We start from the raw sequence: 71823 nt of genomic DNA, 5'->3' as shown, positions 1-71823 counted from the left end.
GAGACCAGCGACAGTGGTATAGGTAGGATTTCCTTAGTTTTGTTTTACTTGAGGACAAGTAAAATTCAGGTTTGGGGGTATTTGATGAGTGCTAAAAAGTGCATATTTATATATCTTTTTCTTGGCAATTAACTCATCTTTTGTGCTCTAATTCTCCATTTTAACCCATATTCTGTATTTTCATTGTTTTCAAGAATAAATACTTTTCTTAATTAATTTTGCATTTTTAGGTTCTAAATAAAGCTTGGATGGAATTGCGGAGCGAAAAGAGCAGAAAAGTGGTGGAAAGTCGATAGGAATCCCGCAAGAAGGCCGCGAAGAATGTTGTGCACAAGACTCAAAGGCTAGAAATGGGCTTGGAAGGAAGAATTTGTTCTTAAAGAAGAAGTGGGCTCAGAATTGTCTAAGCCCAAACTCTAACCTAAGTCCAAGACCAAGCCCAAAGCCTTCCTAAGCTCGTAGCCGTCAGATTGGATCCACATATGCATCCAACGGTCGCTTCATCACAGTGCATCAAACTCTGAAGATCCTGTCAAACATCATAGCACCTAACTCTCATCTGGATCGTCAGAATTGTTGTATCAAGAATCTAACGGTCGCTCAAGATCTGCCTCCGCATCGCCGTTAGATCGATCCATCATCTTCGCATCCAACGTCTCATCCTTGCTGTGCATCAACATTTGCTACACCCGCTCAACACCCGAGTACCAAACACCTATACCCCGCACCAAACAACCCCTTCTCCTATTCTCCATCGAACCCATCTTCTTCTCCGTCTGCAACTCCACTGCCTCTTCTCAACCACCACCACAACCACCATCTCTTCGTCGCCAACCACCACCAAAAGCCATCATGGCTATCACCTACTAATGCCTACCTATTTCCCCCTTCTTTCTAGCCAGCTATCATACCAATTTCTCTCCTAGGGTTTCAGAGACGGGAAAGAAGAGAAATTGATAAAATAGCTCGAGCTAGAGGAGAAGTTGGAACAGGAGATGGAGAAGGAAGAGCAGAGGAAGGATGGGTCGAAGACATGGGAACGAATCATCCCATCAAATTAGGTAAATCAGTAACCCTAATTTCTGCTGATTTGGGGATTTGGGGAAAAACATTGTATGAACCCTAATTGGGATTCTGGGTATAAATAGAATGTGGGTGTGATGTTGTGGGTATGCCTGGGCTAGCCAGAGCTTCATCCAAGAGGACTGGACTAGCCAGTGCCTCAACTGTGCTGTTTTGATTTGTTCTATCAATGCTCTGTTTATGTTCAATGTTTCAATTCCAGTTATTTAATGTGTTAAAACATGTTCTAGTTGAATTTGCCAGGGTTTAGATGAAACCCTATCTTAACATTTGTTATTCATGCTCTTGTCAGTATCCATGATGTGTTTAAATGCTCATAGTGAAACTCCATCTTAGGGCTTCAACACTAGCCTTTCACATTGGATGTCAGGCATCCATTGTAGTTAGAATCATCTAGTGTTGTGGTGGGCCCGGAAAGGTGTATAAAATTAAGCGCAATAAAAACGCGGGCCTACAGTAATACCGCAAGTGCACGGTCGTCAGTTGTAGCTCGTGCAAGTACGGGTCGATCCACAGAGATCGGGAGTGTTTTGGAGTATTCTAGCTAATTGGGTTCTAGTTGCTATTGGGCTATGAAGCCTTTTGGCTTAGATTGGGCTTTGAGTACTTATGGGTTTGAATGCCCTTTGAATGAATTGGGCTCTGTAATGTGAACTGATGCTTTGGGCTCAGAGTTTTTGAACTAACAGTTATAATGGACTGGGCTTGACCTTTTGTCCTAGCAGTGAACTAGGCTTTGCCTTGAACTTAGGCTTGGGCTCAGTGTAGTGAACTGAGCTTGGGATTAAACCTGGGCTTTTGGTCTTTTGGGCCTTGGGCTAACAGTGACTGTGAATTGAGAATTGGGCTCTAGCTTTTCACCTGGGCTTTGATTAAGTCCACAGTGGGCTTTTGTAATTAATCTGAGCTTCAGCAGTAGCAGAAGCAATGCACAGCAGGTAGTAGCAGCAGCAGGAGCAAGAGCTGCACAGCAAGGCCAAGAAAAAGAAGTAGCAGCAGCACAAGGCCAAGGAAGAAAAGCAATGCAGCAGTGGTAGCAGGGTAGCTGCAAGGGAAGTGGAGTGGCAGCAACAGGGTTGCAGCAAGCCAAGGGAGGTAAACAGTAGCAGTAGGGGAATCACAACAGTGGCCAAATTGGAAGCAAACAAAGAAGCAACAGACAATGAAGAAGATTTAACAGGACAATGACTCAACAAGCAAAACAAGGCAATATAGCAAAGGGAAAGAACACAGCAACTCAACAGCAGAAAACAGTGCAAGATGAACCAAGGCCTAAGCCAAGGGCAAGGATGATAGTGAAACTGAAAGAGCAAGGCTAAGGCAAGAATACGGGCATTCATATAGAATGGGAAGAGAACTAGCTTGCTATGAGCACTAGTTTCTCCCAATGCTCAATCAACAGTGCAACCTAAGCATACACAAGGAATGGTAAGATAATCAGCTTGCTATGAGCACTGATTTCTTCCATTGCACAATCAAATCAAAGCTTCAAAGACTTCTAGCCTAGCATTAACAGGAACATAACATTACATGACAGTGAATTAAACATTAACAGTGAACATTTAACTAACAGTGATCAACAAATTAACAGTGAACTAACATGACAAATTAACAGTGAACTAACATGACAAATTAACAGTGAACTAACATGACAACAATAGTGAGCAACAACAGTGAACTAACAGTGAGCATTCATATAAACAGAGAATTAAAATTTGCCAAACAAGAACCCTAAAAATTAACAGTGCAATTAAAATTGGAATTAAATTAACCTAACCCAAATTGGGTGGAAACTTGGCTAGTCCAAGAACACCCCTAACAGTAGCAACAACATCCATATTTATAGTTTACAACAAACCCTAAATTTTCGAAACCCTAAATTGAAATTAGGGTTTTCTCAAATTCCCAAAATTACTCACTGATTTCGTTGTCCCCTCTGCGATTAAGCTCATACCCATGCTTTATCTTCTTCTTATGCTCCTGAAACACGCCTCACTGTTGTCTTCTGATGGAACCCTAGTTCTGTCTTTCTAGGTTTTAGCGTCTGATGGAGAAGCTATAACCGAGGAAGAGAGAAGTTGAGGTTATGGTCGAGGCGGTCGGTTTTGGGAAGGTGGTGGTGGCAGAACTGTGGAGGTGATGGTGTTGGCGGCATGGAAGGGGCAGGAGTTGCAGTTGCAGAGCTCTGCAACTGTCGGGTGAAGGAGAAGGAAAAGAAAGAGAAGGGAAGAGGAAGAATGAGGTTGGTTCGATAGTTTTAGGGTATGGGATGTTCTGGTGTGAGGCGGGTCCATCAAGAGGTGATGTTTCGTGAGATGGGCCGTGGGATGTGAAGCTGGTAGGTGGATCGGATGGTTCCTCCTGAAGAGGTTGGTAGCGACCGTCAGTTTTTGATACAACGAAGTTAACGGCTCTAGATGGGTTAGGTGTTGTAGTGTTAAGCGGAAGTATCGGGATTTGATGAACAGCAAAGAGCGACCGTTGGATTCAACTACCATCTAATCTGAAGGCTTGGAATTTCAGCGCTGTGGTGCTTGGAGAGACTTCAGATTTTGATGCTCTATGAAGGAGCGACCATCGGATGCTTCTGAGAACTGATCTGATGGCTGAGAACGGAGGCATTTTTGTGTGTAGAAAATGAGGTTGTGCGCACCATTCTTCGCGGCTTCCTTGCGTGATTTCTCCCGGCTTTTCACTACTTTTCTGCTCTTTTCCGCTCCGCAAGTCATCCAGACTTTATTTATTACCTAAAAATGCAAAATTAAGTAAGAAAAATATTTATTCTTGAAAACAATGAAAATACAGAATATGGGATAAAATGTAGAATTAATGCACAAAAGATGAGTAAATGCCAACAAAAAGGGATAAAATATATACAATATTTGGCACTCATCAAATACCCCCAAACCTGAATTTTACTTGTCCTCAAGTAAAACAAAACTAAGGAAATCCTAACTATACCACTGTCGCTGGTCTCTCGAATGCATTTAGCGTATGCACTAAGCCTTTTAAACCACTAAGTGTCCCTAGTGGACGAGTTGAAGTCTCGTGAAGGTTTACCAGAGGTGTGCCTACAAAACCTAAGGACAAAATATGAGCTCAGATTCCATCAAATGTGACATGTGCAAAACAGTTAAGCTCACAGCAAAATGGAGATGTCAATCTAGCTATCGAAGGCACAATCCTAGCACTGATAACAAAAAAAGACATGTGATAAGAGTGTAAAGTGTATCTACACATGTGTAAAGAAAGATCTGAAGTTATGACTACTAATCACCAAGAGATAGTTTCTCAGGCTAAGAACTGAGGTCGAAATCTAGCTAGCTGTCCGGACTTTACGAGAATTGTGAATGAGTTGGAGGTATTTCACAATTACTCGCGTTGTACATCAATGGCATACACCCTCCTTGCTTATTACAATAAAACAAAAGATGACTCTTTACATGACTCTTATTTACATTGACTATTCTCTTTTATTTTTGGAACAAGAGATGATGGAATTGATAAATACTTGATTTTTTTGTATTTTTCTGATATATTTTTTTTTTTTTCTGAATATACATCGTTTTTTTTTTTTTTTTTTTTTTTTTTTTTTTTTTTTTTTTTTAGAACAAGGAAACACTTTTGATACAAATACAACAGGAAATAAAAATTACATGACACTTTGCAAGAGGTAGCCCTTTTTGATGCACCCAGTTAAATTCGATGGTTGTTTTCTTAATGTAACCTCCACCTTCTATCCCAACCAAAGAACAAGCTAGTCAAGTTTCGTTCAGTATTCTAAAGTGATTGGCAATCGTAACTTCCTATCAAACACCTTGAAGATCGAGGCCATACATGTATTGGTAGATCGTGCGCGTGCAAATTTCTTATCACTATGTGAATTGTGCTAGAATCAGGGTGCCTAAATATCTAGACTAAGACTCCTAATAATTATACATATTTGCACAAGAGTCAACATTTCAAGGTAAATGAGCTCCTTTTTTATGATTTTTCATTTTTTAATTTTTTTAATTTTGATTTTTTATTTTTTTGGAATTTTTCAATTTTTTCAAAAAGATGGAGTTTTGTTTTCAATTATGGCATATTTATGGCATATTATCGTGGTATCTACTCTATACCCCCAAACCTAAACTAAACATTGTCCTCAATGTTTCAAAATATGGAAAGGATTAAAATGCAACATATGGAAAGGGACATGCTGAGTAGAGTAAAAGGAGAGAGAATACCCGATTTCGGCGAAAGCAGAATTAAAACTCCGTTATTCAAGGCAAAAATCCAACATATTTCAACCGAGATCATATTGGATTAGCAAAATATATACAAAAGGAACAAAAGGGTTTTTTAAGAAATTTTAGCTACTGGATTATATACAAAAAAATTCACCATACACTAACAATCTAAAGAGTTGAGGATCAACCCAAAAGACAAAGTGTAGACATTTCAACAGCTTCACACATATATAACAGGAAAGAAACGCAAGTGAAACTGTGAAACAAAATGAGCTACCCCCAAACCTGGATTTTACAGAAGATATAATTTTGAAAACAAAATCGCGCAGTTTCGGGGGTTCATCATGCAAAAGGTCTAGCTCGAAATGGACTGTTTTCGGGATGGGCAAAGAAATGCATTCCAACTGTGGCTCTTTAAAAGTGTTATATTTTGAAGCAAAATAGTCCAAAAGGACTTGGGAAGCACACAGTTCCAAACCTAGATTAGGAATTTTCAGAAAAATTGGTTTTACAATATTGGTACAAACCAAATCTAGGTTGGGTGGAAGGCCATCAGATTGTGACTTAGGTAGAAGAATAGGCACATCATTATCAATCAAATCAAAATCTCCTAAATCATCTACACATGTCACATCATGCTCACAATCATCAATCAGTTTAGCAAGTTCACACTCAGAATCATCAACATCATCAACAGATTTATTCTCGTGTATCGGCACATCAGGGGAAACATCACATGGAATACTAGAAGAAATATCATGCATTAAGGTCGGGGCAGAGAAGCCTAATGTATTTGAACCCAAAGGTTCCATAACATTTTTAGTATAGACATGTTCTTCTAACATAACATCATAATCATCATCATCATGATAGGCATTTTGCAATGTAGGATAATTTTCAATCCTAAGGTCGGAGCTATTACAAGAATAAAACTCTAATTCATGGGGGTGACTCATATCATGTGGTGTTGTTCCTGTTTCCCTAACGGATTCCCATTGATGGGTTTTCTCTGCAATCTCGGCTAAAAAATTCCATGCATCATCCACAGATTTATCAATAAACTCACCATTACACATAGACTCAACCATGGTTCGAGATTTAAAGTCTAGTCCCTCATAGAGGATGACGACAAGTCTCCACTTCTCAATTCCATGGTGCGGACATTCACTCAACAAATCATTAAAACGTTCAAAATAGTGAAAAACAGTTTCCTCATCCAATTGGACAAAACAATTGATACTTTGACGAATAGCGATGGTCCTATGATGTGGAAAGAATTTTTGAAAAATGATCTGTGAGTTGGTCCCAAGTGTGATTGATTGTGGTCTCAAACCGTAAAACCATGTTTTGGCCCTTTCCTTTAAAGAAAATGTAAACAAACGCAATTTCAGAGAGTCTTCGGACATATGATCAGGTTGCATAGTCCGACAAATTTGTTCAAACTCTCTTACATGAGTATAGGGGTTCTCAGAATCGAACCCTCGAAATATAGGAAGTATTTGTATCATGCTTGCATTTATTTTAAAAGGGTTATTGGTTTGAGGTAATACAATACATGATAATGGAATTTTTATTGACGGATACATGTATTCATGGAGAGCATGAGGTTGGCCCATTTTGAAAAGACACAAAGCCCACTATTTGGTTTTAATGGGTTTTAAAATTTGGTTTTGATGGGTTTGGATTTTTGGGAAAATTTGGTTTTGTGGGATATAAAAGAAATTTGGTTTAAAATGGGAGCAAAAGAAAATTTGGTTTTTTTTAAAATGGGAAAAAAAATTTTTTTTTTTTTTTTTTTTTTTTTTTTAAAAAAGAAAATAAAATTTGGTTTTTGAATGGGAGCAAGCCCACTGTTTGTCCTCTAATGGAATGGAAGGAAGGCTGCGGCTCACGAAACACTAAGTTTTAATTTTGAAAGTTTAATTTGGCCCAGTTGGTTAAGGCCCGACGTTTGTTTTAAAACTTTGGTTTCGAGGTCCACTCTTGAGTGGAAGCAAGCCCACAATCAGTTATAAGCTCAGCTGGGTTTAAACCCAGAATACAAAATACAAGTCCAATGGAAGAATTTAAACAAGCCCAAAAAATAAATACAAGCCCACAAAATAAACAAACAAGCCCAAAAATAATTAATTACAAAGCCAAAATAGAAAAATAAAAGCCCAAAAAATTGGGTTAATTATTACAAGCCCACAATTAAAGAAATTTGGAAGCCCACAGGTTGGGTTCTCTCAATGGAATGGGTTTAGGCTTACCTTTTTAGCACAGCCCAGCTGCTCTGATATTGTTGCAAAAACCCAGTTGGGTTTTGGTTCTTTTCCTTGGTGGCGTCCCAGCAGAGGAAAAACAGGTTCAGAACAGCAGGTCCAACAGCAAATGAAGTGAAGCAGATGCAGATGCAAATGCTATGAAGTGAAATGCAAAATAGCTAAGAAAAACACACGAAAAACACAGCACCAATCCCCGGCAGCGGCGCCAAAAACTTGGTGGGCCCGGAAAGGTGTATAAATTAAGCGCAATAAAAACGCGGGCCTACAGTAATACCGCAAGTGCACGGTCGTCAGTTGTAGCTCGTGCAAGTACGGGTCGATCCACAGAGATCGGGAGTGTTTTGGAGTGTTCTAGCTAATTGGGTTCTAGTTGCTATTGGGCTATGAAGCCTTTTGGCTTAGATTGGGCTTTGAGTACTTATGGGTTTGAATGCCCTTTGAATGAATTGGGCTCTGTAATGTGAACTGATGCTTTGGGCTCAGAGTTTTTGAACTAACATTTAATGGACTGGGCTTGACCTTTTGTCCTAGCAGTGAACTAGGCTTTGCCTTGAACTTAGGCTTGGGCTCAGTGTAGTGAACTGAGCTTGGGATTAAACCTGGGCTTTTGGTCTTTTGGGCCTTAGGCTAACAGTGACTGTGAATTGAGAATTGGGCTCTAGCTTTTCACCTGGGCTTTGATTAAGTCCACAGTGGGCTTTTGTAATTAATCTGAGCTTCAGCAGTAGCAGAAGCAATGCACAGCAGGTAGTAGCAGCAGCAGGAGCAAGAGCTGCACAGCAAGGCCAAGAAAAAGAAGTAGCAGCAGCACAAGGCCAAGGAAGAAAAGCAATGCAGCAGTGGTAGCAGGGTAGCTGCAAGGGAAGTGGAGTGGCAGCAACAGGGTTGCAGCAAGCCAAGGGAGGTAAACAGTAGCAGTAGGGGAATCACAACAGTGGCCAAATTGGAAGCAAACAAGAGAAGCAACAGACAATGAAGAAGATTTAACAGGACAATGACTCAACAAGCAAAACAAGGCAATATAGCAAAGGGAAAGAACACAGCAACTACAAGCAGAAAACAGTGCAAGATGAACCAAGGCCTAAGCCAAGGGCAAGGATGATAGTGAAACTGAAAGAGCAAGGCTAAGGCAAGAATACAGGCATTCATATAGAATGGGAAGAGAACTAGCTTGCTATGAGCACTAGTTTCTCCCAATGCTCAATCAACAGTGCAACCTAAGCATACACAAGGAATGGTAAGATAATCAGCTTGCTATGAGCACTGATTTCTTCCATTGCACAATCAAATCAAAGCTTCAAAGACTTCTAGCCTAGCATTAACAGGAACATAACATTACATGACAGTGAATTAAACATTAACAGTGAACATTTAACTAACAGTGATCAACAAATTAACAGTGAACTAACATGACAAATTAACAGTGAACTAACATGACAAATTAACAGTGAACTAACATGACAACAATAGAGCAACAACAGTGAACTAACAGTGAGCATTCATATAACAAGAATTAAAATTTGCCAAACAAGAACCCTAAAAATTAACAGTGCAATTAAAATTGGAATTAAATTAACCTAACCCAAATTGGGTGGAAACTTGGCTAGTCCAAGAACACCCCTAACAGTAGCAACAACATCCATATTTATAGTTTACAACAAACCCTAAATTTTCGAAACCCTAAATTGAAATTAGGGTTTTCTCAAATTCCCAAAATTACTCACTGATTTCGTTGTCCCCTCTGCGATTAAGCTCATACCCATGCTTTCTCTTCTTCTGCTCCTGAAACACGCCTCACTGTTGTCTTCTGATGGAACCCTAGTTCTGTCTTTCTAGGTTTTAGCGTCTGATGGAGAAGCTATAACCGAGGAAGAGAGAAGTTGAGGTTATGGTCGAGGCGGTCGGTTTTGGGAAGGTGGTGGTGGCAGAACTGTGGAGGTGATGGTGTTGGCGGCATGGAGGGGCAGGAGTTGCAGTTGCAGAGCTCTGCAACTGTCGGGTGAAGGAGAAGGAAAAGAAAGAGAAGGGAAGAGGAAGAATGAGGTTGGTTCGATAGTTTTAGGGTATGGGATGTTCTGGTGTGAGGCGGGTCCATCAAGAGGTGATGTTTCGTGAGATGGGCCGTGGGATGTGAAGCTGGTAGGTGGATCGGATGGTTCCTCCTGAAGAGGTTGGTAGCGACCGTCAGATTTTTTTGATACAACGAAGTTAACGGCTCTAGATGGGTTAGGTGTTGTAGTGTTAAGCGGAAGTATCGGGATTTGATGAACAGCAAAGGAGCGACCGTTGGATTCAACTACCATCTAATCTGAAGGCTTGGAATTTCAGCGCTGTGGTGCTTGGCAGAGACTTCAGATTTTGATGCTCTATGAAGAGCGACCATCGGATGCTTCTGAGAACTGATCTGATGGCTGAGAACGGAGGCATTTTTGTGTGTAGAAAATGAGGTTGTGCGCACCATTCTTCGCGGCTTCCTTGCGTGATTTCTCCCGGCTTTTCACTACTTTTCTGCTCTTTTCCGCTCCGCAAGTCATCCAGACTTTATTTATTACCTAAAAATGCAAAATTAAGTAAGAAAATATTTATTCTTGAAAACAATGAAAATACAGAATATGGGATAAAATGTAGAATTAATGCACAAAAGATGAGTAAATGCCAACAAAAAGGATAAATATATACAATATTTGGCACTCATCAAATACCCCCAAACCTGAATTTTACTTGTCCTCAAGTAAAACAAAACTAAGGAAATCCTAACTATACCACTGTCGCTGGTCTCTCGAATGCATTTAGCGTATGCACTAAGCCTTTTAAACCACTAAGTGTCCCTAGTGGACGAGTTGAAGTCTCGTGAAGGTTTACCAGAGGTGTGCCTACAAACCTAAGGACAAAATATGAGCTCAGATTCCATCAAATGTGACATGTGCAAAACAGTTAAGCTCACAGCAAAATGGAGATGTCAATCTAGCTATCGAAGGCACAATCCTAGCACTGATAACAAAAAAAGACATGTGATAAGAGTGTAAAGTGTATCTACACATGTGTAAAGAAAGATCTGAAGTTATGACTACTAATCACCAAGATAGTTTCTCAGGCTAAGAACTGAGGTCGAAATCTAGCTAGCTGTCCGGACTTTACGAGAATTGTGAATGAGTTGGAGGTATTTCACAATTACTCGCGTTGTACATCAATGGCATACACCCTCCTTGCTTATTACAATAAAACAAAAGATGACTCTTTACATGACTCTTATTTACATTGACTATTCTCTTTTATTTTTGGAACAAGAGATGATGGAATTGATAAATACTTGATTTTTTTGTATTTTTCTGAATATTTTTTTTTTTTTTGAATTATACATCGTTTTTTTTTTTTTTTTTTTTTTTTTTTTTTTTTTTTTTTTAGAACAAGGAAACACTTTTGATACAATACAACAGGAAATAAAAATTACATGACACTTTGCAAGAGGTAGCCCTTTTTGATGCACCCAGTTAAATTCGATGGTTGTATTTCTTAATGTAACCTCCACCTTCTATCCCAACCAAAGAACAAGCTAGTCAAGTTTCGTTCAGTATTCTAAAGTGATTGGCAATCGTAACTTCCTATCAAACACCTTGAAGATCGAGGCCATACATGTATTGGTAGATCGTGCGCGTGCAAATTTCTTATCACTATGTGAATTGTGCTAGAATCAGGGTGCCTAAATATCTAGACTAAGACTCCTAATAATTATACATATTTGCACAAGAGTCAACATTTCAAGGTAAATGAGCTCCATTTTTTATGATTTTTCATTTTTTAATTTTTTTGAATTTTGATTTTTTAATTTTTTTGGAATTTTTCAATTTTTTTCAAAAAGATGGAGTTTTGTTTTCAATTATGGCATATTTATGGCATATTATCGTGGTATCTACTCTATACCCCCAAACCTAAACTAAACATTGTCCTCAATGTTTCAAAATATGGAAAGGATTAAAATGCAACATATGGAAAGGGACATGCTGAGTAGAGTAAAAGGAGAGAGAATACCCGATTTCGGCGAAAGCAGAATTAAAACTCCGTTATTCAAGGCAAAAATCCAACATATTTCAACCGAGATCATATTGGATTAGCAAAATATATACAAAAGGAACAAAAGGGTTTTTTAAGAAATTTTAGCTACTGGATTATATACAAAAAAATTCACCATACACTAACAATCTAAAGAGTTGAGGATCAACCCAAAAGACAAAGTGTAGACATTTCAACAGCTTCACACATATATAACAGGAAAGAAACGCAAGTGAAACTGTGAAACAAAATGAGCTACCCCCAAACCTGGATTTTACAGAAGATATAATTTTGAAAACAAAATCGCGCAGTTTCGGGGGTTCATCATGCAAAAGGTCTAGCTCGAAATGGACTGTTTTCGGGATGGGCAAAGAAATGCATTCCAACTGTGGCTCTTTAAAAGTGTTATATTTTGAAGCAAAATAGTCCAAAAGGACTTGGGAAGCACACAGTTCCAAACCTAGATTAGGAATTTTCAGAAAAATTGGTTTTACAATATTGGTACAAACCAAATCTAGGTTGGGTGGAAGGCCATCAGATTGTGACTTAGGTAGAAGAATAGGCACATCATTATCAATCAAATCAAAATCTCCTAAATCATCTACACATGTCACATCATGCTCACAATCATCAATCAGTTTAGCAAGTTCACACTCAGAATCATCAACATCATCAACAGATTTATTCTCGTGTATCGGCACATCAGGGGAAACATCACATGGAATACTAGAAGAAATATCATGCATTAAGGTCGGGGCAGAGAAGCCTAATGTATTTGAACCCAAAGGTTCCATAACATTTTTAGTATAGACATGTTCTTCTAACATAACATCATAATCATCATCATCATGATAGGCATTTTGCAATGTAGGATAATTTTCAATCCTAAGGTCGGAGCTATTACAAGAATAAAACTCTAATTCATGGGGGTGACTCATATCATGTGGTGTTGTTCCTGTTTCCCTAACGGATTCCCATTGATGGGTTTTCTCTGCAATCTCGGCTAAAAAATTCCATGCATCATCCACAGATTTATCAATAAACTCACCATTACACATAGACTCAACCATGGTTCGAGATTTAAAGTCTAGTCCCTCATAGAGGATGACGACAAGTCTCCACTTCTCAATTCCATGGTGCGGACATTCACTCAACAAATCATTAAAACGTTCAAAATAGTGAAAAACAGTTTCCTCATCCAATTGGACAAAACAATTGATACTTTGACGAATAGCGATGGTCCTATGATGTGGAAAGAATTTTTGAAAAATAGATTGTGAGTTGTCCCAAGTGTGATTGATTGTGGTCTCAAACCGTAAAACCATGTTTTGGCCCTTTCCTTTAAAGAAAATGTAAACAAACGCAATTTCAGAGAGTCTTCGGACATATGATCAGGTTGCATAGTCCGACAAATTTGTTCAAACTCTCTTACATGAGTATAGGGGTTCTCAGAATCGAACCCTCGAAATATAGGAAGTATTTGTATCATGCTTGCATTTATTTTAAAAGGGTTATTGGTTTGAGGTAATACAATACATGATAATGGAATTTTTATTGACGGATACATGTATTCATGGAGAGCATGAGGTTGGCCCATTTTGAAAAGACACAAAGCCCACTATTTTTGTTTTAATGGTTTGTTTGGATTTTTGGGAAAATTTTGGTTTTGATGGGATATAAAAAATTTGGTTTAAAATGGGAGCAGAAAATTTGGTTTTAAAATTGGGAAAAAAGAATTTTTTTTTTTTTTTTTTTTTTTTTTTTTAAAAAAGAAAATATTTGGTTTTTGAATGGGAGCAAGCCCACTGTTTGTCCTCTAATGGATGGAAGGAAGGCTGCGGCTCACGAAACCTAAGTTTTAATTTTGAAAGTTTAATTTGGCCCAGTTGGTTAAGGCCCGACGTTTGTTTTAAAACTTTGGTTTCGAGTCCACTTGATGGAAGCAAGCCCACAATCAGTTATAAGCTCAGCTGGGTTTAAACCCAGAGTCAAAATACAAGTCCAATGGAAGAATTTAAACAAGCCCACACAAAATAAATACAAGCCCACAAATTAAACAAACAAGCCCAAAATAAATTATTACAAACCCAAAATAAAAATAAAAAGCCCAAAAAATTGGGTTAATTATTACAAGCCCACAATTAAAGAAATTTGGAAGCCCACAGGTTGGGTTCTCTCAATGGAATGGGTTTAGGCTTACCTTTTTAGCACAGCCCAGCTGCTCTGATATTGTTGCAAAAACCCAGTTGGGTTTTGGTTCTTTTCCTTGGTGGCGTCCCAGCAGAGGAAAAACAGGTTCAGAACAGCAGGTCCAACAGCAAATGAAGTGAAGCAGATGCAGATGCAAATGCTATGAAGTGAAATGCAAAATAGCTAAGAAAAACACAGAAAAACACAGCACCAATCCCCGGCAGCGGCGCCAAAAACTTGTGGGCCCGGAAAGGTGTATAAAATTAAGCGCAATAAAAACGCGGGCCTACAGTAATACCGCAAGTGCACGGTCGTCAGTTGTAGCTCGTGCAAGTACGGGTCGATCCACAGAGATCGGGAGTGTTTTGGAGTGTTCTAGCTAATTGGGTTCTAGTTGCTATTGGGCTATGAAGCCTTTTGGCTTAGATTGGGCTTTGAGTACTTATGGGTTTGAATGCCCTTTGAATGAATTGGGCTCTGTAATGTGAACTGATGCTTTGGGCTCAGAGTTTTTGAACTAAAGTTATAATGGACTGGGCTTGACCTTTTGTCCTAGCAGTGAACTAGGCTTTGCCTTGAACTTAGGCTTGGGCTCAGTGTAGTGAACTGAGCTTGGGATTAAACCTGGGCTTTTGGTCTTTTGGGCCTTGGGCTAACAGTGACTGTGAATTGAGAATTGGGCTCTAGCTTTTCACCTGGGCTTTGATTAAGTCCACAGTGGGCTTTTGTAATTAATCTGAGCTTCAGCAGTAGCAGAAGCAATGCACAGCAGGTAGTAGCAGAGCAGGAGCAAGAGCTGCACAGCAAGGCCAAGAAAAAGAAGTAGCAGCAGCACAAGGCCAAGGAAGAAAAGCAATGCAGCAGTGGTAGCAGGGTAGCTGCAAGGGAAGTGGAGTGGCAGCAACAGGTTGCAGCAAGCCAAGGGAGGTAAACAGTAGCAGTAGGGAATCACAACAGTGGCCAAATTGGAAGCAAACAAGAAGCAACAGACAATGAAGAAGATTTAACAGGACAATGACTCAACAAGCAAAACAAGGCAATATAGCAAAGGGAAAGAACACAGCAACTACAAGCAGAAAACAGTGCAAGATGAACCAAGGCCTAAGCCAAGGGCAAGGATGATAGTGAAACTGAAAGAGCAAGGCTAAGGCAAGAATACAGGCATTCATATAGAATGGGAAGAGAACTAGCTTGCTATGAGCACTAGTTTCTCCCAATGCTCAATCAACAGTGCAACCTAAGCATACACAAGGAATGGTAAGATAATCAGCTTGCTATGAGCACTGATTTCTTCCATTGCACAATCAAATCAAAGCTTCAAAGACTTCTAGCCTAGCATTAACAGGAACATAACATTACATGACAGTGAATTAAACATTAACAGTGAACATTTAACTAACAGTGATCAACAAATTAACAGTGAACTAACATGACAATAATAGTGAGCAACAACAGTGAACTAACAGTGAGCATTCATATAAACAGAGAATTAAAATTTGCCAAACAAGAACCCTAAAAATTAACAGTGCAATTAAAATTGGAATTAAATTAACCTAACCCAAATTGGGTGGAAACTTGGCTAGTCCAAGAACACCCCTAACAGTAGCAACAACATCCATATTTATAGTTTACAACAAACCCTAAATTTTCGAAACCCTAAATTGAAATTAGGGTTTTCTCAAATTCCCAAAATTACTCACTGATTTCGTTGTCCCCTCTGCGATTAAGCTCATACCCATGCTTTATCTTCTTCTTATGCTCCTGAAACACGCCTCACTGTTGTCTTCTGATGGAACCCTAGTTCTGTCTTTCTAGGTTTTAGCGTCTGATGGAGAAGCTATAACCGAGGAAGAGAGAAGTTGAGGTTATGGTCGAGGCGGTCGGTTTTGGGAAGGTGGTGGTGGCAGAACTGTGGAGGTGATGGTGTTGGCGGCATGGCAGGGGCAGGAGTTGCAGTTGCAGAGCTCTGCAACTGTCGGGTGAAGGAGAAGGAAAAGAAAGAGAAGGGAAGAGGAAGAATGAGGTTGGTTCGATAGTTTTAGGGTATGGGATGTTCTGGTGTGAGGCGGGTCCATCAAGAGGTGATGTTTCGTGAGATGGGCCGTGGGATGTGAAGCTGGTAGGTGGATCGGATGGTTCCTCCTGAAGAGGTTGGTAGCGACCGTCAGATTTGTTTGATACAACAAAGTTAACGGCTCTAGATGGGGTTAGGTGTTGTAGTGTTAAGCGGAAGTATCGGGATTTGATGAACAGCAAAGGAGCGACCGTTGGATTCAACTACCATCTAATCTGAAGGCTTGGAATTTCAGCGCTGTGGTGCTTCGCAGAGACTTCAGATTTTGATGCTCTATGAAGGAGCGACCATCGGATGCTTCTGAGAACTGATCTGATGGCTGAGAACGGAGGCATTTTTGTGTGTAGAAAATGAGGTTGTGCGCACCATTCTTCGCGGCTTCCTTGCGTGATTTCTCCCGGCTTTTCACTACTTTTCTGCTCTTTTCCGCTCCGCAAGTCATCCAGACTTTATTTATTACCTAAAAATGCAAAATTAAGTAAGAAAAATATTTATTCTTGAAAACAATGAAAATACAGAATATGGGATAAAATGTAGAATTAGTGCACAAAAGATGAGTAAATGCCAACAAAAAGGGATAAAATATATACAATATTTGGCACTCATCATGTTGCTGAACTGCAACTCATGCTTAATTTTATATATTGTTCTTTTGATTAATTGTGCTTTAGCTAGACAGTTAATGCTTAGGAAGAGTACCTTAGTTGTGATAGGAGATTTCATATCAAAATGACCCTTGCTATATAAAGGATTGACATCCCTCTTGCTAGTGGTTATAGAAAAACAAAGTTACTGTCAGTGATGAATAATCAGTGTGAGTTAGAGGTGGATTCAAAGACCTTGGTATTTTGTTTACATTTGTTTCCAAATTCTTGCTTCACTGTTTGCTTCTCAATTCTATACTGCACTGCCTTTGGATCATTGCCATTGTAACTGTCATTTGCCGCTGTCACTCTTTGCTTCATTAGTTCACTGCTCAGAGAATTAGCTTAGGAAACTTCAACTCACACCCTAGTCCCTGTGGATTCGACCCGTATTTGCACAAGCTACAACCGACACCGTGCACTTGCGGTATAACCATGTAGGCTTCTCTTATTCTCTTATTTTACACACATTCCCAAGCCTATCAAACATCTCCAATTTTGTTTCCACAAAATTAGGTCCAAATAATTTCTTGTTGTGGCGTGATCGCATGGAAACTATCTTGATTTCCACTGATTTATATGGTTATGTGAATGGTGAAATTCAAGAACCTGTTAAACAGGTTGAAATTGATAGAGTTTTAAAGATGAATCCAGAATGGATTATTTGGAGAAAAATTGATTGTTTTGTTGTTAGTTGTATGAAGGCAACTTTTACAGATTTCGTTTCTGGTGATGTTTTAGGATAGTCTTCTGCTAGGCAAATTTGGGAATTTCTTGAAATAAACTTTAGAAGCAAATTCATGGAAAGAAAGAATATGCTTAGAAATCAACTTCATAATGTCAAGAAAGCAAATTTAACTATCTTGGTATACTTACATAATGTCAAGAATATTGCTGACTCTCTAGCAACAATTGGAGAAAAAGTTAGTGATACAGACTTAGTTATGTATGTATTGGATGGGCTAGGAAGAGAGTTTGATACTTTTGTTATAGCTGCTCAAAATAGAGAGAATCCTTTTTCATTTGCTAAACTCAAACCAAGACTGTTAAATCATGAGCAATGGCTTCTTGACCAACAAAGTACTTCTAATATTTCTTATGATGCTCAGCATCCATCTGCTTTCTATAGCAGAAATGGAAACAACAATACTTTCAGTGGAAATGGAAGAGGCAAGTCCAAGAATAATGGAAATTTTAAGCCTAATTCTGGTTATAGTTCAAGAAATAATGGAAATGGTTATTATCAAGGCAGTACTTCATCTCAGGGAAATGGTTATTATAAAGGCAGTACTTCTTCACAGGGAAATGGTTCTTTTAGTCGGGGCAATGGAAGTGGTACAAATGGAGGAAGAAGAGATTTCTCTACAGTTGATTGTCAGATTTTTCGTAAAAAGGGACACTATACTAGCATATGTTATTTCAGATATCATCCACCCACCTTTTCAAATTCAGCAAATGAGGCTCATCATGGTAATACTTAACAAGCATTTACTACTTTAAATGAAGAAAGTCCTTACTGTGATCCTTATACTTCAAATTCATCTCACTGGATTTCTGATTCTAGTGCAACTGCACACATGACTGGAGATGAGCATCTGTTGAACAATACTTCTACCTATACTAGGAAGGATCATGTACAAGTTGGTAATGGTAAGTCTCTCCCTATTACTTTAATTGGTACTTCACATATTAATACTCCTACAGCTAGGTTTATGATGAATAAAGTCTTGTTATTCCCTGCTATGAAACACAATCTTCTTTCAGTAGCAAAATTTACAAAGGACAATTCTTGCTACTTCAAGTTCTATCCATATGGATACGAAATTAGGGATTTATACTCTGATGTTGTTCTTGCTCATGGTAAAGTAGTTAATAATTTGTATCCAATTTTGCATATCCCTAAAACTCAATATTCTTTTGCTACTACTTTATCTGCTTCTCCTTCTCTGTGGCATTCTAGACTTGGTCATCCATCAAATCAAATTTTGCAAAAGTTACATTCTGATAATCAAATTGTTTTAAATTCACCTCCTTATTTTACTTTGTGTCATCCATGTCAGCTTGCTAAAAGCAAAAAGTTACCATTTCAGCTTTCAACTTTTCATACACAAAAACCTTTAGCTCTTATACATTGTGATGTGTGGGGACCAACTATTCCTTCTCTAAAAGGCTATAAATATTATATTTTGTTTGTTGATGATTTTACTAGGTTCCATTGGATTTATCCTATGGAAATAAAATCCGATGCCTCTCAATGTTTTCAACACTTTAAAGCTCATACTGAAAATCAATTTTCCACAAAAATTTTAGCTTTTCAAGTTGATGGTGCAGTTGAACTTGTTAAAGGACCATTTCAGGTTTTGTTACAATCCAGTGGTATTAATGTTAGAATTTCCTGTCCTAACACACCAGAACAGAATGGCCTTGCAGAAAGAAAGCACAGGCACATTACTGAAATGGGAAATACACTATTGTTTAACTCTTATTGTCCTAAAAAATTTTGGTATGATGTATTTATCACTGCCACTTATATCTTATAAATAGAACTCCTACTAAAGTTTTAAGTTTCAAATCACCTTTTGAAGTCTTATTTGGTGTTCCTCCATATTATGCTTTTCTAAAACCTTTTGGAGTCATTTGTTATCCTAATCTTGCTCATTCAAGAGCAGATAAACTTTCACCAAAATCAGTCAAGTGTGTTTTTACTGGTTACAGTCCCCTGCATAAGGGTTATAAATGTTATAATCCTTTAACAAAAAGGCTTTATATTTCCAGGCATGTTGTCTTCTCTGAATCTGAATTTTATTATGCTCCTTCAACTGAGGCTTTAACTTTACCATCTGCTTGTTCTTTTGTTTCTGAAGTTGATTCTCAACTTGTTTCTTCTCATGATACTACTCCTTTTACTATTATGGTTACTAGCGCACAAAAAGGTATTTCAAAACCAAAACTCAACCCAGATTTTGTTTGTCATCTTTCTGTAAAACATCCTATGTGTGCAATCATACATCATTGTTAACTACTTTATCTGAGCCTAAGAATTTTTTAAGGAAGCTGTGAAGAATCCTAAATGGCAAGTATCTATGAAAAAAGAATATACTGCATTGATGGATAATGATACATGGAAATATGTTGCTCCTGAACCTCATATGAGTATATTAAGATCCAAATGGGTTTATAGGATTAAACAAAAATTGAATGGCACTATTGATAGATTCAAATCTAGACTGGTTGCTAAGGGATATAATCAACATGATGGTATTGATTTTAATGAGACTTTTAGTCTAGTTGTTAAATCTCCTACAGTTAGAATAGTTTTTTGTTTAGCTATTACTTACAATTGGCAAGTCAAACTGTTAGATGTAAGTAACGCTTTTCTCCATGGGTTTTTGGATGAAGATGTTTATATGTCCCAACCTCAAGGTTTCCTGCATCCTGATTATCCTTCTAATTATGTGTGTCATCTTCAAAAGAGTTTGTATGGACTGAAACAAGCTCCAAGGGCTTGGTTTCATTGGTTCAGTTTTTTTCTTATCAAGCATGGTTTCAAGAAATCAGTATCTGATACTTCAATGTTTGTCAAGTCATGTTCCACTGGTATTCGTATTTTACTACTATATGTAGATGATATTTTATTGACTGGTAGTTCTGCTCAGTTGATTGATGCTATTATTACTTTATTAAAACAAGAATTAGCTATGAAAGAATTAGGAGATTTAGCCTTTTTCTTGGGAATAGAAGTAGTTAGAGATAGGGATTCTATCACTTTAACTCAAAATAAATATACATTAGAACTGTTGTCTAAAGAAAATTCATTGGATTGTAAGCCATGTGATACACCAGTGGTTAAGTCTAGCAGACTTTCTGTTCATGATGGTATTAAGCTAGCAGATTCAAGTACTTATAGAACTCTGGTAGGTGGATTACAATATCTCACTGTTACTAGACCTGATATCTGTTTTGTTGTGAATTATGTGTCACAAATTATGCACTCTCCTTCTGATCTGCATCTTCAACTAGTTAAGAGAATTTTAAGATATCTAAAAGGAACAGTTGGTATGGGTATTACTTTAAGAAAGTCTGATGTTACATGCTTAAAAGCTTAAAAGCTTATGCTGATTCTGATTGGGCAGGCTGTCCTGATACAAGAAGGTCAACATATAATTTTGCAGTCTTTTGGGTACTAATTTAGTTTCTCGGTCTTCTAAAAAGCATCCCACAGTATCTAAATCTTCTGCAGAGGCTGAATATAAATGTCTTTATGTTGTTGATGTTGAGTTGAAATGGTTCTCTTACTTATTAGATGATCTACAGATTCTTGTAAACTTTGTTTTGTTGTTGTGTGACAACACTAGTGCTCTGGCTTTGGCATCTTTTCCATGCCAGGACCAAACACATAGAAATTTAATATCACACTGTCAGAGACCTTGTGGAAGAGGGTTTCTTAAAGCTGCAACATATTTCTTCAGAGGATCAACTGGCAGATATCTTCACTAAAGGATTGTGCTTTCCTACTTTTTCCAGATTACTGCATCAGTTACTAGAGCCATCTTCAGCTGCAAATTCAAGTTCCTCTACAGTTCAGTTGACAAAACTTTCTTAGATTGCATCAGTTCCTTGTTCTTTTATTTTGTTGCTTGTTCAATGTGATTCTTTGTTTCTCAGCATCACATTGAAGGGGGTATATTAGATATATATGTAAGTGTGTCAGTCAAGTATGTGACAAGTCAATGAGTCAACATTGACTCGAGTTATATTTATGTGTCATGTAATGATAAGATAATAAATACCCTGTAATAGCAAGGCACATAGTCTGTCTGAAAATATCTTTCTCAATAATATTGTTTTACAGCTTTCTCATTATTAATCGAAGAATTAATGCAAGAATCCACTCTAGATTTTTTATGAGAATTAAGATACACAACGACCACCACAAACCAATTATTAAACTATACAATGAGGTGTGTAACGGAGAAACAAATAATCCAATATTCAATAATAAGATATTGTTACACATTTAATGATATGCCTTAAATAGGCAATCATATGGGCTGTAGTGTTATTACACATACACAAGCCATTCACACAGACACAAGTCAAGTCAATATTAATTGACTTGACACACAGACATATGTATTGTCTAATACACCTCCGCAAACTGTTATACAGTGTACACAAGAATAACTGTTTGAATTACAAAGTAGTAAACAAAAGATGACAAAGAACTAAGTAACATCATAGACTGAATTTGATGAAGTTGAGAATGAACTTGGAGAAGCTTTTGAACTTGTATCTAGTAATTTCTGCAACAATCTTGAAAAAGTAGGTGAACAGAGTCCTTTTGTAAACACATCAGCTAACTGTTCTTCACTTGAAATATGTTGAAGCTTCAAAAAGCTATTCTCCACCAACTCCCTTACAGTGTGATACTGTATCTCTACATGCTTTGTCCTAGCATGAAAAAAAGGATTAGATGCTAATGCCAAGGAACTTGTATTATCACACAAGAGTAAAGGTTCACTTGTAAGAGAAACATGCAACTCAGATAGCAATCCACAAGCCATTTTAGTTCAGCTGAAGCTACAGATAAGCACTTATATTCTGCCTCAGAAGAAGACTTAGAAAAAGTGGGTTGTTTCTTAGAAGACCAATAAATCAAATTAGAACCCAAGAATACTGCATAACCTGAAGTGGATCTTCGTGTATCTGGATACCCTGCCCAATCTGAGTCTGTATAGGCAGTTAAGGTTGTCAAACTGCTCTTCTTCAAAGCAATACCAACACCAAGTGTTCCTTTCAAATATCTCAGAATTCTCTTAACTAACTGAAGGTGTACATCTGTGGGTTTGTGTATGAATTGTGACACATAATTCACAGCAAAAAAGGTGTCTGGCCTAGTAACTGTAAGTACTGTAAGCTTCCTACAACAGTTCTATATTCACTAATATTGTCTAAAATTGTACCATCATGTAGAGAAACCCTTGGACCCTTAACAACTGGTGTGTCACAAGATTTGCAATCCAACATATTAGTTTTAGATAATAACTCCAGTGTATACTTTTTCTGAGTTAACATAATAGAATCAGTATTTCCAATAGCTTCAATACCAAGAAAATAACCCAAACTTCCAAGCTCCTTCATTGCAAATTTTTGTTTAAGAGAAGATATCAAAGCATCAATCATACTAACTGAACTCCCAGTTAATAAAATATCATCCACATAAAGTAATAAAACAAGCATGCCAGAATGAGAATGAAGAAAAACATAGAGTTATCTGAGATAGATTTCTTGAAACCATAAGTAACCAAAAAAGTACTAAACCCATGAAACCAAGCTCTAGGAGCTTGTTTCAACCCATATAAGCTCTTTTTCAGATGGCACACAAAATATGATGGATAATCAGGATTAGTAAACCCTTGTGGCTGAGACATATATACATCTTCATCTAAGAAACCATGTAAGACCTCATTGCTTACATCCAACTGCCTGACTTGCCAATTATAAGTAATAGCCATACACAAGACAACTTTCATTGTTGTGCACTTTACTACTGGACTAAAGGTCTCATTAAAATCAATACCATCCTGCTGGTTATAGTCTTTAGCTACTAATCTAGACTTAAATCTTTCAATAGTCCCATCTGACTTCTGTTTAATCTTATAAACCCACTTAGAACCTAACACATTCATATATGGTTCTGGATCTACATACTCCCATGTATCATTATCTCTCAAGGCTATATATTCATCCTTCATGGACACCTGCCATTTAGGATCCTGCATTGCTTGCTTAAATGTATTTGGCTCAGTAACTGTAGTTAATAAAGTTGTATATGTATAAGGAAGTGGATGTTTTATAGATAAATGAGAAACCTGATCTGGAAAAAGTTTTGGTTTTGAAATCCCTTTTTGAGCTCTTGTAACCATAGAATGAGAAGGAGAAGAATCAGAAATATCAGTAGACAAAGATTGAGAATTATCATATGGCAAAGAATTAATGTCAGTTGGCACAGATGTGGAAGAAACAGGATAAGAAAAATAAAACTGAGTTTCATCAAAAACAACATTTCTTGAAATATGTAACATTTTAGTAATAGGATTATAGCATCTATAACCCTTATGAAGAGTACTATAACCCAGAAAGACATATTTTGCAGATTTGGGTGAAAGCTTATCAGTTCTAGTATGAGCCAAAAGAGGATAGCAAACTGATCCAAAAATCTTGAGAAAAGAGTAATCAGGTACATAACCAAACAAGACTTCAAAAGGTGACTTGTAATTCAGAATTCTAATAGGTGTTCTATTAATCAAGTAAGTGGCAGTTAAGAAAGCATCATCCCACATTTCTTTAGGACAAAAAGAATTAAACAAAAGTGTGTTCCCCATCTCAGTGATATGCCTATGATTCCTTTCATCTAGATCATTCTGTTCCGGAGTTTTGGGACAGGAAATTCTAGTAAGAATACCACATTTATCAAGAAAAAGTTTAAAAGACCCTTTAACAAGTTCAGCAGCACCGTCAACTTGAAAAGAAAGAATTTTTGTGGAAAACTGATTCTCAGTGTGACTTTTAAAATGAGTGAAACATTGTATATCATCAGATTCAGTTCCATTGGATAAATCCAATGAAACCTACTATAATCATCTATGAAAACTATATAGTACTTATAACCATTTAAAGAAGGGACAGTAGGACCCCATACATCACAGTGTATTAATGACAATGGTTGAGTTGCATGAGAATTAAATAAATGAAAGGACAATTTCTTGCTTTTAGCAAGTTGACAAGGATGACACAGAGAAGTGGAATACGGAGTTGTTAAAACAATTTGTTTTAAAGAATAAAGTTTCTTAACAATATGACTAGAGGGGTGACCTAGTCTATCAAGCCAAACTTGAGAAGGAGCAGACACAATTGTGAATAAAGACAGAGTATAAGGTGAAGAACTTTTAGGTAAATAAATATTCCGAACATGATACGGATTATTCACTACAGTTCCATGAGCAAGAAAAGCATGTGTCAGCAAATTTCTTATCTCATATCCATATGGTATAAGCTTAAAATAACATGAATTGTCCCTTATAAACTTAGCTACTGACAACAAGTTATGTTTCATATCTGGAACTAGCAAAACAATATTGAGCCTAAAACTAGTTTTAGGTGTTTGAATAATAGAAGTTCCAGTTATCGAGAAACAAATAATCCAATATTCAATAATAAGATATTCTTACATATTTAATGATATGCCTTAAATACGCAATCATATAGGTTGTAGTTTTATTACACATACACAAGCCATTCACACAGATACAAGTCAAGTCAATATTAATTGACTTGACACATAGACATATGTATTGCCTAATAGTAACCATGTCATTGGAAAATAGCTGGTTCACAGGTCTCAACAACATAAGAAACAACTGGTGACCCTTTTTTACTCATCATCGCATTATTCTTTTCTTCCTTGACAAAATGACTTACCTTACACAAAATGCGATATCGAATGTCATATCAACTTCAACTTGAACTTCCATTGAGTCTGCAATGCAAGTTGTCATCCTTGAAACTATCAAGGTTCCTTGCTTTAAACTGATAATTGAAAGAAGAAGACTGATAAATCCAGAGCTAGACAAGACATAATATAATTCACCATGACAGGTTTTTCCTTCTTGTACCAAGTATCTTTGATGAAGCCATCTAGTACCATCTAGGTACATAAGGGTTCCTCGATATTCCTGCCCCTAGCTAGGCTGATGTTGCAGGTTGAATCACTCTCCACCACCAAATTTTGAATTCCTCATTGTTTAGCCAGCATAACACCATCACAAACTGCCCAAACCTCTTCCGAATTGTTTGAGTATTAAAAAATACACTTCCCATAGCAAGCCAAAAAACCACCAGTGTCATTCCTAACAATTCCACCAATACCTGCAAAACAATTAAAATATGAATTAGTTCTAAATATCACTATCCCAACTTTTAATAATAAATAGACAGTCTTGGTCTCGCCATCAGGAGAGGTATTCTCACACTCATTCAAGCTGGATTTCCACTGTACAAATAATTCAGTAGAGTATGAGGTCTTCTTGCTAGGATTATCCTTAGCTAAACAAGCAGGAGCAATGCATCTGGAGATCAGAGGAGATTCAAAACTACTAGTCAATCAAATGAATAGGATGTACTCTCTCAAAGAGATAACACTTGCTCCATTCAGGGCTGAAGCACAACGACTCCTGACTCATTTTTCCGACACGACCATCACCCATACTGGAGAACCAACAACATGCATGCTGATTGCTTAGCAACTCTTGCCTCCAAGTTGCAATTCGAAGGATCATAGAAATCCATCATAGTGCAAAGACGAGATGTGTCATCCACGTGGCTTAATCAAACTGAAGAAGCTCAAGCAAATGACTGGAGAGCACCTATCATTCATGAACTGAGAAGCTCCATTACAGAAGGGACGATCATCCTTAAAGAACTGAAGAACTTCTTCTTGCTTCATGGAGCCTTATACCATCGTAACCCGGATGCCTCTATATCACGATGCCTGGGTGATGAAGAAGCGAAAGAAAAACTCGAAATTGTGCATCAAGAAGTGTGCGGACAGACGCTGGTGATAACACTTTATAGAAGACTCCAGAGACTCGGGTACTATTGGCCTTCCATGGAAGCACAGTCGAGGACTTTACAGGGAGCTTGTCCTAATTGTCAGACACCTCCTCATCATTTAGAGGTGCTAACACTCCTTCACACCGCGGACTGGAGGCAGCCTTACATCGAACACCTTCAAGACAACAAATCGCCACCAGAAAAGAAAGATGCAATCAAACTCATACAGAGAGCTAAGAGATTTGTTTTTCTTGACGGAATCTTATACCGCAAAAGCTTTGGAGGAGACTTGTTGAGATGCCTAGCCGAAGATGAAATCCTGACAGTCCTGAAAGAAACTCATGAAGGAGAACATCAGGGGAAAAAGAAGTTGTTTCTCCAAATCCACGAGAAATACTACTGGCCGACTATGGAAGATGATGCAACCGCATATGCTCAGAAGTGCCATAAATGCCAGATTCACGATAATCTCATTCATGCCCCTTGTCTTCCATTACACTCTGTGAATAGTCCATGGCCTTTATATAGATGGGGACTTGATATCATCGGGAAGATCAATCCAGCATCCTCAAAGCAGCATGAATACATCATCACAGCTACTGAGTATTTCACTAAGTGGGTTGAAGCAATCCCGCTCAGAGGTACCACAGGGGTAACTATTGCAGCCTTCATCAAGGAGCATATTATATGTATATTTGGCGTCCCTAAACATATCATCACAGATAATGGGACTCCTTTCGCCAATCAAGATGTCGAGAAATTACTCAAGGAGTACGGGATTAAACAGATCTTCTCCACACCATACTACCCCCAAGGAAACGGCCAAGCGGAGAGTACCAACAAAACTTTGATCCGGATTATCAGTTGAACAATTCATGACAATCCACGACCGTGGCATGAGCAACTTGCCATGGCTTCGTGGGCTTACAAAACGGTACCAAGGAGCTCAATTGGGACGTCACCGTATTCGCTCGTCTATGGGGCTGATGCTATACTCCCAGCCGAGATAAAAATTCCTTCAGCAAGGATTGCAGCGGCTAGCGGAATACAATGGGATGAAGCTGAAGTGTCCAAGTCAAGAGTTGCTGAACTAGACATGCTTGAATCAAGGAGAGCTAAAGTAGAAAAGTACGTGGAGGCTTATAAACAGAGGGTATCCAGGGCTTACAACAAAATGGTAAAACCCCGAACTTTTCAAGTAGGAGATTTGGTATTAAAGACAGCAAAGCACATTCAACAAGACATGTCTGCTCCCAAATTCTCTCCGAAATGGGAAGGGCCGTATGTTATCATCAAAGCGGTGTCTAGTGGATACTACAAAATTTTAGCACTCAGTGGAGGAAAGGAAGGAAATATTATCAACGACAAATGGCTCAAAGCCTATTACGCTTGATCAACAGCAGATAATTAACCTTTATTTCAAATACATCTCAAATGTAATTTATTTCCTTCAAAGAGCATGCAAGATGCTCATTCGTTCATCAAATATTCATCAATTGAACAAAAACTCCTCATGCTATCAGATTATTCTACCTTGTCAGAAACCTACATTACAACTCTCCTGAATATTCACTCAGAGCAAACCATCCAGCAATGGATAATCCCTATAGGAAACCCTGTCGAGTTTCTTCTGGAAGATCCTAGTCTTTGCCTTCAAATCCTCAACCGCCTTCTCAACCCTCGCTGACTCCAAAGCCAGTATCTTTTCCTCCTCCAGTAAAGCAGTGGTCATGGAAATCGCATCAGCAGCTCCGCCGCCTTATGGATCTTAATTATCTCAAGACGACGGCGAAGCCAGCTCACATTGAATCGCAATATCTCACAATTGGAAATCATCTCATCCCACTTGTGCAGTTCCTGATTCTTGACGTCTCGCAGGTGCATTTGGTTCATTTCTTCAATGATCGGTAGCCCTGCAACTGTAGTCAAGAGAGTGGGTAGAAAACCTTTCCACACTTCCGTAGTAGCAATATGCCCATACTTTTTCCAGATCTTGGTATACAGAGGTGCATGGCACTTGGGAATGACAAATCCACCAACCATCTCATTGTCTGGGAAAGTGTTAACCAATGGAGCTTCAAACGAGAGTCCAGCTGTCGGGTATTCACAGGCGTGAACACTGTCTTCTGTCTCCACGGATTCTGCAGAATCTTCACATGCTCGATTGCCACTGTCTTCAACCTCGACCACAGTCACGGACTTTCCACTCCTTCTCCTTCTAGCATCAACAACGACACGAACATCCGCCTGTGATGAAGGGGAAGTGTTTAATTTCGCCTGAATTAGACATGGTAAAATTTCAAGGATTATAAGATTGCTTACAGATGATCCAGTCTCAGCAGGAGCCGACCTATACCGGGCAGGAGTTCTAGCAGTCCGCTTGGGCCTTGAATTGTGAGAAGAAAGATTCTTCTGGTTATCCTGCAACAAATCATCTTCTACGATCAGTAACCTCAACTGAACGAGATGGAAAAGATGTGCAACTTACCAAGATGGGCGCTTCTACTCCATGTTTCGACTGAAGTCCGTTTTGAGAAGAAGTATTATCAGCAGACATGATATGAGAGGTATGATGATCGAAATTTCTTCTGTGATGAAACTAACTTAGGAATGGAGGAAATATTGGCGCAAGTGATAAACCCTAAATCTACAAAGATATATACAAGATACGGCAGGCACTTATCTCCGATTCAGTTACGAGTTTTACTGAAACCCTAAGTCTTGAACAAGGTCAAACTGGAGATGCGGAAGTAAAATAGTGCACTGGGGACTGACCAAGGTTAATTGTGATCGGCAAGTCACACGGCCCCATGTACTATACAGCTTATGTTTGGATATTTTCATAAGATGAAGAACCACAAGGGTTAAGGGAGATTACAATGAGTTCGGCATGAAGAGTGGCTCGGTTTGCTTAATTCAATCAAGAAGAACTTGCATTAATAAAATCTCTCGTTCAAAAGGAAGACCTAAATACTTCAATAAAGTTGTTCGAATGAAGACATCTACTAAGAAGATTGAGAGTATTCAAATACCAAAAAAGAAAAAAGAGATCGAAAGTAAAGCTACTCTTCAGATCCATCTGAGTTGTCAGATTCGTCATGACTGTCTTTCTCAGAGTTTTCATTATTATCCTTCTCGGAATCCTCTTCTTCGGAATCACTGTCATGACTATTGGTGACGTCTGGATGAGCATAAAAATCATCATCTGAATCTGAATCTTCTTCAGCTTCAGCTGCAATGTTCATGGGAATTTTGAATTCTCTGGCACACTGATCAATCAAACCCCAGGCGGTTTCTTCTTCGGAAGCATCAGCATCAGAATCAGAGGGTACCCCGTCCAAAATTGGCATTTTTCCTCAGCTCTCTGTATTTTGCGTCGGGTTCGATCCTTTGTGCGCTGACGAGCATCTTTCTCATCGTCTTCGGCTTTTCTTTTCATGAGTTCGGAGAAAGTAACTCTCCGCTCATTCGAGGGTACGCTGGGCTTTGCTCCCTCATCGCGAATTACCTTGGCTATCGACTTAGGTACAGAAGCTTTGGGATCTTCGTCAGAACTGGAGGAATAACTACGACTGCTGGAAGCCGGCATTTTCTGAAACCAGGAGCATAGAGTTATCGACATGCAGATAGATTCTTCCACAAAATGATAAATCTTAAAATCTTAACTCTTTACAATTTCACTAACAATAGTGATTGTGCCGCGAGAGTTAGCACACGAAATCAATTTGTTCCTTGAAACCTGCAATAACGAACAAAACTTCATTAGTTCATGAAAAATGATTTTCTCATAAAATCATATACATAATTTTTATAACGTGAACATTCACACAACTGAACTATGAAATTTACAATAAGACATGACTTCATCATAAGTAAGTTGTCTAGTTTGAAGGTTACTCAAAACCCATGTCTTGATTTTACAAATCAATAATCAACGCAATTTGTTCATATAAATTTTCAGAATTTATCTAATAAGAACAAATCCATGTGAGTAAAATATGTCATCATGTTTCACGTAAAATATGTCACGTCTACATATATAAAAAATCTATTTTCCTTCGTATTAGTGTTTTGTTAAAAAAACGAAGGTTTATGCTAGTTTTGTGAAAGCTCACACCTCTTGTGATAAAATACTAGTTCACATGAAAGCTCATAAACAAAGTTTTATCACTGGACATAAATTTACATACATAAAATTACATGTATCTATTTTCCTCAAATGAGCATAATCTTCTAAAACGAGGTTTATTTCGGTTTTGTGAAAGCTCACATCTATTAAGGTAAAATCTTGGTTCACATGAAAGCTCATACACTAAGTTTTATCACTGGACCTAAGTCCACATACATATAAAAAATTCCTTTTAAATCAGGGATTATTATTAGTTTTCAAAACTAATGATCGAACGCACATACGTTTAATAAATTAAGGGTTTTTTCACAAAACTCACATCAACATATACCCATGTATATAATTTTAACATGATGAAAGCATGAAAAACTCATGAAATAAGCAAACTTTGAAGAAAAAAAAATTTGCACGTACCTGGTCGGTGCCGGCCGGAATTTGGTCGGATGGCGAGCTAACGACGCCGGCGGGTGGAAGACCGGCGAATTTTCTCCTGCTTCTCTCTGCCGCTGCTGCTGACGTGAAGGGAGGAAGGACAAGAAGGTGGCGGACGTGTGGGAGAAATAAAAAAGAAAAGAGGAATTAATTCCTTTTATACCTAATTTTATTTCCAAAACCTAATTCCATAAGGATTTCCTTTTTGGGCCCGACCTGTGAATCCTAAACCAACCAAGGTTCCACCATCGAATCAGCGGTTCTACACCAATTTATGTTCACTGGATGTGTTCTATTATGCCACAGAGGTTTCCGCTTAAACCATGGTTTGCTCGTTCAGTCGAAATCCGGTAACATCTTATCTTATGACTAAGTTCAATTACTTATTTTTGTCTGTACCTGGAAAATCACCATTCAATGTTGACTGAGGAACATGACTGTTCCTCACTAAGCAGGGGACTTAATGTAGATGGTGGATTTTCGACAAAGGGTAGAATTGTAAAACTATACTCCAGATTTGGCAACCGGATGAGTATTGAGGCTCATGTCTCTCATTAAAGCATGAAAGCTCATGTCATAAAATCTCTGACTGAGAAGGCTGTCTCTCAGAGTACGTGTAGATGTTTTGTCTCTCAGCTGAGGCCACGACACATCTCATGAATACTGAGCAATTTCAGTAATTACTCCGGATCCGGCAATCGGATGAGTATCGAGACTCATGTCTCTATGCATGAAATCTCATGCCACCTCTAATGGAGAAAGTCTCTCAGAGAAGATGAAGATGTGCAGTCTCTCAGCTGAGGCCACGACACATCTCATACTGTATAGAATCGAAAGATTGGGCGGCTCCTAGACAGCATGTCTGCTAGTATAGAGCGACAACGTCTTCGGAATGTAACCAGATTTTCCCCGACTATGCAAGAGGAATATGACACTCCAGCAAGTTCATATTGCTCAACCTTCAGATAATTAATGCTCCAAGACAGGAAGCCCTTCTAGTATAGAGCCGACAATTAATTATCTTAAATTGTCTGAATATCCAGCAATATTCTACGAGCCATCGTCTGAATATCCAGCAATATTCTACGAGTCGTCAATTAATCGCCTGCATATTCAGCAATATTCTACGATTCCTCGTTATATTTCGTTACTTCAATCTGTGGTTCTTCCCAGCAGAATTCCACAGGTTAGTAATAAATATTCAACGAAACAGGCATCTAAGCATCGAATAAGCCCTGACAAAAATGGTGCAAGTATACTTAACAAATAATGCACAAACCAGCATTTTGAATGCGTAAACGAACATTTCGGAAAATACGAATGAACGAGGAACCTATGCAAAATAGGAAGGAAAAATAGTAAAAATATTAGCAGAGGCGCCAGGGGACTGGGCTCACCAACCGGCCGGTCATACCTTGACCAGTCCCACGCCCAATTTTATATTTTTATCATATTTTACTAATTTTCCCTAAAATCATGAAAATTACCTAATTTCATGTATTTTTATCTAAATCACATGATTTTATCAAAAAATATTAAAATTAGGGAAAGGTGTCGCGGGACCGCCGACCGGCCGGTCATGCCTTGGACGTGGCCAGTCCCACACCTCACGCCCCATTATTTTATTATTTCCTCTTAAATTATGAAAATTCCCTTGATTTCATGAATTTTCCCTAAAATCATCACCTAATTTCATGTATTTTTCTTTAAAATCACATAAATATTAATTTATAGTTTGGAATAATATTAAATAGAAAAATCATACAAAGCTTTTGGTTGGAAACCTAGCAACAAGATGGGCTCCAACTCCTCTTTGAATAGCAACGCCTAATCTATAAAAAATGAACACCTACCTACGCCACTACTAGCGTCAATGCTAAATAGACAATTCTTCAGACGCTTGAAAAAAATTAAAGTATCCTCACCCAGTTCTCCTAAGGTAGTAAAGGCAAGAACACCCAATCCATATCCATGTGCAGCACACTTGTCCGAGTATTTGGTATGTTTACGTGAAACAACACCAGAAATAGCCTTACCGGGGATAAAGGAGCGGACACCATCATCAGTGAAAGGAGAGACACCTGTAACATCCATACAAACATCTTTCCCATTCTCCCAGTTGAGAACAAGAATATCAGCGGGCTTTAGATCTTTGCCATCATCTGACCGAAGACCGAGAGAAACCTCCTTGCGCGCAGGTACATTGGCTTTGTATCAAATATCAAAGACAACATCACGAACAACGTCATGACGAAACTTATATCCAATATCTTTAGCACAATGAAGCGCATGATCTCCAAATATGTCCATAGATTTGTTGCAACTTGGGCATAAACTATTGTCAACAAACAGAGGAATACCAAGATGATAACAAATCACAACTCTAAATTGTCGAGGTCCAAGACATTGATTAAGCCCACTAATGGGCACCGCCAAGAGGTAATCTTGGGCATGCTTGACACGGTTGCATTGCCATAGTGCAGAATCTCTTGCAAACAAATGAAATTGGTCTGGGATTTGATTCTTGACTGCATCAAAATCACATGATTTCATCAAAAAAATAATAAAATTAGGGAAAGGTGTCGCGGGACCGCCGGCCGGCCGGTCATGCCTTGGCCGTGGCCGGTCCCACACCTCACGCCCCATTATTTTATTATTTCCTCTTAAATTAGGAAAATTCCCTTGATTTCATGAATTTTCCCTAAAATTACCTAATTTCATGTATTTTCTCTAAAGTTAATGAAAATATTAAAAAATTAGGGAAAACTTGTGGGACCAGGCTCTAGCTGTCCGGACATGCCCTAGCCGGTCCCACATGCCTATTATTTTATTATTATTTGGTATTTTGTTTCCTGATTTCATGAAAACTCCCTGATTTCAACAAAATATCTTGGTTTTCAACAAATCCTTTTGATTTTACGAAAGTTAGCTAAAATCATCAAAAATTACATAAAATTGGGAAGAGTGGCTTGGGACCCGCGCTCATGGCCGACCGGCCATGCCTTAGCCATACCGGTCCCACACTCCCATTCCCTATTTTATTATTATTTTATCTCTCATGAGAGTTCCATAATTTCACTAAACTCTCCAGTTTCATGAAATTTCCCTCAAATCAGAGAAAACACATAAAATCACATAAAACTAGGATAAACATGTGGGACCGCGTCTGTCAGCAAAACCATGGATTTTATTTCTATGCCCTAGCCGTGCCAGTCCCACACCTTGAAATCCCATGTTTTATTTATTATTTACATCATCTCATGTATTTTTGCCGGTTTCAGCAAAACCATGGATTTTGCATATTTTCTCCAAATGTTGCTCAAATGTGCATCAGAAAATATCAAAATTCTCAGGACTGAAGCACGGACACTGTGGTGACCCGGGCACATCCCCTTGACCGACCAAGAGTGACCCTGAGGCTTGCAAACAGCTGGTCTCGCATGTTTTAATGATTTTAACCTAATTTGCTCAGTTGCTCATATTAGGTTTGAACTCTTTCCAAACGATTGGAAGTTCGCTCAAACGACCATCTACTGGTCCCACGACCATCAAGAGCCGGTCTCATGACCTCTTGGTCGGCCCCTCATATTTTCTACGTCAGTTTTTTATGATTTGTTACTCACACGAGCATTATTTCAGTAAATGATTAAACCGGCATTTAATCATTCTTTCACCAACTGGTCCTCAAAAGACTTTGGTATTTTTTGCTCATTCGAGCATCTGGGCGTTATATGGTGAACCCGTCATCCCATATGGCCGGTCTTGTGTTGATTTGCAATAAATCATCATTTCGGTAAAATTAGGGTTTTGAATCCAGAGCTCTGCAGAAACGTGATTCTGTGCAGATTCGAACACTCTGATAATTTTATGTTGATTCCATGATTGATATTCATATTTATTTTGCTCAACTCAGCAGTCAGTAACTTAGATTAACATTTTATTTGGTCCAGCTACCAACAATTCATCAAAAGAACAATATTTGTTCAAACTAGCAATATTTGCTTGAACTAGCAATATTCGCTCGACCGACAATATTTACTCAATTAACAATATTCGCTCAGACTAGCAATATTTGCTCAAATCAAAGAATATTGGTTCAACTATCAATATTCAACAATTTAGCAACACAGTTTTGCTCGTCTTAGGTTATAATGACACCTCATCTCAGCAGACACATTAAATTTATGATTTCGAAACATTTGCTAATCATGTTCAACTCAGCGCTACATGGACTCATCATCCCATAAAGTCAGCAACTGACTCCACAATCATGATATTTTAATCATGTCACATGGGGGGTATTAACTAGGGTTTTGGTCTGGCGGTCTACGACACGTGTGTTCACCCACGACGAGAATGCGAGCAAGTCGTGCAATCAGTTGGAAGAGTCAGCAAAGTAGTGGGTGGAAAGTTAACCAAGTCCTCCGCACGATGAGTAATTGGTTTTAACATGATTTTCCACTTCCCCACTCTCTGATTCCAACAACTGTCACACTTCATGGGATCATGGTGTTTTCAACTCCGGCATTATAAAATGTCCCTGAATCCTGATTGAAAGGACATAAGTTTTTCGAACAATCGAACAACATTCGCCAAAACAAGCAATTTCTCATCAAAGTTCATACAGACAATCTTTCGTCTACACGAACTCACAAAAATTACTCCCAATTGAGCAAAATCCAATCATTCAGAGCATTTTCACGTTGAATTCACAACACACCTACAATCTCAGATCACCATTGATCTCACGCATTTCTCAGCTTCCCTCCTACAGATAAACCCATCCTCTCTTGTGAACGAATTGACTCTGGAACGACCATTGTTCTTGGTTTAGGCCGGGGTCTTACAGATTGATCTCTCGAACTTAAAGCACTCTCTTCTTGCAGTGCATCTGTGTGAGGTTCAACATTTCGCTCGGTTCAAGGAGTCTCCACACGGTCGACTCTTCAATTCCGTAAAAACCAGCAAATCGTTTTTCCCCATTCACAGATGGACACTAGAAAATCCACAGCTGGTTACTGCGTGTTTCTTGGTGACTCTCTCATCTCCTAGCAATCCAAGAAACAACTAACTGTCTCTCAATCAAGCACTGAAACAGAGTATAAAGCTCTTTCAATCCTAGTTGTTGAGGTAATGTGGCTCTTCAAACTTCTAACCGAACTTCACATTTCACTAAAGACTCGTTTTACTCTTTATTATGACAATGATGAAGCTAGATCCCTTGCTGCAAATCCCGTGTCATGCCCGGACTAAACACATATTCAAGTCGACTATCACTTTGTTCATGATCTGCTTGAAGCTGACTTTGTGTCTTTCACTTACGTACCTTCATCTGAACAGTTAGCTGACATTCTCACCAAGGGGTTAACCTATCATATCTTTTCCAGATTGCGTATCAATCTGATGTATTTTACTACCCTTGCATCAGATTGGGTGCGTGTGTTATTAGATAGCTCTATTAGATTTATGTATGGCGCTTGGGTGCTTTTATCTTTTCTTTTTTCATCCAAGTTATTGTTAGTTGTCTGGTAGCTTTTTCTCTGTTAGATTTCTGTTAATCTTAACCCTGGCATGTGCTATAAATGCTCAAGGATTTCTCTTGTAAGGGATGTGCAATCATAACCATTTTATGGGATAAACTCTTTCTATATTACCCTTGCTGATAACTCTGTTAACGAACTTGACCCGTCAGGAAACCTTACTCTTTTTAGAGATTCTTGATACCCTCCCTCTCTGGGATGAATTTCCATCACTACTAACTGTAGTTGGATCCCGTGATCCTCTTGTTCAATCGGAGTTCCTCGGTAAGATTATCCTCTCAAACTCACTTATGTAACAATCATTAACATCTTTAGTCTTTATTATCCATAGTTAGGATAATGTATTGCATGGAAAAAAGCTTGCTCTTGCTAAAGCGATGATTTAAATCTTAGTCAACTGATGCTAGAGAGTGATTCTCATGTGCTAAATGAAAATATCAATTTTCAAAGTTTTGATGATTCCGCTGCTACTACGTACTACTGATTCTTGGTGGAAAGATGTGCAACTTTATGTTTATAGTATATGAATTTGAAGTGTAATTTTTTTTCTCCCAAAGGGATATTTTGATTTGAGTGCACATCACTTAGCCAATTGGATTAGGAAAAATAATTGTAATGCATTTTGGAGCTCACCTCTTCTACGATTGTCTAGTTTATTTGAAAAGTAAGATGATTTAATCAAAGTTTTAGTTCGCTTAAGAAAAAAAAGATAATCGAGCTAACCATGTAAGGGAAAGTGACCACATATGTAGAACTGTACATGGTACGATTTGGTACAGTTTGGACGAAACCAAGGGTGACGACGTTTAAGTTTTTGAAACCGTAACAAGCCATTTCATAAATGGTTTGGTACAAAGCTGAACCGAGATAGTTCCATGAAACCGTAACAAAAAAAATTAATTTTTATTGGTTCCGAGTATAAGATAATTTTATTTCTTCAAAAATAAACCTGTTGTAACAATAATCAATTAATAACTTGTTGGAACATGTAATTTTTCTAACTTCAAACACACCAAAAGCTCCCCACATATATATATATACACATATATACGGGATACGAGTCATATGAAACACCAATACAAACATCCATAGTTATAGTTATGCCCAAATTTAACGGGCGAAAGAGAAATAATCTAATGACTTTTATTAATTGTTTAAACCAAAATGATTCGATTCGATTTGGCTTAGAATAATAATTTAATCAGAATCATGAACATCCCTACGTACAGTACATTACCCCCTCAAAAAACCTAACAAGATGGACTAGTCCCCCGCCATCTCTTAAGAACCAATTTCAGTTCAATCAATGGAAAAAATTAGTGAAAATGTGAAATCCAACTTTTAGTCCATGCCTCTTGGCCGCACTATGGACAAGTAGGGGTTGATGAATCTATTAGAATGGCTGCTATAATAAGACAAAATAAGGTCACTAGTAAATAATTCTAAAAGCCCCTTATCCAAACCATAAAAAGTTACGTTTTTTATTTTATTTTTATTTTTGAAGCCAACCGTAACACACTAAAGCCAACTGTAACTCATTACATTCAAACGTAACTCATGTTTTTGGTTTTTCGAAACCAACCGTAACTGATATATTTGGTTTTTCGGAACCAACAATAACTCACTAAATCCAATCGTAACTAGTTACGGTTGGCTTCTGAAAAGTGTAACTCATTAAATCCAACCGTAACTGGTATATTTGGTTTTTCGGAACCAACTATAACTCACTAAAGCCAACCGTAACTGGTTCTGAAATCGTTTTGTTTTTTCGAATTTGATTGAGAAAAAATAACATACTTCAATCTCATTTGCAATAGATTGATTTTGGATCGTTGATTAGAATTAGATAATTAGGTTTGGTTTTTTTTTTTTAGGTTTGATTGACAGAAGGGTTATTGATGATGATTGATTTTGAATTGTTGTTGATGATGATTGATTTTAAGTTATTGTTGAATTGTTGTTGATGATGATTGATTGTTGAATTGTTGTTGATGATGATTGATTTTTGACTTTTATTTTCACAGAAAATATGTGTGAAATATGTGGATTTTTTCCCCTTTATATATTAATTGGGAAAAAGAGTCCTTATATGGTGGATACTCGAATGCCGAATTAAATTTAGACTTCCAAAAAATTCTGAACACGGTACGTTAGGTTTAAAGTTTTTCTTTTGAGTTTGTAATTTTTAAACCAATCATACGTTGCCAAGTGTCTTCACGAATTCCAAATTGAATTTGGTTTCCCTTTTTTGATCTTTTTCCTATTCTTTTTAAACCAGTCATACGTTGTCAAGTGTCTTCACCAAACGCTCGTTTCATAAAACTCAAAAAAGGCCTATTTCGACCAATAGGAAGCGAGGATTTCCTCACCATTCAACATGAAAGCTTTATTTGTCTAGGCTTTTAAGTCTTTAGATTGATGAAAGGACACCCCCTAACCAACTAACTAGACATTAGGATTATGATGAAGCCCCTCTAATAAATTCAACAACCCTATAATAGGTTTCATGGACAAATAGGGGTCCTTCACCACCATAGTATGCAGTTGTTGGCAATTTTAATCTCTACTGCTAATCAGTAGCTAGTTTAGTTTTTACCGCATGCGAGTTAGAAAAGGGGAAGAAAATCCTTTCGGAGTTTACTTTGACAACAACCGAGTCGGACAAGAACAACGTACAGCAACAAAATACCAGCAACACACAGACACCTCCAGCCCAAAATCTCTTTCTCTCTTTATACCACCGATCAAAGGAGGCGAGGGAGGTCGTTGAATTGCCTCTTCTCCTCTCGCTCTCTCACTCAATCTCCAAAAATGAACGGCGGTCCATCTGGTTTCCGTAAGTATTTTGTCATTTCCAACCTAACGATGCCCTAATTTGCAGATCTCTCCTTGTTTGTATTTTTTGACGAAATCTCTTGATTTTTCTTTTTGAAGAGAATGCTCCTGTCTCAAGAGCCTTCGTTCTTGCTTCTGGACTCCTTACGATTTACTTTGGGATTCAAGGTCGTTCATCCACACTTGGACTATCATATCAGGTATCCTTCCGATTTTTGTATTGATTTTGTTCTTCTCATACCTAACTTAATATGGGTATTTGTTAAGTTTTTTATTGGGGTCGTGAGTATTGCTTAATTTGACATTGAAGCTGTTTGATATACCCTAAGACGTTATCTGCTACTCAATGGGTTTAGATTTTTTCTAAATTTAGTTTTACTGAACGGTGAACTGTGTTACGTCCCAATTGCGACCATTTGTTGGCGGAACTGTAGTTTATAGTGAAAGAAGGATATATTAATGCCTTTTATGAAACTCCTAACCTTGAATCTAACCTAAGTACCAAAATAATGATGTATATCTTATGTTTGCTCTTCATGATCGACTGCGAAGCTATAAATTATATCCTGGACTTTGGATTTCGTCAAAAGAGATAATGTCATCATGTCATCCTCAGTAACATCTTTGTGCTTAGGGTTGACCATATATAAAATATGAAACTTAATCATATGATTCTAGCTTATGTCAAAGCATTGTGATATTCTTGATCTGATTAATGTGTCTCAACTTTGCGTGTTGCTACTTTCCTGTTGTATCATCTGAAAAGGTAGGATCTCCTTTCTATTATTATCCACTCGCCGTCGTTCTTTGCATCGGATATGAGAGACAGCATTTCCATTGTCTCTCTATCATGTCAAATGGAAAATGTAAAACTTGGTTATTACATCAGCACTCATGTTATTTGCTCAAACGTTCAAGTTGCAGTACAGCATATAGTTTAAACTTTAAACTCCAGATAACCAACCTTTTCAGTCATGAGTTTACCTTCGTATCGAAACATGTGTTGTCTGTGTTACATAGAAGAAGCCCAGTGCTACAATCACCGGTAATCTAAGTCCTTACCCATTCTTGACTAAATCCTTTCATTGTTTCTTTTTTTGATAAAAAGTGAATCATATTTGTGATTATGATGATTTCCCTGTGCAGATTGAAAAATTCGAGCAGTATGACCAAATGTATTTCATTTTTTCTTACAGGAAAGTTTCAAAAAGCTTAAAATATGGAAGCTAATTGCATCAGTCTTTGCGTTTTCATCCACCCCGGAACTGATGTTCGGATTGTACTTACTGTACTACTTCAGGGTATTCGAGAGACAGATAGGCTCCAATAAATACTCGGTTAGTAAGGATTGACAGTTCTAGCTTCTCTTGCTGGCCATCAGTTGAAGAATTTTTCAGAATCTTTTGCTAGCTTGTCCTGCAGACATTGAGTTCCACCATTAGGCCATGCATCCAAGTAATTTCACATTTGAAGTTCCAGACTGAACACACACTAAGCCAGCATATAACACTTAGTCATTCCGAGTGACCATTTTGCGCAGTTCAAAATGGCTGAAATGCTCACAGCAAAAGATTCACTAATATATAACACCCATAGACTGAAGTAATATTGATAGTCCGTAGTTCGTTTGTCCTCATGTGCAGTGGGTACTGGATTGGTTTCTTACAGAATTCTTCTATTGTGTTGTGCAGGTTTTTATCTTGTTCTCTGTGATCGTTTCATCAGTGTTCGAGGTGCTTGCATTGACGCTCCTTAAAGGTACACTCCTTTATAAAAACTTCTAATGTTGCTCTTTTGATTCATATTGGCATATTGCGTTCAATTACTGTATAAGTTTTTCGGTGTCATAGATACTAAAGATTTACAAATGGAAGTCCTAGAAACCTCGTTTCCAGCTTATGCACTAATACTCTAATAGATACCCCAATCCCCGTAAATTGGGATATAGGTTGAAGTGCTTCATATTAACTGATAGTAAGCAGTTGACCACCTGACATACAAAGTACTGACAATCATTTGTGCCCTTCCATATGATACAGCTAGCAAGGGTAGAGGATGGCAACATAGAGACTTAGTGCAGTAAACATTTACAATCTTAACTACTTACAGGCTGCATATATCAAGCAGGGTTGAGGAGTTTCTAATTTAGCAGTTCACTTCTAATCATTTTATTTTCTTTTTTCATCTTGTGGCACACTTGTTATATGAAAGAATTTCTTGTGAGTATTCTGTTTTCGCCCATTCATGCTGCAATGATCACCACGGGACTTGACTAAAAACCTCTACAGTGAAGAGCTATGTTAATCTGCTTTTTGCTGCCTCCATACCCAATCAGCATATCCCTCTTAAGGAAATAACCGAGGATTAATTTTGCTCCTTTTTGTTTGCAGATCCCACCTTGAATATATTAACCTCAGGACCCTATGGTCTTATATTTTCGTCATTCGTACCATTCTACTTTGACATTCCAGTTTCAACACGGTTTCGCATATTTGGTGTTAGCATCTCTGACAAGTCCTTCATATATTTAGCCGGTCTACAGGTAACCTTTTTGTTTTTTAACTTAATGGTTTGGTTTTCTTCTATGGTGTATGGAACTTCGACCGTATGAATCTAACTCTGTTTCAATTTTACAGCTTCTGTTTTCATCCTGGAAAAGGTCTATCCTTCCAGGTATATGTGGTATTCTTGCTGGTTCCTTCTATCGCCTCAACATTCTTCGCATCCGCAAGATAAAGGTTACTTTCTGATTCTTTTTTTTTTTTAAATCTAACTAATCAAAATAATCAGTAAGGTCCAATAAGATAATGTATCGAGCCAAACTCAAAAACAATAGTTACTTTTAAAGAAATAAGTATATTATTTGTATATGAACGCCTTCCGTGGGATTCCTGAAACATAAGGCGTTCCCTATAATTAAAAGTTTGAGTTATGACAGTTTGATTTTAAATTAGTCGCTAATTCTGCAAATCCAAGCATGTTGTTCTTGAAATGCGATTGTGATTTTTTTTCAGTTCCCGGCATTCATCGCCTCATTCTTCTCACGGCTCTCTTTGCCTTCACCTGGGACTACACCCCCTACAACATCAAGCAGGAATGTCATTGGAAACATACCTTCTTTCACAGGTCGTGAAGTGCAGGCAAGTATCTTAACTAGTTTTATATTAGTCTTACTCCTAAAGCAGTTAAGATTTTGTATCTTTAAAACCATTCCACTGAAAGACATAATGATTTTGGGTGTCTATGTTCTGAAGGGTTGAGGAAACTAAAATAGTAGTAGAAGATTTGTCTTTAAGGAATCATTGTCCTCTTTTTAGCACTTACCCACATATCTTCTTCATCCAATGTATGATTTGCGTATCAAATTTGTTCATAATATGAACAGTAACCTAGTGCGGGAGTCCATATGCATATGTCGTCCAATTTGAATCATTGATACAACTACTACATCATTTTATTCCACATTGGATCTGTGTGGCGTGTTTAGTTATCAGCCTGTTGTTAATGTGAATATTGCCACGCTAGTTCACCTAGAGAAGTCTATATCGTGAAATACTTTCTTTTTTTTCTGATGCGGCACTCGTGGGCTACTCTTTAGGCCCACTATCTCATGTATCAATGAAATAGTAAATATATTACGATTTCATTAGAAATTTCTTAAAATTGTCCCGATTCTCTTGAAACACTCCTTAGTTATTTGCCAGAACTCGGTTTGTGGTTTACAACCATCAACTGACAATGTGTCGAAGCCTCAAAGGTGGGGCAGCAGGTGTAAGATAATTATGCAAATAAAGCATTTCTTGATTGGGGTTTTCCTCTCCTATTTGTATCATATGCTTTGTAGAACTGAGGTTTATACACCTTGACCTCACCTCGCGGCATACATACCATGGGTAGACTAAACCATGGTAAAAAATTTTTTTATTTTGCGTCTATCTTCTGCGGAAAATTCCCTATGCTTGTACCTTTTGAACTTGATCATTATCATTTCTTTCGACTAATCTTTTTTTTTTTTTTTCTGTGTGTGTTTAGAGAAATAATCCGATTGCTCCACCTGCTTTCACCGCGGAGCCACCTGAGGAATCCATTACTACATTGGTGTCGATGGGGTTCGATAGAAACACTGCAAGGCAGGCACTGATACATGCAAGAAATGACATCAACATGGCTACAAACATTCTCCTTGAGTCTCAATCCAACTGATAAAATCATCAATATCTTTTTGCTATAAGGAGGCGAGTATAGATTGTTTAAATTCTTCGAAAGGGATACAGCCATTTGAGAAGGATCTTACCAGTCCAAAGTAGTGTAATTGATCTGCTGTGCTGTTTGGGAACCATGTAAGGTTTTCATGGTATCACCGTTGTCATTTTTCTGTTTCTAGGGTTGTCCATTATGAAGAAAGTTATACCGTGACTACTAATGAAATCTCTTAACACTAGGCCTGACTGTATAAAAGTTTTTTTTTTGGATATTAAAAATCTGTTCATACCTAATTACCAGAGGAGATTCAGCTTTGTATAGTTGCAGCTTCGAATATGTATGCAGGCTCTTCAGTTCAATTGGTTTCTACATTTTTCTGGTCTCAGGTTTTAGTGTTCTTTTTAGTTCATGTTATACTCTTTGATCAATATCAGTTGTCAACAATTTTATTTTAAAGCAACAGCAATAGTTAGATGACATCTGCCTCCAAAGTGGAGGAGTACCACCAGAATGGTGAACTTTGTGCTCCACTAATACTGGAGTTTGCAGGAACTCCACTAATATTGGAGTTTGCAGGAATCCTGAAAATTACTGGGTTAGTACTTCTGTGATTGATTCCACAGGCACAAGTCTGCCTTTTTGTTCTCTCAACAAGCCAACAGGTGGTATTGTTCTTTTTTCCAAAGATGCAGCAGGTGAGAAGGTGGACAACCATTCTACGGGCTCATCAATATAAAAGATCATAAGTCCTCATTAACACTAATCAGGGGCCATGGTTGCGGATTACAGTTTATACATCAATTGAAAGAAAGAAACAGAATTACATTCATACATACACCACTCTGCCAAAAACAAAAAACTCTCATCAACCCAAACTAGGGTCGTGGATCTATCTCAACCTTCATGTCAATGAACACCAATTAGACAATTACAACTTAAAGCTCGCTCAATGCAGAAACCCACCACTAAAAATTAAAATTAAAAATAAATGAATATAAATTTGAATATGTATAATTGCTGAAAGATTACAAAAAAAAATCATGATAAATAGTGTTAAATTCTGACAAGAAATATGCTTAATTCAGGTCCACTATTACCATCAGGGTTCATCATATAAAAAGTCTCTGAATCTTTGGATCCAGTAACACGTTCAAAATGCGCTCTCATATAAGTCATTTCACCCTCAGTCATATTTTCATTTTCTGATCTTTCGGTAGGAAGAACACCAGCACCCATTGAAACAGCATGGAGTAATTGCATGACATTCAAATCATCTTGACTTGGGTCTCTCTTCACACCATACCCCAATTTCTTCCCGTTACAAAACATTGTCCAAAGTGGTTCATCGAGCAGCTTAACTTTCTCACTTGGATGCTTTTTATCACATTCCAATGCTATTCTTACTAACCCTGAACCCATCTCTTGTAATAACTTAGCTGTTGGTATTGCTAATTCAAGAACAAGCATCGGAAGACATTTAGGATTTTGTTGAATAGCAAGGCTAATACGAGACCGCCGGAAACCAAACAACGTACCCGTCATTCGGATTCCTCCGTGCATGTGGTTGTTATCGGTACTGCTTCCGACACTCATAGTCGGCATTTTGCAAGGTACGGGTGCTATAATGGGCAGTGAACGAAAGACTGAACGAAACCGACGAAGTAATTTATTGGGTTTGGATTTTTTTGTGTTTGCAGAATTAGGATTTTGAAGGGAGAATCCTGGGCGAGATGGGGATGGAGGTGAAGAAGTTGTTGGTGTAACTGAATTGCTTGGTGATCGAAACAGTGGGTATAAAGCCATTTGAGGTTCAGGAAGTGGTAGTGGTGGTGCCATGAAAAAATGAGAAATAAAATCTATAGAAAGATACAGAGACGGACAGAAACAGGGAGAACTAGAAATTGTAGCTACTTCTTGTGTATGACAAATGATGAGCTATAAATATATAAAAGTCGTTTGATTTTTGCTGTAATGGGTGCTTGTCCTGTGTTGTGTTGACTTGAAATGGAACTAAATTCTTCTTTTTTTCTTGTTAGGAAAACTGAATTAAGTTGTTTGCACGTACATTAATTTGTTTAATTAATCTAATTTAATTAAGTATTATTCCAGAATTTATGTGATTAATCATGTCACTGTGAAAATAAGAAATGGCATTAGAGACAGTAAAAGGAGCTACTACAAACCAATTTTGCTGCTGACTTCGTAACTGAGATTGATTGAGATCAGAGGTTTGAATTTCTACGCTTGCAGGAAAAAATCCCTTCGAAGGTATTGGAAGTTGCCTCTGGGGAAGTGTTACTTTTCTGTGGTAACTCTGGTTTTACTGTAACTATGGATTTTAGGGTCGTCAACACTAGATGCTAGCACATCCTATTCCTGCATACCCAGACTTATTCAAAATAAGCATATTTAAATCCATTTTGATTAATCACAAACGATAATTAAATATTTTAATTCTGGACTGTTTCCAGTTTGTAGTCTGCAATAATAAACTATTTTTTTGGTTCAAAAGTAATAATAAACAGGTGTTTTCTTTTAATATTATATATCTAACTGGTTCTGCATAAACACCAGAAAAAATATCAGCAAAACACCAAGCCCCTGGATGGTTTGGTAACAAATAATGTTGGTTAAAGTCTAAAAAGCAGATCAACAACAGCTAATCGAAATCCAAATAACCTGATTACCTGACATCATTTGTTTTAGTTGTTGGCCATCAGTACAAGGAACCAAATGCCTACCTAGGAATATATCAGCTACTGATGAAAAGCTGCACAAGTGACAACCATCGAGTTCATTTAAGAGAAACGACATGATTATACTAGCCATTTAGATACAAAATCGAACAAAATCTTTGCTTAACTAAGCACCAAAATAGAAGCATTCAGCCAATTTAAGGGGCCTCTCCTGATGATGAAGATGGGACTTGATACAAAATGTATATCCAAAAACCAAATTTGGAACTGTAACTAAAGAGTGAAAAGTACATCAATTGTATGTCACAGTTTAGCTCTCTTTGCTTGTAGTTACAAATAAATGACGGTGGAACGGAAATGATTCCCTTCTCCATCTGATTCTACTTCTTAAGCCTACTAGATTCACGGGCCATGTTATAGTGGGGTCGCAAATCCTGTTACAAGCAACAACAAAAAAACAGATCAAGTTTCTTCCTACTGTATCAACTGCCAAAAGTCAATTACATAGAAAGGTCATTCAACATAACACATCCTCATCTTTCAGACACAAACAAAAACATCTGATAACCCATTTTATGGAGGAATGCCATCAAGGGAAAATAAGATCCTTTAACAAACTAAAGAGGGTTCTTGAATAGGCTGTGCAATGTCATGAATAGATTATTTCCTAATAAGCCACATCGACGACCGCAGATTTACCACCCTACTACATGCACAAACATAACAACAACTTTTCCTAAGTCCTAACCACTGACAATTTTGTTTCATAGCTTAAGAAAAATTTTCTGAAATGAAAATAGAAAGAAAAGAAAAAGATTAGGCAAGCAAATATCAAGAACCACCTGAAACCATATCTGTCACCTTGGAAAGGAAGCTTATCAAGAATAGTCATCCACCTACGTAATATCGAGGGAACTCCCTGTCAAAATTTCAGGAAGACAATACATGAAAAAGAGGGTTGGGAAGGAGGAAAACCTTTCGTTACCATACGTCTACTAGTCACACAATCACAGCCCAACAAGATTTTATGAGAATCCCTATAACAACATAATACAATTTTTCAGACTAGACTTATTGGAATACATCCCCAAGACCCAATTTCTCCAAATTATGTTTAATAATTTAAGCCTTAAAATAATGAACTGAAATGCATTGCTCTCTTAATGCAACAGCTTGAAACAGGATCTCCTCCTTTCATAACTCATCATTCATTAAAGTAATGAACTGAAATCATTTACTGGCTACAGTCACTCTCCCTACTACGCAGCAACGTGTTAACAAAGAGAAAAAAAGGTTTGCCTCCCAAAGGTTACTCATGACACGCACTTTAAGCTACTGCAAGATACTTTCTAAAGGAATGGATGAACACAGCCATATGACACACATTCCGTCAAGACAGACACCAGGAGTTAAAGCATTTGAACCTAAGAATTCCCTAATAGTAGACGACGGCAGTGGGATGAACAAATCACAACATCCTGTATTGAGCAGAGAAGACAAGTTGAGAAGTAATTATGATAAACAACTAACAGACTCACGAGGTCATTAGACACACAAACAAGACATTACAGCAACCATTGAATTCCAGAAGAATATTGCCCCTTTCTTTCAAAATGCTCAGTAGGGTGCCCAATGAACGAACGATTAGATCCAGGGTTTTTGATGTTTGGTATCAAGATGGTAAGTGATGGGCCTGATGGCACTTGACTCTTCAAAAATAAACAACGTAATACTTATTTGCAACAGGGCAGAATGCTACTTCATACTTTAATCAGACAAAGAATGAATGCTGGAGCCAGTAATTCACACAAAATTCTATTAATTGTACGATAACTTTGCTGATTATAAACTAGACAAGTGTGAGCTTAAAATTCAAAATGAGAAAATAAAAAAGAACAGAGAAAGGAAAAAATGAAAGGGACACACACCTTCCAAAAGCCAAGCCCAATTTCCTGCCTTCAAAGAGAGCTTTGAAGTAAGCAACGCAGATGCAGTAACACTGTGCAATGGCATCAACCACTGTGCGCAACCCAACACAGGAAGCCTAAAACATCACATAACATTCAGATTCGTTATAATCGATGAACAATAAGATTGCAAAATTATCTTTCTGATTTAAATATTCAACGAAAAGAACCCTTATCGAAATTATAAAATAGGGATTTAAGGGGAAAAGATACCTTGAAAAAAGTGGAGATTTCAGAAAATGAGATGTAGAAGTTGGTTTAGCAGTAGAAGTAAATCCACCAAACTTAGCAGCACCAGAAGCAAATGAAGATGACTTTGCAAAGCTTTGAAAAGCTCTTCTTGCATAATTAGCAGACATGGTTCACTTTTTCATAAACCCTAGAAAACCAAGAGTGGTAGATCAGAAGAAAGATAGAAAAATATTCTTTTGAAATGAGTTTAGGGCTAGGAGTTTAAGGGACGTGTTTGGATAACAATGTTTTTTCTCTAGTTGAGCATCTAATTGTTGCCTGAGTTGGTCAGGTCCCCGTGAACCTAATAAATGGAGGAGCAACTATACACACTGAGTACACAAGTTCATGTTCCAATTGATTTGGCATACCAGGTGGCTACTGCATTGGCCTCACAGCCCAATGCAACATTGTAATTTTGCCAACCTGCCTGTCTTTTTGGTAAGGCATCTCACTTGTTTATTTCATTAATGCATTTCTTTTGATAAGAAAAAAAACGAAAACTACAAAATGTTAAATCCTTTAATGAACCACAAACCAAAACCCATTGATATAATCAATAGAATAAAAAGCTTCTAATCCTATCCTATCAACGATAAAACAGAAATCACTCACATTGACGTTTACTGGGACCATTTCTACAGTAATTATTCTTCTCTTCAACCCACTGAATTGAAGATCCCATTTCTATGATGCTTTTAGAGTATGCAAAACCTAATTCGATAGTACAGCAGTCATATCCATTTCATGGTAAATGAGGGATTTTCTCGAGCTAAGCTTAACTGAATCAAACTTTTAACTAACCAAAATAAATAACATCCAGAAACATGTCAAGTGATTTGATTATTCTACAAAATGAGATTTTTCTAACTAAGATAAAATTATTCTACATAGAAGATTCCATTTCTTCCACATCCAATAAGAAATACAAACCCTAGAAATCAATAAAAAGATTCACATCACTAACAAAAGCATAAAAAAAACCATTCAGATGCGATCAGGAACCCAAAACCCTTACCTTTATGATCTCGCTGTTGATGCGCAAAACCCCTAACCCCCAGTGAGAGAATAAAAGAAGACCTTTTTTGTTTTCTAAATACACCCCCAGAACTTATATCATAATGACCGTTTTGCCCTTGTGAGCAGCTTTATAAATCAAAAGAAGTCTTCGGCAAACTGCCAGTTTGTGTACTCTAATTGCTTTCAACTCCGCGCCTACTTCTTTCTTGTTGTTCATGGCGTCTGGCGGAGGAAATGCGGTGGTGGAATGGCACCAGAGACCATCAAACCCTAAGAACCCTATTGTCTTCTTTGACATCACTATTGGAACCATAGCTGCTGGAAGAATCAAGATGGAGCTCTTCGCTGATATCGCTCCCAAAACCGCTGAAAATTTCAGGTTTTTCTTCTTCGTAGTTTCCCATATTTACTTGCTCATGAATTCAATGTCACCTCTAAAACATACCCATTGAGTACCCTAATTTAATTTCTTGTTTCAGCTGTTTTCTCACCACAGATTCACTATTATTGTAGTTTCAAGTATGTGGTTTTAGTTTTTCTCTTCTTATTAGTGCAGAAACAAATTGATTGTGGATGAAACTGGGAAATATTGTATTAATGCTAACCAAAGTTTTGAACACTTTAATTCTTGGACCAAGGTTTATCTGTTTTAGGGTTTTAGCCTTTTAGGGTTTATGTGTTTCAGAACTGATATTTTGTTTCTGTTTTCTTTGCCAGGCAGTTCTGCACTGGAGAATACAGGTAATTTCAAAACTCTGTGTAGGAGCTGTCATTGAGTTACCTGTGTATTTAGTGTAAATAAATCGGAAAATTTTGTGTGTTTGTAGCCTCTAAAAAGCTTCATATACTATGATTGTAGAATAGACAAATTGATGATTGGAACATACAAGTCATAGAATTCACTTTGTAGATGTGCCGTTGGCACTTGATTCCTTGAGCCACTAAGCCACTTACTGTCTCTGCGATGATAATCGTAGTCTAGGGTGATATTATTTAACCTTGCATTATTCTTTTAATATATTTCAGAAAAGCAGGATTACCAGTTGGGTACAAAGGGTGTCACTTTCATAGAGTGATTAAAGATTTCATGATTCAAGCTGGTGATTTTCTCAAGGTAATTTTTTATCATTATGCTTGAGACTGACTCCACATCTCTGTTTTTCCTTCTTCTTTTTTTATTGTTGTATTCTGGACTGGTCTTGGTTGTGCGCCATTTTATTGAATAAATCCTCTGTATGACATGCGGATGTGTTAGATAGGTCTAGATTCTAATTTTTACTGAGGGGAAGGTTAACTGTAACATACAAATGGTCTTGTTAAAGAATCATGTCTTCATGTGGTGATGTAGTATTCGTATCAGTCAATTCAGTGAATTTTATTCAACAACTAAACCGTGTTGAAAATAAATATTAACATAGATATTTGATAAGTATGACAATGAGAATGTTTCATTAGCATATACACTTATATCGGCGAGATGTTTATTCGCCAACATCGCAGGGTACACTTAGTTTATGTAGGGCTTGCATCAGCTTCCCTCTAGGCAAAACAACATTGCACTTGGGTAGTTACGTTCTGTAGATCTATCTTACTTCCAGATCCTAAAGGAAATACTTTTTTTTCTTTACTTTAGTTGTATAATGTTCATCCATTTTTCTTCGCATGTTACGTATATAGCAAAACCTCATGCTTACCTTGGCTACAATATTTACAATTGATGCAAAATCTCTTAGTTAACTTACCTGTTTTTTGAGATTAAATAAATACCTTTTTTTTTCAGGGTGACGGTAGTGGATGTGTATCGATCTATGGAAGTAAATTTGACGATGAAAATTTCATTGCGAAGCATACTGGCCCTGGACTGCTGTCAATGGTATGAGATTTTGCACCCTGTATAAAAGCCAGTTGTTTCTAATTAACACTGTTCTTTTAGGTCAATGAATTACTCACTATCTTCTCGTAAAAAGGTTTAATTTGTTTAATTACCAGTAACACTTAGATTTTCATCATCTTATGAAATGTTTTTATTCAAATATTCCAAAAGGCTAAATCAGAGTCATCTTTGTGAAATTAGGATTACTTTATTACAGGCCTGATTTTAAGTGTCTAGACCCTAAATTATCAATTATGGTAGGAGAGTGGTCATCGAAGTGGAAAAGGATATAATATAAACTGAAATACTGGAGACTAGCTGAGGAACCCTCGAGTTTCTTGGCTGTCTCGAGACAGCCCGTAATCCATCCCCGAACCCTATTAACTGGATACTAGTAATGGTTTGTAATTAGTTTATCATTTCTTGAGGATGCAGTTTATGCATTTTGGTTAGGTAGTTTGTGCAAATTCTCATCAAATCAACTTACGCATTCCAGTTTTAGGGAATATGTTAATGGTAAGAAACACCACAATAAGATATGTTAAAGTAACTTGGGCTCCGGTGAATTCATATGGAAATACAGTGATGATTTATCTTGATTGTCTAGTTTGAGAAAGTTATTCACAGTTGATGTGTGCTGATCTATTATTATTTTGAGAGAGAAACTAATAAAGATGCTTGTTGTTGATTTCCGAGCAGGCAAATAGTGGAGCCAATACCAATGGATGCCAGGTAATATTCCTTTCAAATTCATCTATATATTATGTATTGTCAATGTAATTTTTTCAGAATAAAAATGATTTTCATTTACAATCGTGATGAGAAATGTCAGCAATTATAGAAGGAAGTGCTATGCTTTCTTGTTCTTGAGCTTCCTCGCATGATATATTGACTCTTATTATTTGAACATTTTTAGTTTTGATGAAACCCATTTTCTATGCTGTGTTATTATTAACTTTATTTTCACAGTATAATAACCATCTGTTTGTGTTGAATTACAGTTCTTTCTCACATGCTCCAAGTGTGACTGGCTTGACAATAAGCATGTAGTCTTTGGGGTGAGTCCTGCATTACTGATTTTATTTATATACCGACGGTAACATCTTCCAAAGGTTTTAAAAAAAGAGAACTTGATTGATGAACTCATGTACCGCCTTTTAATGAATTTTGCTGTTTCTTACAGAGGGTGCTTGGAGATGGTCTTTTGGTTCTCAGAAAGATAGAGAATGTGGCGACTGGACCTAACAACAAACCTAAACTTGCTTGCGTCATCGCAGAATGCGGGGAAATGTAGATTGAAACCTGTATGATGTATTATGCTCCAGTAACTTCTCGGGTATAGATACTTAGAACACTAATTTGGGGGTTATTCTGGTCTACGAAATCCTTTTTTTTTATCTTTGATTTTCTGTGTTGGAAGGTCAAAAAAAGAAAAAGAACTGCATGGTAACAGATACCTTAATAAAAAATGAAAGTATATGGTTAAGCGCGGCAAATTATTTTCTTATGACGCACCTGCGACTATTTATAAATGAACCATGGCGACTCTATGTATGCTATTGGTATGAACTATGAACCCACCCAAAGTAGCTTCCATAAAAAAGAACTCGAGCACAGTGCTGACATTAAATGTTTTTCCCTTTCATGGCTTGAACGTGAATACTGGAGGAACTTATCCTCCGATGACTATCTCAGTTATCCATTCCGTAGCTAATACTAGTTGTGTTGGTTCAGCCCCGGCTGGTGCAAGATGTTCTTTTCACCCCAATTTGGACACACACATGTTGCTTTTTTACTGGTCGGGCAATGGCGTGAATCAACCCTCTAAATTTCCTCCCGAGGCCAGATCAAGGGCAACAAAATCAGTCCTCAACTACATTGAGTTAATTCCGAACTCCCCCCAATTTGGGAGTGTATTGGATCCGTGTATGTAAAAACCATGTTTTTTATTATTCTAGTTTCAGAACGACACTACTGTTGCTAAACAAAGAAACAGTAGCAGAACCACCATGCTAAAAAAACACGGGACAGACCACTTATCCTCCTTACTTACGGTTCCCTACTACCGCACAAAAAGATGCACATACTACTATCAAACTAAGCAGGAGTCGGTCACAATTCGCAGCCAATTAACACTGAGGAGTTCTGGTTCGAACATTGAGAGAACAAAAATGAATTTGAGGGAACAAAAATGAGTTCCTCAAAAATTCCTCTTCCAAAACAACTACTAGCATAAATAATGCCGAATTACAAAACTTTCGTTCAGAACTGTAAGCTACCACAAATTCTTACAAAACAAACTTTTTAGTGCTTGGCGCGAGAGTAATGATTGTCATTAGGATTCCTTTTTCCACTAAACACAGCTAAAGCTTTTCTAACTGGTGGCTGTAGAGGAGCTCTTTTGTCAGAGCTGTTGCGGAAGATATCATCCGAAATGAAAATAACATCTCCCTGTGATGGAAAAGGATAAAATGTTAAATGACAAAATAAATTGTTATTTCTGCCACTGGAGATGCCATGCAAACACCGAAGCTGGAGATGACAACTTATAAAAGAAAAAACCAAATTCTCGACAAAAGAAAAAACACACCAGCGTGCTTGATTTCTTTTTAGTTTTGGGGTATAAGACTTTGTGAGGTAGTTGATCTTCACGTAATATGAGATTCTTGGTAATGGCATCTCTTCCCCCTTGAGGTAAAGGAAGTGAAAACTGTTCGTAGAAAAATGTTTATCAACGAAGTGAAGTATAGTGAAATAGAACAAATATTAACAAATATCCTAGCACTTCAAACAAGAAAAATAAATGTTATTGTTAACCAATAATGATAAGTACTAAAAACACTTGTAAGATTCGTCAAAGCTAACAAAAATCCTTACCAAAACATAGATCTATCGTGTCAGTTTAGTGGACATTTTGCAGAACTAACATATATAGTGGACCCTACTGCAAGACATACCATAGTTGGGGATTTCAATTCTAATTAACAGAATGCCTGATCTTAGCAAAGGTTTCTAGGTCGAACAGATAAATTTCTGCCCTATAAGCTTGCCAAACCTTGGGAACTACAACATACAAACTATCCTGAAAGAATCTTTCAGTGTGTGGGAAGATCAAATTAAATACTTACTTTTGTGCCACGTAGGGTTATACGTGGCTTACGAGATGCTAAAACAACCCCATTTTCTCCAACAGTCGCTGCTACCTTGCGTAAGGTGCCCCCATTCCCACATTTTGGACAGAAGATCCTCCCAATCTCAGTAGTCACTTTGTTACAGGCATGACAATTCAATATCCACCTGGCTCAAAAAAGAAACCATCTCAAATTAGATAACTAAGCCTTTCCAAATAGCATGTTGCATATTTTCCACACCCTTTACGGGTGCGGACAAACAGCATCTAATATGACATAAACTCCAGTAATCAAGAACATGATTCACAAATCACATAACAGCAATTTCATACATCATAAATTAATTTCAATCTTCTTTTTTCTCTTCTGTCGTTAGGTAGATAAAATTCGTTCAAAGAGGAAGGCAGAAGGGGGTTTGATATATCAGGGACCTAATGAACGAAATACAAATGAGACATACCTGTGTAGTTCACGAATCTGCATACCACCTGGTGCCAGAAGACGCAATCCAATTTGAAGAATAACATTTTGCATTGCGAAATCACCCGTTACACAGGCTACACTTGATTCGGACAAGGAGCGTAATGCCCAACTCTGCTCGCTGCTACCATCATCCACAAATGATGTGTCAACACTGTCATTTGTCTCACTTGAAATATCCAACTGATCATATTCTTCATTGCATGTTGCACCCAAAACACTACCTGATAAACCAGGTTCTAATCTCATTTGCTCGAGTATTACAGTCAGATCATCATCATCATTTTTCTCCCCAACAGTTTTTTCTTCATCTTCTATATTATTGTTTACAACTTCCAACCTCTCCCTGGTCCCATCTAACTTCTGATTAGGGCCTTGAGTGTCCTCGACAGTATCACCGTCAGTGCTTTCCTCTCCATCTAGATGAACATTACTTTCTGATGATGCCTCGGACAGTTCGCGTCTGGCTTTTCTTCTGAGAAATCTTCTATGAGTACTTCGACATACAGCAGGAAGCCAGTCATTGGAATTGTCATCTTGACCCTGTGAAGCATCAACTCCGTCAGCTACCATCTTACCTTCAATTTTTATCTCTTTCTTTACGGGAGCATATCTCCTTGGTTTCCTGAAGCTGCGACCAACATCCTCTGAATGAGTCTCACTACGAGTTTCACTAACATCTTCAGTTAAACCATTTTGAGAATCTCCATTACCATCTACGGGTAAGAGATTAAGGTTTAAGTCTTTCAAAGGAAGGATCCTGGATTCTGAGTTGGACCCTTGATCGACTGCATGTTCTAAAGCTTCCCACTCATCCAAATTAGGTACATTGGAACCCCAGCCAGGCATATCCTTTTCAGCCAACCTTTTCACATTAACAACATGGATTGGAGGAGGAGTATCTCGGAGATGGTTAGTCCCATGGATTTGGCTTTCCAACATATACGTCAGCGCAACAAGTTTAAGATCAACATCTGAGAGGACTTGTAAATCACCAGTTGCTCGTGCAAAGCTGATAACTGAACACGATATAATGTCAATAATAAACTCACCGAATATTAATAACAAATCTCGATATGGAGCATACAGCAATGTTCACAACTGACGCAAATTAAATGAATAAGTTCTTCAAAGCAATCTAAGAACATATACACGTTCAAGAGCAAATAACTGTTGAAACCAAATAAAAAATGTAATAATGTATTACTTTATACAATTCATGCATTTGTAAGCAATACCCCTATTGTTGTCATTTTCAACTATAGCAAACTATCAATGGCATTTGGAATTAAAACTAACTAATATTCAACACCTGAGGAAGACAATAACCTTTATTAAGAGATTCTGCGGAGGGTTCCATGGTCTCTACAGTGAAGGGAAGGAGTTCAAGCTTCTGACGAGAAACAGGATCTTTTATCTCCTCCAAAACTTCAGAAACAGAAACAAACTTATCGGCAACATTATTGAGATTAATTCCACCTTGAATAATGGCATTAGCATCCACAACAGCAACTGAGATTCCTTTACTTGATTTACAACTTCCCTCAAAGACTCGATTGGTTGCGTAATTAGCTGGTTTTGGTTTTGGAAGCGCCTCTTTCTGAACAATTTTGCTCCAGCAAGAAGTCGCTGTTGGTGGTGGTGCTGATGGAGTCATCTCATCCATTGTAGTACGAGTAGAACGTGAAATTCTGAAACCATACAAATCCAATACAACGAATCATAAAATTACAGAAGAATAAGCCTGCCTTCTGAAATTGGAGAACTAAGAAGTTTAGACAATAAAATGAGAGAGAATCTTACCAGTTCTGCTCCTGCAAGTAGTTGGAAGTTGGAACTTTAGAGAGGGAGAGGGTTATTAGGGTTTACGGCAGTCTTCTTTTTATTTTATTTTATTTTATTTTTTTAATAAATTATTATTTTATAATTAATATTTTTATTATCATAACCACGTTGTTCTTTTAATAAGCGTTACTAACCAAACAGTTCTTCATACGCTTGAAAAAACATAAAATATCCTCACCCAATTCTCCTAGAGTAGAAAAAGCTAAGACACTCAGACCATAACCATGGGAAACACACTTGTCCAAGTATTTAGTGTGTTTACGTGAGATCGCACTAGATATAGCTTTTCCAGGGACGAAAGAGCGGATTCCATCACCAGTGAAGGGCGAGACTCCTGTGACATCCATACAAACATCCTTGCCATTTTCCCAGTTGAGCACAAGAATGTCAGCAGGTTTCAAATCTTTGTCGTCCTTCGTCAGAAAACCCAGAGAAACTTCCTTACGCACCGGCACACTAGCTTTTTAACAAATGTCAGCGACTACATCATGAACAAAATCATGTCGGAACTTAGGGCCGATATCCTTAGCACAATGAAGCGCGTGATCCCCAAAGATATCCATAGATTTGTTACAACTTGGGCATAATCCATTCTCAACGAACAGTGGGATACCAAAGCGATAGCAAAGCACATCTCTAAACTGTCTAGGTCCAAGCCACTGATTAAGCCCACTGATGGGTACAGCCAATAAATGATCTTGTGCATGCTTGATACGGTTACACTGCCACAAAATGGAATCTCTTGCTCAACTTCTTAGTAGAGGGAGTCGAACCCAAGCAGCAGTACTCCTTGAAATTGCTTCTTCTCCACTGAACCAACGGCATGTTTTTTTGTTGTTGTTGGTTATTTAACCTAGCATTTTGAGGGGCGACTGCAAGGGAATTTGGGACGATTTTTTTATCCTCATCCAATGAAAATGGCTATGGGGTGTCTTAAAAATAGAAATCGTTTATATGGTTCTCCACCTTTATACTAAATCTAAACCGATATCCTTTAATTTCATAATCATAACTCAAAATTCGTTAACCTTAAAATTAAAACTTAGAACATAAAAGAAAAAACTCGAGTTAAACAAACAAAACGGATAAATGATAGTAGTTGTGATCCAAAATTTAGATTTGATTGCTTGAAATCAGAAAAATTGATCGGGAATTTTTCTAAGATTTACAGTTGCAGAAAAATAATCGGTAGATATAAAGTTGATTTTATTTACCGAATATGGTTGATGTTCTTCATTTCTGTAAAATAGATTGTTATCTACCGATTATTTTTGCGTCAAAAACTTTAATTTTTTGTGCTAATATTTAAGCATAATCGGTAAATTAAATCCACTCGCGTCTACCTATTGTGGAAGTAAAGAAATTCGAAATTTTATTAGTTTTTGAAAATTTTTAATTAGGGGCTACTATCACAATCGGGAAATACTTGTTATCACTAAACTACCGATTATGGAAGTAGAGAAATCCAAATTCCACTAGTTTTTGAAAAAATTGAATTTGGGGCTACTACTATAATCGGTAGATAATGAACATCACGAAAATACCGATTATACAATCGGTAGATAATAAACATCACGAAACTACCGATTGTGAAAATAGAGAAATTCAAAATTCCATTGTTTTTTTTTTTAAAAAAAGAATTTGGGGCTACTACCACAATCGGTCGATAATGAACATAGCGAAACTAACGATTGTACAACCGGTAGATAATGAACATCACGAAACTACCAATTGTACAATCGTAGATAATAAACATCACGAAACTACCAATTGTGAAAATAGAGAAAATTCAAAATTCCATTGGTTTTTGAAAATTTTGAATTTTGGGGTTACTATCACAATCGTTACATTATGAACATCATGAAACTACCGATTATGTTTGTGTAGAGGATTTGAAAATTTAAGGATTTTATCAAAATCCAATTTTTGGGTTACGTTGTAATCGGGAAGTTAAATGAACTTCATTTACTACGATTACGTTAGTTCATTTGCTACCTATTGTAATCGTAAGTTAAATTAATAAAACTTCATTTACTACCGATTATGTTTGCGTAGAGAATTCGAAATATCTAAGGATTTCGGCACAATCCAATTTTGGGGCTACATTATAATCTGAAGCCAATTAAATGTCATTTTCTACCGATTATAGATATATTTTGGCTCAGTAGTTTACAATTGGTAGATATGGGTTAAGGGTAGAATTGCCATTATGAAAAACAGGAGATAAGGGGTGGGTTGATTTTAGGTTTGGGTGATCCTATTTCGTTTTATTAGTCGCCCCTAATTTTTTTGGGGTCGCCCCTAAAAATGCCAGTTTTTTTAACGAATAGTTAGCTTTTTTAGGCGTTTGATTCATTTGACTACATAGATATCAACGGTGAGGGCCTAAGGGTAATTTTGGTATTAAACAAAGTATGTATGGATCTCGTGATTCTATCGACCGTAGCGGGAGTCCGGTTTTGTGCTTCCTCCTCTCCGAGTTTGTGCACACTCTTCCGCCGTGTATTCGACATCTTAATTTCCACCACTGATTTGTAGGCTTCCTCACTTGCAAGGTCAAATCGATGACTTTTCTATGACCCAAGTTGTCTGACATTTTACTTTGTTTGATATAATATTGTTTTTCTATATTCCAGTTTCCAGAGTTATCTGGTTTTCATCGACATTGTAAACTTGTATATTCTTAGTTCCTTCCGTCTCAGTTTAAAAGGTTTTAGGCTTTTTACAAATCCCATACTACTTGAAAGTTTTCCTTTTTTTTTCCAAAAAAAATCTTGATTTATCCCAGCTTTAGAATCATATACAAATTTAGAATATAATTTGATAGATCAAGATATTTTCCAGGTGATCTTATGAGTAAGAATCGATTAGGTTACAGAATGGTAAACCCTAATTATGGAGGAGCATCTTTCAAAGACAATTAACGTTCAACTGTAATATTTTATAGAGTATCTTTTAAATAGAATTCATGTTATGCCAGAAGATTTACAAGAGCAATTCCTAAATGTATATTTTCCTAGGAGTTTTACTGGTCCATGAATACAACTGAAGCATGTATTATTTTTAGTATGAAATCCGGTAGTAGATAATTGGTGTAACAGCTTAAATGAGTGTGCGTTCAATATGAACTAGGTCTCAGGGGTTTTCTACAAGATTGTAGTTTCATCGTTAAAAAAAACTTCTTGTGCCTATGTTATTTCTTTTCCGCATTATATTGTTTTATCTTTATAGTTGAACTATCACAGGTTGAACGTATTTATAACTATATAGTATTAACCCAACTGTAAAAAAAAATCTACAAGACTCGTTTTTGTTGAGTTTGTATCTTGAAATATAGATTGCAAGACTTGTTTTAGTTGGACTTATATGCGTTAATAGTTCAGGTGTATACTAGGTTTACCTTGTTAAACAAATCTAATATACAATTTCATAACTAAACATATAAATTATACAAGGATTATCCATATAGGTTCAAGAACAAAAAAGTTGGGGGTATTACTTGTTAGTTACCCTCTCCTTTTCAATTGGTATTAGAGCAGGAAAACACCATAAAGACCTAATTGATAGACACATTTTTGTGTCTAATTTGATCTCAATACTATATATTGTTGGCACTCGATTTTGTACTAATTTTGTTATTTTATGTATTTGTAGGTATTTTTTGGAAATAAATATTTTTGGAAAAGTCGGCTCGAAAAGTTGATTTTGGCACCCGGAGGACAAGTGTTATTCGGACTCTCGCTTTTGGATAAGGGGTAACCTAATTACTAAGGGGCACCCAAGGTCACCCCAAGGCAGCTGCTATTCGCACCCCAGTTCAGGATAGGGGGACACCCGTCTTCTTCATTTGAATATCGATTTTGGCGGGAAAAATGTTCACAGCACAGGAAAATTTTCGATCGAAGAAATGAAGTAGTGGCAGGCCGATTCAATGGCTGAAAATCATTGGGTATCTTCTTATGGGCTAGAAAGGAAGGTTATGGGTCATTAGATCGATCAAATTTGGCTAAATAACTCACAAGAAGAAATCAGGGCAGCACGAGCATAATAAGAACAGTTCACGGGATTACGTGATTTGGAGAAGATTTTTAGCGTGTTAAGTGCATGATTGATGTCCCGAGCAGTAGGAAGGAGTGTGTATTTGTTAAACAAGGAAATAAATACAGCTTATAACGCGTGGAGAATCATTTCAGAGAAGAAAATATTCGGAAGATATTTTCTTTAAACACCGAGTAATGAAGATTATATGGAGTAATTGAGGGAGATTCAACGAGATGTAGGTGTATAAATATGTTCCCTTGGAGTACTAGAGAGGGTCGAGAGTTGGGAGGAGAGAAGGAACGCTGCAGAATCGAGAACCATGATTTCTCTCTGCTGCTGCTGCCGCCATTGATGTAGATGAAGAACACGAAGAACGGACTCGCAGCAGCAGTCGTTTATCAACAGTGTCTAAGACGCACACCCGTGGGTCGTAGTTGGTCGTACAACAGCAGTTACCATTTATCGTTCTTCTTGTAACAGCTGAACAGCGCCTTTGCAACAGTTATTTCTGTTGCGATTTTTCTGTTCAATTGTTTTACACCTTTTCATCATTTATAAACCACTTTTTGAGCAATAAATAATTATTTTGAGAGAATTTTTACTATGATGAGCTAAAGCCCAACACTGGGACGACGGAGGAGGCCAAATTTCATACTTGGGGTAATTTCATTAATTCTTTTTAAGACTTTTGCATTAATTTAAAATTGAAATATGATTTGAATTAATTGATTGTTATTTAATTTGATGATGTATGCTTGGCTTAGGTGTTTTGATACATCATGCTTAGGACTTACAATCAATGTTTTGAAAACTACTTTGGCAAAATAAGAGTCCATATAATTTATGTTTTGAGCGATTATTGTTGAGAATAAATCATTGAGCCCTATGTTATGAAAATTGGCCGAATCATTAGTCCCAGTACCTCTCGCCCATTGTGACAAATATTGTGTATATATTTTTATTTTTAAATCTTTACAAGTCCGAGCAACGAACTTTTACTACCACTTTCAAAACTAGAACACTAATAAGTTGTTTGTAACGATCTGAACCTACAGCATGAATCTGAGCTTGTGTCAACCAAATTCAATTTATGTACCACTAGAATTTGATGGTAATAATTCCTTATGGCGGAAAACTGTTAAATGTGCTCCTTCTTACAAGCCCATGACTTTCAGACATTGACACTTGTGTAAAGGGGTATATTCCTACGACAGTTCGTGAATGCAAAAATATTGTTGCTAAGGACATAGTTACACATAGTGAAAATGAATTCGGTACTGCAAAGCATAATTCTAATGGATTGAATGTTATTATACATTCCATAACCCAAGATATCCAACATCATGTGACTAAGTGTGAAACTTAGAAAGAAGATTGGGATATCTTGCAGACCGTACTTAAAGGGAATACCGCTGAGAGAAAAGCAATGCTTCAAAACCCATCATTTGGCCGGGAAAACCTTCATACGTCTGATGATGAAACATTTGATGAACTTCGGGCGAGACGCCAGTCTATCCCTGTCATTTTAACTAAAAACTCTCTCAGATAGTTAACTCCTCACATTTGTTATGAGGAACTATTCTAAAGAAAGATATCGTGTGTAAAATTCACAGGTCTATACCATCAAGACACAAGTCTAAAAAACATGCCATCACATAAGTAAATGATCTTTCAACACCAACAAAGAGTGATCTAGTTGATAAATTAAAGATCTTTGATAATGAACGCATGTAAAGATAGATAAGTATTTCTCTTAAAGTTGTAAGCAACACTTATCCCTTTTGGGGTAAAACTACTGATCCATAGACTAAGGATGATGAAAATGCGGGGGTCTAACAACCACACCCAACAATTCGTTTGGCAATATGAGATGACTTACTCCAATATACTTTCTAGAGAATCAACTAGACATTCAGACTTAATCTAGAGTAAAGTATATAAAAGAGCTTAATATCTCCAACTTTTAATTCAATCTGCAATCAGCAAATAGAAATCTGCGAGCCCGATTGAATATAAGAGGAGTTACTTGAACAGTACCAAAGACCAATGTTCAAGTGTCGATCAATGTAAATCAACAACCAAAGGTTGGATATTCTAATTGATTGACCTTAACGCACAACCTGTGATATTTCAATTATATAACAAAATATAATGCTGAAAAGAAATAACACAGACACCAAAAATTTTTTAACGAGGAAACCGCAAATGCAGAAAAACCCCGGGACCTAGTCTAGATTGAACACCGTACTGTATTAAGCCGCTACAGACTCTAGACTACTACCAGTTAACTTCGGACTGGACTGTAGTTGAACCCTAATCAATCTCGCACTGATTCAAGGTACAGTTGCGCTCCTTACGTCTCTGATCCCAGCAGCATACTACGCACTTGATTCCCTTAGCTGATCTCACCCACAACTAAGAGTTGCTACGACCCAAAGTCGAAGACTTGATAGACAAATTTTTCTCACACAGTAAAGTCTATAGGATGGAATAAATCTGTCTCCCTCAGAAATATCCAAGAGTTTTTGTTCCGTCTTTTGATAAATCAAGGTGAACATGAACCAATTGATAAACCAGACTTATATTCCCGAAGAACAACCTAATATTATCAATCACCTCACAATAATCTTAATCGACTAGCGAAACAAGATATTGTGGAATCATAAACGATGGGACGAAGTTGTTTGTGATTACTTTTCTATCTTGCATATCGGAGAAATTAATCTCAATGCAATCTTACGATTGCACTCAATCACGATAGAAACAGCAAGATCAAATCACGCAACTACAAAGAAAATAGTTGGGTCTGGCTTCACAATCCCAATGAAGTCTTCAAGTCGTTAACCTACAGGGTCTCGAGAAGAAACCTAAGGTTAAAGGAGAATCGACTCTAGTTATACAACTAGTAACACACAAGAGGTGTGGGGATTAGTTTTCCCAGTTGCTAGAGTTCTCCTTTATATAGTTTTCAAATCAGGATTTGCAATCCAAGTTACCTTGGTAACAAAGCATTCAATATTCGCCGTTGGATGAAAAACCTGATTCAACCAAGCTAATATCTTTCAACCGTTAGATCGAACATAGCTTATTACACACAAATGAAGTGTACCCTCATTTAGGTTTATGTAACCATACCCAAACGTGTACACCATGTTGGTTCACAAATAGTTAACTGAGGTTAGACATATGATAACTCTCATATCAACCTTATTCATCTTAACCATAACTAGTGCAAATGACTCAAATAAAACTAGTTAAAGAGTTGTTCAATTGCTATATTCTCATAGAATTATACAAGAACACAATTGAAGCAAAATCGGTTTGATTCACTCGAATCAATACATGAACATTATAGCCACGGTTTGTAAAGATTGCATTCCTTATTAATAAATGTTTAAGTTCATGTACACAACCGATTTTAGAAAGTAACCACTTAAGTATGCGTACGGGTATGCGTACTTAAGTAACCGGATTTGAGTTTGGTTTGGTTTTCAAACATAGCAGAAATTCACAGACGTGAACTTCCGCCAGTATGCGTAACCGGATGAGTTTGGTTTGGTTTTCAAACTCAGCAGAAATTAACGGACGTGAACTTCCGCCAGTATGCGTACGGGTACGCATACTTACGCAGTCTCCTTCAACCATTTTGTATATACACAAGTATGCATACTTTTGGTTCCCGGTTTTGGACTTATACACTAACGTGTGAATACACCATGCTTATATCCAAATATGGTTACAAGATTCTAAACTCTTTTCAATCATTGAAACATTCTTAGAGGATGACAATAGTCATTTTCACACACTATTAGCATCAAAGAAATTTTCAAGATATTGAAATAATCATTATCGAAACATTTCAAGCCTATATCAAATGATTGTATCACACAAACCATGTAAGATGTTACTTGGCAATTTTCTCATGATATAAGATGAACTTGGTCGAAGCAAAAGCTTACCAACACATATTTCGAGAAATATGTAAGCGAGATATACTCAGCTCGAAATCTCTAATGTGTATAAAGAAAACTATATTGTAACACGACTTATGTCTCAATATAAGAGATAGAGTATAAATAGACTTTCCAAGTGATAGATGAGTTCAAGTCTCCACATACCTTTTGTCGAAAAAGTTCCACAAGCTCCCCTTAGTAGTTCTTCGTCTTCAAATGATGAACGTCGTGAAAACTAAGCTCAACCACACAATCTATGTCCTAGTCCGAGACATCTATAAATAGGCAAGAAATCAAGACTTATAGTTTTGATCACTAAAATTGACAAACATGCTTAAGATAGCAACGCATGCAAGTTCGACCGAGTAGTGCTCTAACAATCTCCCCCTTTGTCAATTTTAGTGACAAAACTATCAATACATATGGATTACAAAATAAATAAAAATTGTAGCTTCTCATCCAAATGCTTGATCTCCTTGGCATCTTCAACACGAGTCGAAATCTTCGTCACTTCCAAGTACTCCATGATCCTAAAGGTTGTAAGTTCAGCATCATAGTTGTTGAAGATCCGTAGCGATAACTGAAAAAGCGGGGGTCTAACAACACCACCCAATATTTCGCTTAGCAATCTGTATGGACTAACTCCGAAATACTTTCTAGAGAATCAACTAGACAGTCAGACTCAATCTAGGTAAAAGTATCTCAAGGAGTTAATATCTCTCTCTTGTTTTGATTCACTCAAGCTAATAGAAATCAGCGAGTCTATAATCAAACACAAGGAATAACTTGGACGGACCAAAGACCAATGTCCAAGGATCAATCAATATCAATAAACAACCAAAGTTCAGATTTCCAATTGATTGATTCAAATGCACAACATCTATTATTTCAATTATATAAACAAATATAATACGGAAACAGAAATAACACAGACACCATAATTTTCTTAACGAGGAAACCGCAAATGCGGAAAAACCCCGGGACCTAGTCCAGATTGAATACACATTGTATTAAGCCGCTACAGACACTAGCCTACTCCAAGCTAACTTTGGACTGGACTATAGTTGAACCCCAATCAGTCTCCCACTGATCCAAGGTACAGTTGTACTCCCTACGCCTCTGATCCCAGCAGGATACTGCGCACTTGATTCCCTTAGATGATCTCACCCACAACTAAGAGTTGCTACGACCCAAAATCGCATGCGTTAATAATACACAAATCTGTCTCACACAGACAAGTCTATCAAAAGATCAATTTGTCACCCACAGAAAAACCTTAAAAGTTTTTGTTCCGTCTTTTGATAATAATCAAGGTGAACAGGAACCAATTGATAATCCGGTCTATATTCCAGAAGAGTAACCTAGATTAATCAATCACCTCACAACAATCTTAATCATATGGTAGGGAAACAAGATGTCGTGGAATCACAAACAATGAGACGAAGATGTTTGTGATTACTTTTTATATCTTGCCTATCGGAGAACTCTCACGATCTCAAGCCAATCAATATGATTGTACTTTTACGGTAGAAGATACAAGATCAGATCACACAACTACGATAAAAGTAGTATCGGTCTGGCTTCACAATCCCAATGAAGTTTTTAAGTCGTTAGCCTGGTTTTAGAAGAAGAAAACCAAAGATTAAAGGAGAAAAGAATCTAGCACGCAAACTAGTATCACACGTAAGGTGTGGGGATTAGTTTTGCACAATACTAGATGTCTCCTTTATATAGCCTTTCAAATCAGGGTTTTGCCTTAGTTACAAAGCAATCAATATCCACCGTTAGATGAAAACCTGATTTAGATTCAAGCTAATATTTATCAAACGTTAGATCGAAAACTTAGCTTGTCATACACAAATGACTGTACGCTTCTAGGTTTGTTAACCGCACCCAAACGTGTACATTGTTGGTTCAACAATAGTCTACCCAAAGAGGTTAACCATCTGAGCGTTTCATACCAATCATGTTCTTCTTCACCATAACTAGTTCAATTGACTCAAATGAACTAGTTAAGAGAGTTGTTCAATTTCAAGGAAATCTTATGTAGCTACACAAGACATAATTGAAGCAAAGATGATTTGATTCACAAGAATCGGTTCATGAACTTTAATACCCATGGTTTGCAAAAGCATTCCTTAGTCTTTTAAGATTAAGTTCAGAAATCATCTTTAGATATATAACCTTGTCAAGTTCGCAAACTAGGTTCGCGGACTTAAGACACCGGACAGAGTTTACAAACTCCAGCAGAAATTCTCGGGTTCGAGAACTACGCCGGTTCGCGGACTTAGCTCACGCAAGTAGTTTGTCAACTCCAGCAGAAATTCTCGGGTTTGAGAACTTTGGCAGTTAGCGGACTGAGTTCGCGGACTTGGCACTTGCCATACTTCCGGTTCTCTTGATCAAAAAAGTTCGAAAACTTCGGTTCAAGGAATTCATTGGTTATGTAATCTAACCTCTCATTCCAATCATTGAAACATTCTTAGAGGACGTTATATAGTTGTTACACTATTTCTCGTCAAAGCAATTTTCAAAGTGATTGAAACATTCATGACTTTCGTCACTAGGTAAAGATAAACTTGGTCAAAGCGAAAAGCTTACCAACACATATTTCGAGATATAGATAAGCGAGGTATACTCGGCTCGAAATACCAAATGTGTCTGATCTAGTCTATATATATAGCATACGACTTTTGTCTCAAAGAGTAGGAGATAAAATAGATAGACCTTTGAGTGATAGATAAGTTCAAGTCTCCACATACCTTTTTGTCGAGAAGTTCCACCGGTTCCTTGAGTAGATCTTCTACTTGTACGATGAATCGCCATGAATTCCTTGATCTCAACTACACTTACTATCCTAGTCCGAGACTTAGCTATAAGAGACTAGAAATCAAGACTTATAGTTTTGATCACTAACATTGACAAACATGCTTGAGATAGCAACGCATGCGAGTTTGACCGAGCAGTGCTCTAACAATCTCCCCCTTTGTCAATTTTAGTGACAAAACTATCAATACATATGGAATACAAAAAAGATAATGAAACTTTAGTAGCTCATATTCCACATGTCTAATCTTCAACATTCCTCGAAATCTTCGTCACTTCCAAGTACTCCAATGATCCCAAAGGTTGTAAGTTTAGCATCATCGTTGTTGAAGATCCGTACCTATAACAATGAGAAAGCATCGGTCTCGATCATTGTTATACAGTGTCACAATATTATTACATAGTGTCAAAGTCCAATTGTATCACAACTTCAAAAATAATACTATGGTGATATGTATCACTCCCCCTTAGTCAATACTCCATCTCACATGAAAACCACTCCCCCTTACACAATGATCCGAAAACCATATGTATTTGTAGTGTGAACTACATATTAATTCTCCCCCTTTTTGTCAATAAAATTGGGAAAGGTACAAGAACGGGGTCATAATGAAATTTCCGTAAGAGACATTTCATGATTAAGAGAAATAAACACACATCATCTTATTTAGATGCAATCATATAGCCGAATCTAACAACATTCATCAAGGAGTTTAAAGATACAAGATAACCCCTCTAAAATTCCACAGCCGCACACCCCTCAAGATATGACCATTAAGCACAAGTTCAAAAGAACTCTCCCCCATTAGATGTCATTCCCAAGGGAACAACAACGAGCGACCTTAATTTCAAGAGAAACGAAGGATTTTATTAGACACCAAAACCATGAGAATGATTTTTATATCCAAAACTCAATCAAATTATTCATAAGTAAACCCATGAATAATCTAATTGGAATACATAATCAAATTAACCACAAAGGTGATCAATTTAATTCATTGTGCTCAACATAAGTAAACTTACGGAGCAACGACTAACATAACCAATAGAAAATGATTAAGATAGTCGTTCATATACTCAACACAAGAAAACTCATGGAATATATGAAAACTCAACTAGATTAATTACAAGAGATCCCATAATTAATCTAATTGGAATACACAATCAAACTAATCACAAATGTAATCAATTTAATTGTAATTTGTTTTGCTCGACATAAGAGAACTTACGGAGCAATAACTAAATAACCAAACAAGATGATTAATTTAGTTCACAAATGCTCAACACAAAGTATCTTACGGAACAACCAACCAAGCTAATCAAAAAAATTTCAACTTAGTCGTATCATGCTCAACATAAGACACATTACGGAACCTCACGGTAATACAAAAAGGATGGATCAATGAAGATCTATACCGTGGAATACAAAAGGATTCATTCTTTTGCACAAGCATATACAATAGCAATAATCCTTGGATACAAAATATTTTAACCTATCTTCCGTCAAGGGTTGACAATATAGGCTTAACTTTTGTATTTGTCAAAAGTCTATTCATTCTTAAACCAATACACGAATACCGATCATGAACGACTTTACTTTTGACAAAATATGGGAGAACAAAGTTCACGGACGTAAACACAAATATCCCATAACAAGTTGCAATATAAAAAAATCAAAAATATTGCAAAACATCATCCTCCAAATAATTTTAGAATTTTAAACCAAAAAACCTAAAAACAAGATGATGAAAATAATAGCTATGTGTAGTCACAATCATCGTTATTCAAAGCACTAGTTATTCTTCCAACTAAACCAAAAAGAAGACTTACTAGGCAACTAAACTCAGTTTTCCTTGATGATTTCATACCTCTGAAATGGTCCATCGAAATAGAGATCACTGATATCCTTGATCCTATTGATCGTAGATACACCATGTTCATACGTTAGAATGTTAGTTTTTCTATCAACAATGCGAGCATAATGACGAGCCTTTGCGTAGTCAAGGATAACTTTTTTCTGATTTCTGATCAAGATATTCTGAGTACCAAGGATTTTTGTATGTCCATCAATGAGATGGTTTATCTGCAGTTGAAGGATAGGAAGTTCGCTCTTGACTTCATTCTGAACGCGAATTAGATCCTTGACTGATTCTCCAATCCAAGAGTTATACTCTTTCCTTTCAAGCATCTTCTTCATGATGAACTCTTGAGCAGAATCACATCCTTTGAGATCATCCTCCATGTTAGGGTTAACTTCTTCTTTTGGAACGGTTTCCATCGAGTTCCTTTCTGAAGATTAATGAACACCTATAAGTATTATATGTGTTCAAGTATACACCCTAGATAGAAACCCTAAAGTTCCTTGAGGAGATATGGACGTTCGTGGGCCGACCAAAATTCCAAAGTAGCTAGACCCAATTCGGAACACTGCATATTGTGTTCTTTTCAAGGATCCTTTGTCTCTAGAGAGTCATAAGAAAGAAATACAAAAATATATCAAACATACAAACCGAAAGAAAATCAACGATCATACTTGAGCATCTCTCAGACAACATCCTTGTATCTCTCAAGTTAGATACAAGAATGGAGAATTTCTACTAGGTAGTAGAGGAAGACATAGTCTCACCAAAGGTTCTGAGAGAATAGTTGTGATTTCCTCCAGGATATCTGATTTCAGCATTTCCTAACTTTTCACGGCAGTCTCCAGATTTAGAGAACTGTCTCACAACCCTTCCTCGAAGCACAAGAGAGGAATCTTTCTGATTATAAAGTCTAGGACTTCTAGAAATTGGTTATAGGGGATCTTCGGAAACGGGTCTCCATGCTTTAGACTTAGATTTACCAGAGTTATTCTTATAAACATGGGACATGCTTTCATGGGTAGCACAAGAAATTTTACCACTAGAATGCAACCCAGTCATGTAATGACTTCTAGGAAGAAGATCATTTTTATAAGAAGTCTGATTCCTTGTGAAGAGGTGCACTACAGTAGTCGTCTGACTATTTACTCAATTGACAGTGAAAGAAGCAAATTGCGAAGTCTAGAAATTTGTTTGCTCCTGGCAAAACAATGGACAACATAGTGATTTCCTTTTCCACAAAAAGTACAGGTTCGTGGAGAAGACGCAACAGTTGGTATCTGTTTTAACTTTTCAGCCCTGTAAGAAGATTGTAAGTTATATAAACTTTTCTCGACATAATCTTCTCTTGGAGAATATTTCTTCATGTACTGTATGTCAAGAGGAACAATTGAAACAGAAGAAATTTTCCTTAAGACAGAGTTTTCCTTTTCCAAGGTCATACACTGTTCATGGGCTAGTGAAAGTGATGCATCTAGCTTTTCTTTTTTCAACACGAAGTCTGTCAAGATCAGATGAATGTGTCTTGATCAAACATTTTTCTCTAATTGAGCCTTGTTTGATCAGCTTTTCAAGATCAAAAATCTTTTCATGCTGTAGATTATTCTCTTGAAGAAGTTTCTTAATATCCTTAGAGAATGACTCTATGATGTTATAGAGTACATGTTCACGATCAATAGACTTTTCAATTTCATCAATGAGTTGTTCATGATTCTGAAGATCAACAAACTCAGTAGAGTTTTTTGCAATTCTGGTGAGCTCCATTTCAGCTTTTGCCATTGTGTCCAATGTCTCATTGGAGGAAGAGTGACAAACACAAGATGGGACAATCTTCCTACCTCGGGATTCGGAAGAATCAACTAAGGAGTAATCCTTTGAGGTATTTCCGAGACACTTGACAGTGTTGAAAGCTTTAGGAAGCATTTTGGTATGCGTACGAGATTTCGTCCTCAGACTCAGATTGCTACAAACACAGACTTGTAAGGTCTTAAACGTGTTTACCTGCTATGATACCAATTGAAAAAGCGGGGGTCTAACAACACCACCAAATATTTCGCTTAGCAATCTGTATGGACTAAGTCCGAAATAATTTCTAGAGAATCCACTAGATAGTCAGACTCAATCTAGGTAAAAGTATCTCAAGGAGTTAATATCTCTCTCTTGTTTTGATTCACTCAAGCTAATAGAAATCAGCGAGTCTATAATCAAACACAATGAATAACTTGGACGGTACCAAAGACCAATGTCCAAGGATCAATCAATATCAATTAACAACCAAAGGTCGGATTTCCAATTGATTGATTCAAACGCACAACCTGTATTATTTCAATTACATAAAAAAATATAATGCGGAAATAGAAATAACACAGACACCAGAATTTTGTTAACGAGGAAACCGCAAATGCAGAAAAACCCCGGGACCTAGTCCAGATTGAATACACGTTGTATTAAGCCGCTACAGACACTAGCCTACTCCAAGCTAACTTCAGACTGGACTATAGTTGAACCCCAATCAGTCTCCCACTGATCCAAGGTACAGTTGTACTCCATATGCCTCTGATCCCAGCAGGATACCACGCACTTGATTCCCTTAGATGATCTCACGCACAA

General features: G+C 37.3%; 5 protein-coding genes across 8 annotated transcripts; 2 read left to right on the top strand and 3 right to left on the bottom strand.

The window, feature by feature from the left end:
- The first annotated feature begins 38891 nt into the window (after positions 1-38891).
- LOC113313394 (rhomboid-like protein 20) lies at positions 38892-43676 on the top strand. Its single transcript, XM_026562154.1, has 8 exons — positions 38892-39089; positions 39188-39288; positions 40285-40425; positions 40780-40846; positions 41479-41630; positions 41725-41826; positions 42103-42228; positions 43121-43676. Exons 1-8 carry the CDS (start codon positions 39065-39067, stop codon positions 43289-43291), a joined length of 885 nt encoding a protein of 294 aa, XP_026417939.1. The 5' UTR covers positions 38892-39064; the 3' UTR covers positions 43292-43676.
- A 668-nt stretch (positions 43677-44344) lies between these two features.
- LOC113312265 (protein MIZU-KUSSEI 1-like) lies at positions 44345-46105 on the bottom strand. The gene is made up of 2 exons (XM_026561026.1): positions 45979-46105; positions 44345-45147 (listed from the first exon to the last, which is right to left on the bottom strand). The coding sequence occupies exons 1-2, from the start codon at positions 46103-46105 to the stop codon at positions 44345-44347; spliced, it is 930 nt and encodes a 309-aa protein (XP_026416811.1).
- On the bottom strand, positions 46071-49289 carry LOC113312112 (protein NUCLEAR FUSION DEFECTIVE 6, chloroplastic/mitochondrial-like). 3 transcript variants are annotated; one of them, XR_003341642.1, is made up of 5 exons: positions 49204-49288; positions 48168-48333; positions 47916-48031; positions 46830-46906; positions 46071-46421 (listed from the first exon to the last, which is right to left on the bottom strand). XR_003341642.1 is itself a non-coding variant. In XM_026560870.1 (5 exons), the coding sequence occupies exons 2-4, from the start codon at positions 48311-48313 to the stop codon at positions 46884-46886; spliced, it is 285 nt and encodes a 94-aa protein (XP_026416655.1). In that variant the 5' UTR covers positions 48314-48333; positions 49204-49289; the 3' UTR covers positions 46071-46421; positions 46849-46883. The 3 variants fall into 3 exon arrangements, 2 of the variants coding, with proteins under 2 accessions (XP_026416655.1, XP_026416656.1); XM_026560870.1 differs by having other exon boundaries at positions 46849-46906; positions 49204-49289; XM_026560871.1 differs by lacking the exon at positions 46830-46906 and having other exon boundaries at positions 49204-49286.
- A 64-nt stretch (positions 49290-49353) lies between these two features.
- Positions 49354-52585, top strand: LOC113312111 (peptidyl-prolyl cis-trans isomerase CYP22-like). Its single transcript, XM_026560869.1, has 7 exons — positions 49354-49584; positions 49923-49946; positions 50232-50319; positions 50986-51078; positions 51778-51810; positions 52080-52136; positions 52262-52585. Exons 1-7 carry the CDS (start codon positions 49421-49423, stop codon positions 52370-52372), a joined length of 570 nt encoding a protein of 189 aa, XP_026416654.1. The 5' UTR covers positions 49354-49420; the 3' UTR covers positions 52373-52585.
- A 601-nt stretch (positions 52586-53186) lies between these two features.
- On the bottom strand, positions 53187-56568 carry LOC113311042 (RNA-binding protein NOB1-like). 2 transcript variants are annotated; one of them, XM_026559889.1, is made up of 6 exons: positions 56493-56568; positions 56019-56380; positions 54670-55708; positions 54207-54375; positions 53669-53788; positions 53187-53529 (listed from the first exon to the last, which is right to left on the bottom strand). In XM_026559889.1, exons 2-6 carry the CDS (start codon positions 56353-56355, stop codon positions 53383-53385), a joined length of 1812 nt encoding a protein of 603 aa, XP_026415674.1. In that variant the 5' UTR covers positions 56356-56380; positions 56493-56568; the 3' UTR covers positions 53187-53382. The 2 variants fall into 2 exon arrangements, with proteins under 2 accessions (XP_026415674.1, XP_026415675.1); XM_026559890.1 differs by lacking the exon at positions 53669-53788 and having other exon boundaries at positions 53253-53529.
- Positions 56569-71823: the final 15255 nt, after the last annotated feature.

The sequence above is a fragment of the Papaver somniferum genome, chromosome 9 (assembly GCF_003573695.1).
Source record: "Papaver somniferum cultivar HN1 chromosome 9, ASM357369v1, whole genome shotgun sequence".
Taxonomy (NCBI): Eukaryota; Viridiplantae; Streptophyta; class Magnoliopsida; order Ranunculales; family Papaveraceae; genus Papaver; species Papaver somniferum.
This window is presented reverse-complemented; position numbering and strand designations above follow the sequence as displayed.

Excerpts from the sequence above, each read along its gene's own strand:
- LOC113313394 (XM_026562154.1), top strand. The coding sequence starts at position 39,065 with ATGAACGGCGGTCCATCTGGTTTCC. Across the intron at positions 41,631-41,724 it reads TATATTTAGCCGGTCTACAG|CTTCTGTTTTCATCCTGGAA; the intron begins GTAACCTTTTTG and ends TCAATTTTACAG. Across the intron at positions 41,827-42,102 it reads TTCGCATCCGCAAGATAAAG|TTCCCGGCATTCATCGCCTC; the intron begins GTTACTTTCTGA and ends ATTTTTTTTCAG.
- LOC113312265 (XM_026561026.1), bottom strand. The coding sequence starts at position 46,105 with ATGTCGTTTCTCTTAAATGAACTCGATGGTTGTCACTTGTGCAGCTTT. Across the intron at positions 45,148-45,978 it reads ACTAAAACAAATGATGTCAG|ATTTTATTTCTCATTTTTTC; the intron begins GTAATCAGGTTA and ends ATCTTTCTATAG.
- LOC113312112 (XM_026560870.1), bottom strand. The coding sequence starts at position 48,313 with ATGTCTGCTAATTATGCAAGAAGAGCTTTTCAAAGCTTTGCAAAGTCA. Across the intron at positions 48,032-48,167 it reads AAATCTCCACTTTTTTCAAG|GCTTCCTGTGTTGGGTTGCG; the intron begins GTATCTTTTCCC and ends GTGATGTTTTAG. Across the intron at positions 46,907-47,915 it reads TTGGGCTTGGCTTTTGGAAG|GGAGTTCCCTCGATATTACG; the intron begins GTGTGTGTCCCT and ends AAATTTTGACAG.
- LOC113312111 (XM_026560869.1), top strand. The coding sequence starts at position 49,421 with ATGGCGTCTGGCGGAGGAAATGCGGTGGTGGAATGGCACCAGAGACCA. Across the intron at positions 49,585-49,922 it reads AAAACCGCTGAAAATTTCAG|GCAGTTCTGCACTGGAGAAT; the intron begins GTTTTTCTTCTT and ends TTTCTTTGCCAG. Across the intron at positions 49,947-50,231 it reads TTCTGCACTGGAGAATACAG|AAAAGCAGGATTACCAGTTG; the intron begins GTAATTTCAAAA and ends AATATATTTCAG.
- LOC113311042 (XM_026559889.1), bottom strand. The coding sequence starts at position 56,355 with ATGGATGAGATGACTCCATCAGCACCACCACCAACAGCGACTTCTTGC. Across the intron at positions 55,709-56,018 it reads CGCAGAATCTCTTAATAAAG|TTATCAGCTTTGCACGAGCA; the intron begins GTTATTGTCTTC and ends TATCGTGTTCAG. Across the intron at positions 54,376-54,669 it reads CAGATTCGTGAACTACACAG|GTGGATATTGAATTGTCATG; the intron begins GTATGTCTCATT and ends TTTTTGAGCCAG.